This window comes from Vigna unguiculata, chromosome 3, assembly GCF_037176805.1.
Source record: "Vigna unguiculata cultivar grain cowpea cultivar isolate G323 ecotype 2 chromosome 3, ASM3717680v1, whole genome shotgun sequence".
In the NCBI taxonomy this organism is placed as follows: Eukaryota; Viridiplantae; Streptophyta; class Magnoliopsida; order Fabales; family Fabaceae; genus Vigna; species Vigna unguiculata.
In genome coordinates, this window is record NC_140794.1 from 41,685,962 (window position 1) to 41,758,050 (window position 72,089).

The following is a 72,089-nucleotide window of genomic DNA, read 5'->3' on the forward strand; positions in this document are numbered from 1 at the left end:
TGAACAAACACTTATACATTCATAAATTTAAACCCATTACATCACTTGAATTTTGGTTAATAATATACATTGCACATATAAGTTAAAACAAAACAACCAATCATGATTTTCTTACCATTATATTAATACCTATAATATAAATGTTAATTAAAGCGGACCATGAATTCAAACTTGAATTCCCGTAACTCATCACGTAAAACAATATATGCTATTGTTTATTAGGCATTTCAAAGGTTATAAACAACACACATATCAAGGATATCATATTAACACTTAATGCATATTAACCACCACTGGGACCCGTGGCTAAAATAAAAGGAAGAATTTGTATACATGGCCACTCAAAGAACACATACGCACTGCAACTTCCATGGTAGAATTCCAAGACCCCACTTTGGTATACTGAAGTGAACCATTGAAACAAAATCTTGCCTCCATTTTTCTAATATACTATTTTAATACTAATACTTCAAAAAACAGTTTAACAATCCACAACCCCAACATTTTATTTCCCACCCGATCCTTATTTACTTAATGTTAAAAGTCTATAAAAAAAATCAAAACTACAACTAACCCATAAAAGGATTTCATCCTCGTCAGTAAAACTTTATTCACAACAATCCATTTTTCCCTTTTTTTTTTCTTTTCCTAAAATACTAACATAATATAACTAATTGGATATCCATATAATTTATCAAGCCCCAATTTACATCATCACCCCTGCATACGTCAACCACCTATAAGCACATTTATTTTATTATAATTAATTTTTATATAAAATTCAACTACCAATTCATGAATCATAGTAAAAACAAAGACTAAATCTATGAAAACCCTTTTTAGCCAAACTCATAATAAATAAAAAAACACTAAAAAATATTCCCAACGTAATGCTTTTGCCACTTTATAAGAATTCAACCCATGCTTTTTAACATCCATGAACTTTATATAATAATAAGAAACCAATATGGCACAATACTACATTAGACCTGTGAGTTAAAAATAATAATAATATCTTATAGAATATTCATATTATATACTATATGTTAATTGATACCAACATCACAAATCAATACTAACTCACCAGGCAACATATACATGAAATCAAATATTTCCATATCCACCAATGCCAATTATGCATAAATTGAGGAGAGACCAAACCAATTTCCAAAACTATCAAGTTTTTCTATATTTATACATATTCTTATGATTTCCATCGATTACTACTGCAATCTCTTTCTAATTCCAGATTATAATACAATAATTTAAAAACAGAAATTGTACCTACTGATGCAAAATTAAACTCAAAGATCTTTGATAATTATTTTATCATGGTCATACCTAACCATGATTATCTTTATAATTTCAATCAAAATTTCAACTGGCTAAAAAAATGCATCATAAACAAAATATGTTATTTATGCTTAATAGTCCAACCAATTTTCTTTTATTATGAGCAATATGTAATTGGAAAGGAAACCCAAAACTCAATAGCACAAATTGGAACCCGTCTCAACAAAATCCCCCACCCAACTAAGTAATTATCCAAACAGCACATCAAATCCATCATGAAATACAAGACCTTGAACCTCAATTTCAAGACGTCACGAAAATTGATTTTTTTCACAATTCTTCTCCATCCAATTATTTTTCAATGCCAACGAATAAAAAAAAAATCAAACAAAACCATAATATAAGGTTAGCTCCCCTTACCTGATTTTCTTGTTCCAATTGCAACTAAATGATTTGTGTTTGCTATCCAAAGCCTCCTCTAAGAGTATCTTCTTCAACTCCCTTCACCCTCACTCTCTCCCTCTAAACCACGTAAATTTCCAGTCCCCTCTCTGTTTCTTCTGGCTGTCACACTCTCTAACCCTTTGTTTTCTCACACACTCCCTTCCCTCTCACCAATTCAACCCGAATTAAATAAAAATAAAAGGGAAAACGAAATTAATTTATATTTTTAAGTTTAATGGTCATTACTCTTGGTCAAAACCTCTTAAATCATGTCAATTTACCCATTCGTATGAACTTAAATCATGCTTTCATATTCACAATATAGTAGCAAAATAAAACAAAATTAAATACTAATGACATGCTCGGGACTTGAACCCAAGTTCCTTCAACATAATTAAGTGCTTTAAACCACTTAGGTTCACATTGTTTCTTGTCTAGGATTTATCAAAGAACTCTCCTAAGGTAGTCTCAACCCCTCATCTCTTATATTCTATTAATTATTAATTTTTATGAATTTCCTGGATCTCACATGTATGTCGACGATGGCGCAGGAGTGAGCGTGGTCGACGTAGTGAATGGCGGCGAGGCTGGTTCGAGAATGGTGGTTCAGGCAGCGGGATGCACGAAGAAGATGACGCTCACGAACTCCGACGAGTTGCAGCGACGGGCGAGGTTTCTGACGAGGGCACGACGGGCGGTGGCTTTCCGGCGTGGGCAGTGGTGATCGGACATGGTCGTGGCGGCTGCGGAATGTGGCGGCTGCGGAGTGGGTTGGTGCGGAAGAGAGAGAAAGAGAGATTAGGGTTAGGGTTTGTGTTGGTAAGGAGATGATGACGTGGCAAACATTGATTAGTGATATGAGTTAGTGGAGGATTGATGATGTGGCAAACTGTCATTGGTTAATTTAGTAAGTGGAGGATTGCCACGTGACAAAATCTGGTGGACTAGAGTTTAAGTGACATTAGGGGTGCAGCTTAGTAAAAAGGAGGGGTGCAGAACATAAGTGAATTACTATTACAAAAGGGGGTGTAAACTTGAAAACAGTGAGTGCAACTAGCTCCAGAAATGTTTTATTTAAAAAATAGATATTCCAATTGGAAAAAAGGGGGTGTAAACATGAGAATTGGGGGTACATTTAGTATCTGAACTATTTCTCTCCAAAATTCCTATTTTGGGACTTAATTTATGAATTAAAATATTCATTATTTACACCCTTGAGGACCTAAATTAAATTACAGTTGCATTATTAAACTCAAGAATATCTAATAATAAATTTAGCATGCAGCTAAATACGATTTTTAAGCGCAAAAATAATACTAAATTCCCAAAATTTAATTATTGAATGTGAGTCAAGGTTCGACTCATAATAACTTCCACGCAGTTTGGAAGCGGGCAGCGCTTGGCGGTACGTGTCCCCCGCCAAGCGATTTTACTGCAGCAGTATTGGTGTGATAGTGTGATATATATATAACTATGCAATATTTATATGTATGTGTAATATGTTAACTCACCCTATCTGCTTGTGTTTGGCGATGATCGTGTACGTGGTACACGAGAGCAGATGTTATTGTAGGTGGATCTGGTGAGGCCTAGAGACGGAGCAGGGCTAGTTTTGGGAGAAGGTTTTATGAGAACTTTTATAAAGTTTCTTTATGCTTTCAAATAAAGTAATAAAAGTTTATTTTAATTTTCCCGCGTTTTGGGAATATCAGTTATAATAAATGAAGTTTTATTATTTACTTCTTTATTTTATTATTTAAATTCGTAATATCCGGTCGGGATGTTGCAATTCGTTTGGAAGAACATCATCTACCGCTACGGTATTCCCTACACAATCATAACCGACAACGGTCGCCAATTCATAGACAAAGGTCTCGCCGACTTCTACCACAATTTGAAAATTACACATATCACGAGCTCCGTCGAACACCCGCAGACGAATGGGCAAGTCGAGGCCGCCAACAAAGTCCTCCTCGGCCAACTCAAGAAACAATTAGATGAGGCAAAAGGAAAATGGCCAGACGAGCTACTCGAGGTACTGTGGGCATACAGGTGCACCCCCCAATCTTCAACCCATGAGGCGCCATACACACTAGTCTATGGAACAAATGTCGTCATTCCAGTAGAAATCGGGGAACCTTCCATGCGACAACGACACCACGACACACAATTAAATGGCAACTGCATGAGTACTCATCTCGACCTCCTGTACGAAACAAGAGAGAAAGCACGTATTCAGGATCTGGCGACCAAGTTGAGAGCAGCTAGACGATACAACTCTAAGCTGAAGCCGCGTTCTTTTCACAAGGGAGACCTCGTCTGGAGGATGGCCAGTAAAGCTCGCAAACACGAAGGAAAGTTCTCGCCAAATTGGGAGGGCCCGTTCCGTGTACTTAAAGAAGTCGGCAATGGCGCGTATCGCCTAGAGAAATTATCCGGGGAACCCTTACCCAACACTTGGAACATCTCCCACTTTAAATTTTATTTCAGTTAACCGTCACTTGTAATCGAATGTACTCTTTCCTACCCTGGAATTTTTTCCCTAAGGAGGGTTTTGGCCAGGAAGGTTTTAACAAGGCATCCACCCATCAATAAATTGCAAATTCATCACTAACATCTTGTCTACATTCACTCCCAACCACTACTCTAAGTGTCGCTGGTCGAACAAGCTAACTCCCAACCACTAATCTAAGTGCCGTTGGTCGAACAATCTTAACCCCCAGCCACTACTCTAAGTGCCGCTGGTCAAACAATAATAAACATTCCCAGCCACTAATCTAAGTGCCGCTGGTCGAACAAAATAAACGCTCCCAGCCACTACTAAGTGCCGCTGGTCGAATAACAAATATCACTCCCAACCACCGATCTAGGTGCCGGTTGGTCGAGCAAATAACCCTCCAACGAGCTAAATAAGCATACAGCAATGTCGATTTTAAATTGATAACTTAAACCCATCACAAACGACAAGCAACCAAATGAATCACGCCTTACTTAGCCAATAACGCGAATAAGGACCGAGCCTGCAAACACCAACTAAACGAATCAAAGTAACAAGCAAGCAATTACTTTCATCTTTCATAAATTCTTAAAGTTACTCGGTACAAATTTTTCACAATACAACGACACCCCAGCACCAAAAAACTAAAGGCACACTCGCCCCCAAAAGAAGCCGGAAACAGACAGGCATACCCAAACAAAAAAAATTCCAGTCCCCCATTTACATAGAAAAGGAAAAGTTTCGGCATCCTCGCCCCTAATACCTACACTAAATTACTCTTCAGCGTCATTCGCCTCCTCACCAACCACGACTTCCTCTGCCCCGTCAGCCTCCTCATCGACATCCTCACCCTCCCCCGCCACCCCATTAATAGTGGCCGGTGGAGTCGCCACCACGGTATCTTCATTCACTACGGCAGCCGTCTCCTGCTCGGCCTTGAGTCGGCTAATCTCCGCGACGTCCAACATGTGATTGTCATACACATCCAAGTTAATATTAAAATGACAATCGGTCACGGAAACTTCCCTGTACAGAAACTCGGCTTGCCTAAGAGCCTTCTGAAAGTCGTTAACATGCTCGTTGTACACGGCCTGTTGAAGACCAAAAACTTCACTGGCAGCCTCTTCAGCCGCAACATCTTTGGCAACATTCACCCCATCCAACTCCGCTTGCTTCGCCTTCAATTTCTTTCTATCCCACAACACTCCCTTTTAACCTCTTCACCTCGGCCTCCAATTTCTTCTTCTCATCCGCCTAAGCGGCCTGTTCACGGTCCCTCTAGCCCTTTAACGCAGCAATCTCCTCGGATAACTTCTTCTTATCACCTGCAGCCAACTCCTCCTGCAACATCGTAGCAACTCGCCTGCTCAATACCATGCCACGAGCCAAGTACTCACTCATGGCCCACATAGTCAGCCCCGGATCCGCAGCCTCCACAACAACCACCTCCTCATCGCTCAGTTTAAGCTCCAAGCCTTTCCTCATCTGGATTTTCGACTTTTCGAAACCACCAAGGTCAAGATTACTCGACCCGCTGGACCCAACCCCACCAGTTTTCGCAAGGGCCCTTAACCTTTTGCGGTCCTTCCCGACACCCTTCATTTTCGAGGGTGTCGGCCTCTTCGCAACCGGAGGCCGGTAAGTATTCACAACGGGGCCTGCAAGATTCGGAGCCTGCGATTATCCCTCACCCTTCGCAGCGTTCCCCATCTTGTCTCTGATCTTGGCGAACAAATCCACTTCCCCACCCACCTTTTTCGCATGATGAGCCATCACACCTAAATTCAAAAGGTTTCATTTATAAAAATCAAATTAAGGATGTCACATGTTTCGATCAGATTAAAAATCATAAGAAAGTAACGGTAAAATTAAATAAATTGATAGTGTTTTACTCATACAAAATTGATTGAATAGGTTTTTATGTTAAGTGACCAAATAGACAATTACACATATAGAGGTTATATTATATTGTTTTATAATAACAATAACAATTTATCGTGTAATTTTTAATCTGTCTAGACATTTTGTTTTTTATTTTTTTGTTTTTATTTTTAAATTCAAAAATCAAAATTAAAATAATTAAAAGATTAAATCTTTTATACTAAATTTTTATAAATATGATAATATATAATATTATTATAATTTAAATTATTAACACTTACAAATTAAACTATAATTATTAACTATAAAGTAATTTAATATGTAAATGTAATAATTATTTTAATTTATTTAACTACAACTTTTATTAATCAATTAAAAATTTAAAAAATATTTATATAATTAAATATGTTTTAAATATTTAAATAATTTTTAAAAGTAAAAAGTGGTGGGTATTTTTCTTCCAAAATCCTTAAGATTTTTCTACTTCTATTCTTTCTATTCCTTTTTTTTTTTCACACATATGTAATTAATTTATAAACGTATTTCGTTAGATTGAATGAGAAATTTAACATTCAAATTTTCAATTTATTTTCATCAATAGTCAAAATTCTATTTTATCAACGAATTTTATAGCAAAATAGTTAAAGCTAAAAGTAAAAATATAGCACCATTTTACTGGTATATTTTATTAACGGATAAATCCGCCAGCAATAAAAATTCTAGATTTTCTGCAAATTTTATTAACAAAATTTATTGAAAAATGTTTATCGACAAATATTTCTATCAGTATTTCAAAAACTAATTTATCCATAGATTTTGAAAATAAATTTATTTTCATCGATAAAATAACTCGGTGATTATTGTTATACCGATGATTTTATTTTCGTTGGTAAAACTTTTTCAGTAAAGATGTCTTACCAAACCATCAACTTTTATTAGGCAATTAGAATTTTTTTTTTTTTGGGATAAACTTGTGATCACTAGTGCAAAATAAGCTTTTTATACCTACATTATTATACCTGTTCAAATCCACCAGGTATAAAATAAGAGACGGATGACAATTTTGTAAATAATGTGAGATCTTTTATCCCAATTATACTTTCAATAGGTATAAAAATTAATGCGATAACATTTTTTACAATATTGAAAACAACTTTTTATACCAATTATAGCTAGAATTGGTATAAATTTCGTATATATATATATATATATATATATATATATATATATATATATATATTTCTTTTTTAATTTTTAAAAGAAATATTATACACTAAAAAAAATATTTTTTAGTGATTATGACTTTTTAGCGGTTAAAGTAAGCCGCTAGAAATAATTCTACTTTGTGTTAATTTTCTTAACCGCTAGAAAGGTTAAGTTGATTTTAAGATAACATCGACCCAAATTCAATTCTATTACGATGATGATGCTTCCCTTCTCTCAACGACAATGATGCCTGGCGCTTCGTCTCTTTTTTCTCAAGGACGACGATGACATTTCCTTTTCTTCTCAAGGATGATGATGACGACTCCCCTGTTCTCCATAATCGCGCCTTGCGACTTCGTCGTCACGAGCTTCGTTGTCATTGATGCGCTTGAGCCCGACCAATCTATCATTTACTTCAACGCCCTTTTTGAGATTCACCGATTACCGTGCAGAAAAACAGCCCAGTCACAACGGATTAGTACCTCTATCAAGATTTGTCATTAGGTTTAAGTTTAGGTTTTCAGTTCACAATTCTCTCTGCCTCAAAACCCTAGGAAACCACGGTAGAATTTTAATGGATGGTTGTTAATGTGATGGTTAGGGTACTGAATGCTGCTGGTCGATCGAAATTGGAATTCTGTTGCTTGAGATTTGTGTTAAATCTATTCATTAACTCGGTAAATTATGTGAATGTTGTTATCAGTGGTTGTAATGCTTTACATTGAGTGGCAGAGAAGTTAGATATATGAATTGTGTGTTTTTATAAGTATATGGCTAACTTCTAGAGCTTTAATTTAATGTGTTGGAACGTTATGCCAAAGATGCCGATTGAAACTCTTAATTGGTGTATTTTGAATTGAACAGTAGTTGTACATGCATTGCTTGTGTCCCTGGAGGTGATGGTCTTGTCGTTGTTTCTCATTCTGGTGGTAATTTGTAGTGTGTATGAGAAGGTAAGTATCAATTATCAGTAGAGAATCTTGTTTCATGGTTCACTTAGAATGTGATATTTCTTATAGTAAGTGAATAAGACATGTAGCTTTTCTTTCCCATTTCAGAACAAAGATGGTGCTGGTGATTCTTCTTTTCTAGTTGTAAAAGATTAAACTCAATTTTCCGTTGCCATGCACGTTACAGTGAGGTATTGAGTTTAATGACTTTTTGATTTCTAAATAATTTACTAATATAAATCTTTTTTAACCCTTTTCATCTAACTATCTATATATTTTAATTTTTCTGTAGTAAATTCAGCCTATATCACTTGTTAGTATAATGATTGCTTAGTTCTTGTGGAACTTCGCAGCTTTCACACTAAATACTTCATTGGCAATACTACTAATACATCCAAGGCATAATTAGTTTTTGGTTTATATGAACTCTACATGTTGTAGTTCTGGAGAATATGTTTATTTTTGCAGAGTAATCCGATAACCAAATGAAATATATGCCAGGGTTCAATTACCAATATGGGAGGTAGGATATGGCGAGGAAGGAATAGAGATTCCTTGGTAATCTTTTTTTTCTCTACAAATGCAAATTAACAAGTGATTTTTACAGAAGCATTTATGAATCTCGTTAATGAGGGCGGTGGAAATGGGCTTTCATTCTTTTGTTCAACCAACTTTCCATGCATGTGCTTCTGCATAGCTAAAAACTCAGTCAGAATTTCCCCAATGGAGTTACATAGAAATGCATCTGAAAGTACGTCATTTGATCTTGCTTTCTAGTTGCTTATTCTAGTTCCCTCTCTGTGTTTGTAAACTTTTTGTGTGTGATAGTTCTAAATTTCAAATTTTTATTAGTGGGTGATTGTTAAGTATAATTAAGTATTATTTTTTTAATAAATTAAAAAGCATGATTGTAAGTTATATAAAAATTAATGTTTAGATCACTTATCATAGGTAAATCCTTTTTTCTCTTTTCCATAAAAAAGGTTATCATGAGTGGATTATTATGTCAGATAAATTAATTCTGCATATAGAACTACTAGGATACTTACCAATAATCACCCTATGATTGTTTATGCAATGACTTCGAGGAGTATTATAAAATGGTCTCATTATCTTGTTAATTGGATCATTATTATGCTTAAACATTGTATTGACCCTTTTCAATCTCTTCTACTTTCTCTTTTAGATATCAGTACTAATCCTTACTATTTTGGAAGTTAAGTATTATTCACTTTTGTTTGCAGATTTGATGCTCTTTATGCTAAGTCTCTTCCAGAGTCCATTGTTGGTGAGACATTTTTGAGCAACATGAAAATCATAATGATGTTGTCACTATTATTGATTACAAGCGTACTTACGTAGTTAAAGCTCCCACAACGCATCCAATCTATGAAAACTTTCGAGTCAAGGTTAGGACTTCATTAAATAATTAAATTGGTTACAAGTAACTGATGATTAGTTCTAGTTTTTGCATTCTTTTGCCCAATTATTATGTACAAGTCTCAGCAAAACTCTCATGTCGTAATTTTATACTTCAGAAAATTTCTTTGTATTTCTTTTTTTTGGAAAGTTAATTATGTAGTCATGCCAGTGTGTGAGATTCTATAACTCGGTCTTTATATTTGGCAAATAACTGTTATATTATGTAGATCATAGGATGGTATATTTGAATACTTTGTCACACCAAATTCACATTCTACAAGAGATGTTGACTCTTAAACACATTTTTTCATATTCGTAACTTTTACCTGGTATCATGAAGCAAGTATATGTCTTTTTCCTATAATAATTATTTGAATTTTAATTAATTATCCATCATATTTTTTGCAGACCTTCAAAGCACTTCTATCATCTGCATCTTCAACCTATCAGCTTGCATCCTTAGGAGAACTGCTATATCAGGTACATCTACAGCTTCAGTTGATCAACTTACCATGATAATAATTTTGGATGAACACATGATAATATTGGCTTTGGTTCCTATTTTTAGTATTTTAAATTCAATTTTTTACATCTTATGAATAATGTCTGTCCATAATAAATCATTCACTTCCTTTTAACATTTTTTGTATAACAGGAAGATCTGAATAGTTAGTTGAATGTCTATATTATTTATTGTTAATTGAATTAAAATGCAATTAACAGACTTATTACTTGTTTGATAGAAAATTATTTTCCTGTCCTCTTTTTGAATATTAACTTTGGCATTGGAATTGAAGAAGAACACCAAACCACAAATCGGGGAAAGTGATTGAGTTTTAACTATCTTATGCAGTGCAACTACAGCTACAGTGCTTGTGGACTTGGCTCTGATGAAACAGATAGGCTTGTACATTTAGTGCAAGAGTTGCAGCACAGTGTTGAATCTAAATATGAAGGTGGAACTTTATATGGAGCCAAGATAACTGGTGGTGGTTCAGGCGGAACAGTTTGTGTAATTGGTAGAAACTGTCTCAAGAGCAGTGAACACATTTTTGAGGTATTCATTTCATTATGAGTTTAATTTAATACATTATCATAACTAAGAAATACTGAATATCTCTTGTGGATAAAAGGTAACTAAGGCTTTCAGGATTAAGATTCTACTTGAAAATAAAGTTTGTTTATCCAAACAAACTTTCAATTGTTTTAGTTAAATTAAAACTATAACTAAAAGCATATTTAAACAAAAATTTTCTCATAGTAAATGCTATTTTTTTTTTCTCATGGTAGCATCTGAGTCTTTCTTTATAGAACTTTGCCTTAGTGAGACATCACAATAAATTCCCAATTCAGGTGGAGTTGGAGTTCTTTTCTACAAGTGCTTATCCAAAGAATTTGAGTTGGAGTTCTGGATAAGTGGTTCTGGATATATGTGAGGCAGCAGTGTTCTGGATAAGGTTTTCCCAGATTTTCACCTTGAGGACAAGGTGGAATCTATAGAGGGTTAGTATTGATGGGCCTAAATAGACCTATAGGTGTACGAGGTGAAAGAAACAAGTGTAAAGAAGGAGGAAAGAGTAGTGGGATCGAAATGACAATTGACTGCTGGCAGTTTGAGAATGGAAGAGGAGGATGTGGTAGTCATGCTAAGAAGAGATAAAGAAAGGTTTATTTGGGGGGAAAATCAAAGAATGGAGAGGGCATGAACAGATTCTTGAAAAGTTTCAAGGTAGTTTTGGGGTTAGGAGAGCAGCTGGTTCTCTCTTAGCAGTTTATCACTAAAAGATTGTTGACTCAACTATTCATTGTGTAGATTTTCAATGACACATCTCCGATGGATCAAGGAGTCTTGAAGGAAGTTCGTGAGCAGTGGGCTTCGTTTCTTTTAAGTGTTTATATAAGATGATGTTAGGTGTTTTATGACTTATATAGTAATTCGTTTTGGAGTAGTATTATATTTCATATAAACATTAGATTCTATTTCATGTAAATATTAGATTGAATGAGATTTGTTTTCTGGATGTTTTGGGTAATTATATACAATATGTAAGATGATGTTAGGTGTTTTATGACTTATATAGTAATTCGCTTTGGAGTAGTATTATATTTTATATAAACATTAGATTCTATTTCATGTAAATATTAAATTGAATGAGATTTGTTTTCTGGATGTTTTGGGTAATTATATACAGGTTTGGTATGTGGTAAGAAGCATAAACGAATTTTTCATAAAAAATAAGAAATCACTTTTTATACCGGTTGAGGTCATACTTTGTGTAAAATGTGTAATTTTTTATACCGGTTGGAACTATAATCGGCATAGTAAGTCATTTTTTCTTACATGACTTTTCATTTTCAAGAGGACTTTCTATACCGGTTTTAGAAATGGTATAAAAAAATAACTTTTTATACCTGTCATGGAACCGATGTAGAAAGATCAAACCTTCTATACCACCTGCATTTATACCGATGCTAGAACTGGTATAAAAGGCCTTTTTTAACCGGTATAAAAAGCCTATTTTACACTAGTGGATATTGATCATCACCTCTAAAATATGAACTCTTGATACCAATTTCAACATAAAATCTTAAGATTTTATGGATATTACTTTCTTATATATAAGTTCATTTTCTCTTTCTATTCAATGTATCTATATTCCTTACACACCAATCTCATTCATCAAGTTCATCAATTAATACATAACCTAAATCACCTTTTTCTTTCAAGTAGAAGTCTGATGAGCTATAAAACATTTAAATCTCAACTAAATTTAAAATTATTAAAAATATAAAAAATTATGATAATTAAAAAAATCAGAAACTATAACATTTTTAACGATTTATTATAACCTCTAAAAATAAAGTAGCTTCCAAAAAGTATTTTTTTAGTGAAATTCTATCAGAAGTGTTGAAAGGACACAATTTTTGTCGAGAATTGTTTCTTCGAACTGCTGAAACATTAAACAATTGCCATGAATATATATATATATATATATATATATATATATATATATATATATATATATATATAATATTGTAGTGTATATTGTTTAAAATCAGTGTATCAGACACGTTCATAAATTTTGTTTTTAATTTCAACGTGGATTCTTTTCATTTCCATAAAATAGGTGATTTCACACTGCGTGAGTTCTGAATGACCACGAAAGTAGAAAAAGAGACCTGTCTTTTGGCGCTTACAAGGTTGTTCTTTTCTTTCTTTTTCTCTGGGACACGCGGGTTTTACAAGATTGGAATCGATACAAGCACATGCAATAAATGAACAGGTAAATAGAGGGACCAGCCTTCAGTGTAAAGCCAAAATCGTCAAATTGGAAAAAAGTGAAACGAAGAAACTTTTGAAGGCATGCAGTACTTAGAAATAACAAAGATAAGATACATGTGTGTTAGTCAGATAAGATACACTTACCAAACAAATCAACAAGAGAAGCAAATAGCGGCTCTTGATTCCCACCAACCATGCACCTTTCATTCATTTTATTTGTTGGAAGTGGCCATTAACACGACTCATAAAGATTCCTTTTACATAATTTTCTCTTTTCTGATAACAACATGGTCCCATGCATTCTGGATCATGGGAATGCGCTTCCTTCAACAGGGTTATGTCCATGAGCCTTGTCTGCAGTAAAGAAAACAAGGCCAACTTTCGTATTGAATTTTCTCTGTAATGTGTATCAAGTTCATGAAACGAAAGCTAAGCATTTCAAATATGTTGTCACTAAGATCTTCATCAAATCCCTGATATCAAGCTTTCCCATAATACACGTTGCTGTTTTCATACCTACGTACTGTGTTTGCACCAGTTTTTCATTTTGTTAAGAAATAGTGACAAGTTGGTAATAAACTCCACCACTGTGAAGCAAAAACATAAGAAAGAAAGAACAGATAAATGGTTGAGAGCACCGAAAGCGAGGAGATACCTTTTCGAATGGTCAATTATTTTATCTGTGTTTCACGAAAGACAAATCCTAAGATGTCTATTTACCTTGTACTGTTTGACATGTACCCTTCTGAAACCTTTCCTTTCCTCCTTGGGGAGATCTTTCTACACTTTGAATTTGATCTAGGACAGGGAGAGGGCTCGAGGTACGAGGATGAATAAAAGAGAAAACAACACATGAAACAAACAAGTTATTTTAAGTCACTCAGCAACGTAGAACTTTGGGCCAAATGCAATAAGGAGTAATTTACCAGTGGTAATAATCCGTGCATTTGACTCACATTTTAAGGAGCAAATGATGGGAAAATCAACCATAGTCATTACTTTTATACGTAAAATATTTCTTCACTACCATGAAGATGAAGTTACCGTCTTAGATTTTTCTTAGATATTTCTTTCCCATTTTTACCATATATGTGTTCCGACAACCTACATTTATAATTTCCTTCGTTGTTAACACTTTGACTGGGTACCAAAAGTTTAAGTATTCCTTTGTGGATTGTAAGAGAAAAATAAGAGAGAAGAGCAGTGAAAAAAAAATCACACAAAAAACTCTCATTTTTTTTTCCGGTGATAATTCATTTTTGCATTGCAAAGATGGGAAATTATTTAAGAGCTCAAAATGTGTGATGTGGAAAATTGTAGTATTCAAACTCGGTTTAAATACTATAGAGTAGCACAACTATAAAAAGTTACAATAATGAAATTACGACAAAGGAAAAAACACTTATTATTGTACAAGTAAATTTGTATGATATTTCATCAACATTGTTACCTTAGAAACTACCAAGGAAGTGATAAAATGTAGAGAATGCATAATAAAGGACAATGAATTAATCGAAGAGTTTACTAATCAACTTTCATTGGTTGTTATGTCAAATTGTTTTGTTAAGCAATGCGTGGTGGAAAAACATCCTAGTATAAGTGAAAAATAATTTCTTGAAACCATGATAAAGATGATGAATGCTCCACAAAATATTGAAGGATGAAGAAGAGTATGGGTGGTGTGCATAAGGTAAAAATTGAACAATGCAAAGCAGTATGTTCATGATAAAAAGGGAATAAAGTCAAAAGAATGCAACACTAGAAAGTTTGTTGTATCTATTTGTAATAGACCAAATACTGTGCTTGTGATCTTGATATCAAGATTCATGTATTTTCCAAGTCAAGTTCACGGAAAGTGAAACAAACAATTTTCAAGACTACTCTAACAGTGATAGGATAGGAAACTCAAATGAGAAAGTACAACAAGGTATATATTTTTATTTTGGGAAAAAGTTACTTTGACACTACCATTCCCAAATAACTACCATTTGACACTCACTTTTCTTAATAAAATATTATTATTTGAATAAAATATTAATTTATATGAGTGTCAAATGTTAGTATTGGTGTCAAACTACCACTGTCCTTTCACTTGAGAGAGGAATTTTCTATGAGTACTAAAAGTGCAATATGTAATTTCTCAACCTACAACTAAAATTGAATATATTTTAGTAGCTATTACAACAAATCAAACCATTTAATGAAACTAAGAAGTTATTTCTGATAGAATACCTATAATTTACTCTTTATTTCTCTGCATTTTCTTTTACCAACATTATTACCTCTTGAATAAATGAGAGTATTTATATACTTTTTACCCAATGATAAACATGACTCTACATACTTACAAAACAACTATATAACAAAAATAATAACGTTAAAAACTTTATCTGACGAAAGATATACAAAATTAGTTACTTTTTATTGCTTGGAAGGAATGCAAATCAAGCACCAATGTAAAAAACTAAACATAAGAGAGATTGGCTACAAATGATCACATTCACGCAGCCAAATATGAGTGATGTTGGAAATATTTCTCTTTTCAGTGAAATACTCACTTTTCACTTTGGGTAATTAGAAGAAGAGAAGAATCAAATGAAGAAGTAAAAATAAAGTTAAAGAATAATCAAAGTTTCAAAGAGAAGAATGATAAAAAAAAAAGTTTCAAAAAAGATTTACATGAAAAAAAAAAAAAACTTAACGAAATGCAGAAAGAAATAAGTGACAAAATAAAATGTAAGTTGTTTAAAAGTTATATAATATCCTGAGAAAATCAAAGAATACAATACAAACTTTAAAAGATTACATGAGACGTAGATGTCACTTTTAAGTGTATGTGAAGGTTGAAATTCCTTCATGTGTCTTTCCCTGATGCCCATGTGCCTTTCTACCTTTTAAAGGTCATTCATGTGCTAAACCAAAATTAAGGAGACAACTTTGTATTGTACCATAGAATTAGTGAGACATTATTTGGAATGTGTTCATACTAGGTGTCTTTATTACTTTGTATTCACACTTAGAATATATTTTCCTGTATTCATATTGTCTGAATCTCATTTTTAATCTACCTTTGCTCAAACCAGTCTTTAAAAGGATGATCATGTCTCTCTCGTAAGGTACATCCGAAAGAAAGAAATATTATTTATATATAGATTTTCTTGAATATCTTGAGAGTATAAAATTATTGTATTAATTCTTATTTGTACGAGTTTATTCAAGTGACTACTCTTTTTATCGTACATATATTTTAAAATTAAATATATTTTTATTCCATAAATTTTGATACAAAATTAAAATTCATTTTTATTTCAAATTTTGATAGTTTGGTTTTTAAATTTTAAAAATGAACAAATATAGTGTTCCTAATCCATTTGTATTTGAAATGTAAATTGTGTTTTAAGATGATGTTTGACAAATTCAAACAAGTTAACCTAGTTAGCATAAAAAGACTGTATGTATTAATTTTTAAAGTTTGAAGATTAAAATGTCAAAATTTAAAAGGGAGACAAATTTCATATTCATGTCTAAAAGACGAGGTACAAATTATCATCGTTCTTTAATGGGTTTTAGAGTTGGTTAACCTTGTTTTGAATTGATTATTCAATCCACCTTTCAATAAATATATAATTTTCAAATTTAAATATCAGCTTTAAATTAAAATTGGCAAAAGGTAAATTCATTAACCATCTTAAGGGATCTAAATATCACGAAAGGGTTGAAAAACGTAAACGTGGTTCTTAGCATCAATGTTGGAGTGCATTCCGGCAATAAAAATCACCGTTAAGCACCCCTACCTCCAATCATTAAAGGGAGAGAGAAATTATCACTTTCAGCTATAAATTCTTGTGTACAATGAGCTACATCTTCAATCTCTCTCTCTCTCTCTCTGTCATAAACTTGAAAGCCATGTCAACACTGAACCATCTTTTGGATCTTCCAGAACAGATATGTTATGTAGAATGTGGATTCTGTACCACAATATTAATGGTAACGAGTTCTCTAAAGAACTTGCTGCATGATTCATGTGTTGCTTTTAATTCTTCTTTATCATATTTCTGTTTCCAATTCAATGTTGTGAGGTGCAGGTAAGCGTCCCATGCAGCAGTTTATCAATGGTGGTGACAGTCAGATGCGGCCACTGCACAAGCCTTCTCTCTGTTAATATGAACAAAGCTTCATTTCTCCCTTTTCACCTTCTTGCTTCTCTTTCTCATCTTGAGGTCATCTTCGTTCCCTTTCAACTCTCTCTCAATTCTTTATTTCTACTACTACCACTTTTGGTGACTCCATTGACCCACATATTTACTTTTTTAACTTCAAAAAACGTTGTCAAATAATGCCATGACATGTGAATATCCTCATTCTGCAGCCAAACGAAGTTAGTTCAGAAGATGGTGCAGACAAGACTTTGAAGAGCTATAGTGCATCCATAGTAACCAGTTCTGATTGTGAGGAAGAGAACATGACTCAAATTTCCAGTGTTGTGAATAAACGTAGAGTAAAAAGTTTTATAATATCACTAAACTTGAAGCAAGTTTTGTTGTGTTCCCTCTTAAATTTATTGATTTTTCATGGTTGAATGTTTTCAGCCCCAGAGAAGAGACAGAGGACACCATCTGCTTATAACCGCTTCATCAAGTAATGTTTTAACAGCACAAAGTTGTGTGCATAGACTACAAAAGAAACCATAAATTTAAAACTTTGGATAATTCTAACGCTAATATTAGTTAAATGCAGAGAAGAGATTAAAAGGCTAAAAGCTGAAAACCCTAAAATGGCCCACAGAGAAGCTTTCAGCACTGCTGCAAAAAATGTAAGGCTTTTGAAGTGCATAGTAACTTGTGGTGAAGAAAGGTACTTCTTTTTTTTTATGTTTGTTTTTGGTGATTTTTAGTGGGCCAATTTCCCCCCTTCTCACTGCAAAGGAGAAGCAACCAGCTGTAAAATTGTGGATCTGGATTGCCATGTAGAGTCTCCCGATGCTTCCCAGGTAATAAAAACTAAGTGATTTTTTTGTTTTGTTTGTTAACATGCAGTTTAGTGATAATAAAAAGGAAAAATATTCATGAAAATCATATATATATATATATATATATATATATATATATATATATATATATATATAGGGATGTTAACAGGGTGGATAGGTTACAGGTAGTAATTTCCTCGTATCATACTTGCTGGATAAACATTCATTCCGTATCCGTACCCATATCCGTTGAGTATTCGTTATGTAGGTACCCACATAATTTTTTAATATCTATGGATACTTGCAGGTATTTACAAAAAGAATAAAAAAATAATAAAAATAAATATTTATCAACATATTTTAATCGTAAATTCAAATAAAATACAAGACATAACATTCATAAATTTTAAATAAAGTCCAAATAACTCGTTTAAATAGTGTTGAATGACAATTTACAAATAATTTTTTTTAAACTAATTGATAAAGAAATAACTCATTCAAAATCAATATGTTAATATTTTAATCATGTTTTTTTAATTTAAATTAGAGTACAGCGGATACGGTATCCACGGGTACGAATACTATAATATCCATATCCGCTCCGTTAACATGCAGGTATTACAAATACCCGTACCCGTTATCCGTGGGTATCAATTTACAATATCCATTTCCTACCTGTTGCGAATTTTATTCGTGAATACCTGCGGGTACGAATTTTTTTGACATCCTCTATATATATATATATATATATATATAAAAGGAAGAGAAGTTATAAATTTATAAGATATATATGCGATAGGAAAAGAGAGATAAAAGAATGTAAGTATTTAATAAATGTAGGTAAAATAAAGGTGTATATATGTCTATAATTATTAAGTAAAATATAATATGTAAATAAAAATGCATTTTTCTAATTTTCTTTATTTTTTTCTTATTCAAATGACTTCTTTTTTTCATTCGGTCCAAATGCATGCTGAGTGTGTTTGAGTAGGAACTGATTTGTTTAGGTGGTATCGTAGTGTCAATTTATCCAACAGTGAAATAGTACAATTACTCAACAAGACTTCTTAATTATTTCAGTAGAAAAGACTTATCCTCCTCAAACTCATGTATCAACGTCACATGGAACCGTTTATTTATTACAAAAGCATTCTACATGGTTATTACATTACAGAAAAAAAAAAGTGTTGTAGAAAAATATGAATATATTATGTGATTTTTTTATTTTTACAATTTGATTTTTACAATAAAAAAATATAATGATTTTTTTACTAGATACAGAGTGTTACATATGGATGTCAATGTGGCGGATAGAATACGGATAGTAGTTCTTCTATACCTTACATGCTGGATAAATATTCGCCTCATACATGTACTTATATCTGTCAGGTATCCATCATGCGGGTACCCGTATAATTTTTTAATATCCACGAATATCCACGGGTACCCGCAGGTATTTACAAAAAAAGTAAAAATAAATATTTAACAACATATTTTAATGATAAATTCAAATAAAATATAATACATAACTTTCATAAATCTCAAACAAAGTACAAATAACTCATTTAAATAGTATTGAATGACAGTTTATAAAGAAATGATTTTATTTTTGAAGAAATTGATAAAAAATAACTCATTTAAAATCAATAATGTTAATATTTTAATCATTTTTTTACCTTTTTTTAATTTAAATTAGAGTATAGCGGATACGGGTATCCACAGGTACGGATATTATGATACCCGTATATGTCCTATTAACATGCGGTATAGATATAAAAAATACTTGTACCCGTTACCCGTGGATATCCATTTACAATATCCATTTCTTACTCGTTGCGGGTTTTGTCTGCAGATACCCGCGGGTACAGATTTTTTTGACATTCCTAGTGTGACAGTGTAACCATGCATATTTCTAGGAAGGTTTTGTCTAAATAAAGATTTTGGTATCTAATTAGTGACTCATTTATCTTTGTTGGAAATTTAATGATGAATCGGTTCATTATGTATTGTCATTGTTCCAGTAGACAATATAATTCATAATGAGAAGGACATAAGTTAGTTTTAAAGCCATGATAGTAAAATATGAGATAGAAAAGTTTAACCGGGGATAATTTATTTGTTATGGAAACTAAACATAAAGACAAATTTGAGAAAGGACAATTGTGCGTATGCAATTAAAGAAAATTTTTTGAATATCATAGATCAAAGGTAAAAAAAAAAATTAATGATAATGTTATAGCAAATTTTCACTTAAACATTGCATATACAATTTTATCTAATTTTTTTTTTTATCAGCAAGAACACATATATTAATAGGAGGTAATTGGGTTACCTCAACCCATAAACAATAAAAATAAAAAAATAAAAAAAATAAAAAACTATGACTTTCCTTCATCATTCTTCACATAGCATAGTATCTCACAATCATCACAAAAGAAAAGACACAAAGATTACAAGTAAAAAGCATATCCTTCATGACTTTGCCTTGAATAGAAAGTTTAAACGTCCTCCCCCAATAACATCAATTATCCTGCAAAATATGAAGCCACAAATACACACAGAGACAATGCAAAGAGCTAATTTCACAAGACTTTTGATGTAAACCAAACCAAGACTACAAATAACAGTGAATGGAAACTACATGCAACAATCACAGAAGGTATATCATGATGAGCCAAAAGATGATAAACCACAAAAAAAAAATGAAACTTTTAGATCGCGAGGAGACATGTAATTGGACTCAAACACCAGTCAGAATAAGAGAATGTTGCTGATGGATACTTATTGGTGATCCAAGTCCATGCTTTAGTTTGAGCCAACATAAAAACTTCCTCCATGTCTATTAATGTATTTTTAAATATAACACCATTTCTATGCTACCAACATCTATTCCCCTCCTTTCCAAATTGTCTCGTGTGGCTACTTCATTTATAATAACTTGCCATGCAAAAAATTGAGCAGAAGGAAGTGCTTTGATTTTCCAAAATTCACTATAGCTAAAGCCATCTTGAACAAAGTTATCGTTTTTAAGCTTTGTATAAGCAGAGTTGACAGTATAAACTTGTGTTTTATCATCCCTCCATTGCCACTCATCCTCCATTTCTCTACTTAAAGATATACCCTCTATCTCGTTCATCAGAACATTTACCATTGTTTTTTCCCACTCAAACCAACTTCTTCTCCAAGGTAGACATCATTGCCACTGATCACCGTTCCAAAAACCATATTCCCCTAAAGTTCATTCCTTAAGAATTGCATTTGTATACAACCTCGGGAATCTTTCCTTTAATGACATTTCGCCAAGCCAGATATCATCCCAAAACTTTATTTTATTTCCTTTGCCCTTGTTCCATCTTAAGTTCTTATTAAACCAGTTATTTTTTGTCCTTTCCCACAAAGTTTCTTGATATCCCTCCACCACCAAGACTCAAGTTTTGAGCCTTTTGCCTCATCTAAAGCTCTCCATGATCCATACTTTGAATCAAGAATCTCTTTCCATAATCTAGGATCCTCCTTTCCAAGTCTCCACTTCCACTTGCCTAAAAGGGCCATGTTAAAAAGATTCAAGTCCTTAACGCCTAAACCACCATCTTCCTTAGTTTTACAATATGATCCCATTTTATCCATGCAATTTTTCTTCCATCATGACCCCAACCCCATAAAAAGTCACTTTGAATTTTCCTTATCATTTTCTCCACACATATAGGCAATTTAAACAATGATAAATAATATAGTGGGATTGTGGATAAGACAGATTTTATTAAGGTTACCCTACCTGCAAAAGATAGATACTTTCCTTTCCACAGTGCAAGACTTTTCTGTATTTTTTGGATCATATCTTGCCAAAATTCTATTCTTCTATGATTTGCCCCCACCGGAATACCCAAGTATTTGAAAGGTACCTTCATGATGCTGCAATTCAGAATGGCTGAGAACCTTTCAACCTTCCTAAGGTGGATTCCTATGCTTCCTATCTTGCTTTTATGAAAATTAACTTTTAAACCAGATGCAATTTCAAAACATCTAAGAATGCTCTTTATGACCATTATGTTTTGAATTTCCTCATTGCATACAAAAATAGTATCATCTACAAATTGCAACATACTAATCGGAATTTGTTTATGACCCACCCTAATGCCTTTGATCAGCCCCATAGACTCAGCCTGTGTAACCACTCCTGCTAACCCTTGTGCTACAATAAGAAACAAAAACGGGACTAAGGGATCACCTTGCCTTAGCCCCTTGGTTGGTGTAAATTGCCCTGTTGGACTACCATTTATGAGGATAGAAATGTCAAACGATTCTAAACAACTCCTAATCCATTTAACCCATTTAGGACAAAATCCCATCCTTTCCAACATATACAGCAAAAATTCCCAATTAACTGAATCATAAGCTTTCTCAAAATCTGCCTTTATGATAATACATTTTCCTTTTTTCCTCCTTACTTCCTCAATGACTTCATTAATCACTACCACACTATCCAAAATACTCCTATCCTTGATAAATGCAGATTGCTTTTTATCTATAATTTTATGAAGAACTTTCTGCATTCTTTTTGATAAGATTTTGGATATTATCTTGTACAAACTCTCCACTAGAGATATTGGCCTATATTCTTCTAAACCTTGTGGATTGTCAACCTTAGGAATTAGGCTAATAAAAGAAGCATTACAACCTTTAGGCCACCTCCCACAACTATGAAAGCATTTAACAACCTTTATTAAATCTGTTTTGATAATATCCCAGAATTGTTTAAAGAAATTAAAATTGAAACCATTTGGGCCCGGACTTTTACTATTTTCACAGTCCCATACTGCAGCCTTAATCTCCTCATCAGAAAAATGATTGATAAGTAAATCATTATCCTCCCTATTAATAGTTGGAAAGACAACATTATCCAATCTAAGATTCACATTTGTGCCTCCAGTAAATCTGTTTTCGAAAAAATCCTTAACCACCTCTTTGACCTTACTTGGTTCTTCACACCATTCGTTTCCAACTTTAACACCATTAAATGTATTTTTCATTCTTCTCCATCTGATTGTCCTGTGAAAAAATTTAAAGTTCAGATCACCAGCCTTCAACCATCTACATCTGGACTTTTGACTTTCTAATGCCTATATCCTAAAGTTAACCTTTTTCAAATCTGCAAAAATTTGTTTTCTCTCTATCCTACCTTCATCATTCAACCTATACACTTCATCCTTTTTGTCCAAATCAGATATTTTAGAAACTAACCCTTCTTTGCATCTATACAGTTGACCAAAAACATCCATGTTCCAGACCTTTAGATCATGTTTTAAAGCTTTTAACTTTTCTTTCATAATCCAAATTTCGTTTCCGTGCACATTATACTTTTCCCAACAATTCTTCACAAATTCCTTAAAACTATTTTCTGTGTGCCACACATCCATATACCTAAATGGTTTGGGTCCCCAATCTAAAGAAGAATGTTTAACAATCATAGCACAATGATCAGAAACAGTTCTATCTAGGATGTATAATTTGCTTTCTGGTCATAAATCTAGCCACTCTTGTGAAACAAGAATTCTGTCCAATCTACTTTTAGCAGTCCCATTAGCTTTATACCAAGTGAACTTTCTACCTACCATAGGTATGTTTAAGAGGTCTACATTCTGTATGAAAGCATTAAATTCTCTTATATCATTTGTTTGACATCCTCTTAGAGACACACCTCTCCTTTCCTCTTTGTTCCTGATAGCATTAAAATCTCCAACCATGCACCAGACCTTATTAACACAGTCCCTCCTACACTTAGTTAATTCTTCCCACATTTCCTTCTTATCATTATGCGCACATGAAGAATATAAATTCACCATTGTTACTTGTTGTTTCTTGTCCCCCCATATCCCATCCAATAAAATAAAGCCTCTACCTGTTTTTGATTTCAACATTGAGAATTTACTTTTACTCCAAACACTAAGAATACCTCCCGCTCCATTCTCTGCCCCGTAATGCACCCATTCTATATTATTATCGCCCCATATAGATATACATTTCTCATTAGTTATGTTTACCATTTTTGTCTCTTGAATACATGCCATATCTATCGATTCCTTTGCGATTATATCCCTTAGATATCTTCCTTTCTCCGGGCCTCCCAATCCTCTACTATTAAAAGATAAGATCCTCATTTATCATTATTGTTATTCCCTTCTTTGTTTCCTCTCCTATTATTATCCCTTTCTTCCAAATCATTTATACGTTGTATTATATCTTGTTCTTCACCAGAATAAGAGAATCCTACGCTTTTACATATATTCCACATATTAATAGCCTCAGTAGAGTTATTTCTAAGCCAAAACAGTCTATTGCAGTTAATAATATCAGAATCAGATACAGAACTGCTAGAAGAATGAGATACTAACCTGAACTGTAGCCTTTTATTAGAATTCATGGATAAATTGGTTAAAGGGTATTCGCTTTGTTTCTTCTTCCTATTGAGGCTGGATTCCCCAATTAACAGATTAAAACGTCTCAGCATAATGTTGGGGTTGATTCACGTTGATTTAACCAGAGTCATATTTGGTCGTTCAAGAAGTTGTTGTTTTTCCTTTGCCATATTTTTGTTTTGAATGGTTCCTTTTCCGGCATGGTGTGTGTTGCTTTCGAGATATTCTTCCAAACCATTATGAAGGTTGCAATTTGTGTTGTCACTATGCAAGGCCACAAAAGCTACTTCCATTGCATGCTGAATCCCTAGCCCCTGTTGGTGAACATCAGAATGGGTTATACCATTCAGAGCTAAGGAATTGGTCACAATCGGGGGGTATGGATTATAATCCAAATTGTAAAATTGGGCTAGGCCCAAATGTTCTGTGATGGGGAATGAGCCCAAGTGTTGGTCCACACTGTTAGTGATTGATTGACATGTCTCAAGTGAATCACTGACGTGTGATATAGCCGTTACCCCTTGACCATTTGGTTCCAACGTTGAACACTGTACCTTCCCTGACACTTCCAAAACCATAGTTTTATTAATCTGAACCCCTTTTCTGCCTTCATTGATGTCGTACTGACAGGCTTCCCGTTCTCGTGTAACATCATGGTGAACGTCATTGATCTCCAATTTCTCTCATGATTGCTTACCGATTTTGTGATGTGTAGCTGCTCCAAGCCAATCCGACGATTGATGATGTGTACAATCCAGCCCCTCCGGCAAATCCTCCCCCACCGGCACCACCTCTGAAGAGAAAATCGCTCGGCCAACCATATTTGATTGTGAACGGATATACTCATTAATGCTCCCACACTCTGAATCAGAAGATTGTTGTGGGTCATCTCCTATGCATGATTGTGAGTAGGAGTGATCCTCTTCCAGCTTCTCCCAGGACTCACAACTGCACTTCGGGATCGTGAATAAAGTTGATTCTTCTTCAAATGAAATCTGATAGATTTTACCATTGATTTTCATCTGAAATCCCTTTGTTGCTATTGTTTCAATTGGCAGGCGTACGTTTAGTCTGGCATACTCTATTTCGTCCCATTCCTCAGTTGCTTTATCGATTGATATCAATGTGTCAATGGCAGCGGAAACTTTTTCAAAGCATTCCCAACCCCAAAGATATATTGGGATTCCCCTGCATCTAACCCATGCTCTTCTATACCCAATACTGGTTTGATTGGTCCAGGCTAAAAGTGATTCGAATGTATTTGAGAGTCGCTCCTGATTATCAATAATAGCCTTTTCAATACTTTGTTCCCCTTTGGCAGTTAAGAGCATAACATTGTCACCCAAATACCTCAACCTAATGAAATTCAAATCATTAAGAATGAAGCTTTCTTTTATATCCTCTATGTTACAAAATTTGTTGAGCCTCCCAACATAACTTCGTTGAAGCCATTCCTTTGCCTCTTCCTTCACTTGGATTTCCATACCCTTCCATATTTGCTTACAATGCTCGCTAACTGCTCTCCCTTTTACCACTTGAGCATATGTTTTATCAATTTTCTTTACTCACATTTTCTTATATCTCAGTTGCTCCCTTCTTTTAGGTTGGTCAGCTTCTCTGGTTGTGTTTCCTACTGGTTTTGATAGATTTGTGTTTCTTCGATACTTTTGCATGTTTACATGAATCTTCATATTGCCAATCCAAATGTTATCCAGCTGCTTTTCAAGAGCCTCCGGATTAGAAATTCCGAAAAATCTTACAAACCCAAATCTCTGGCCTTTCTGATTTAGTCTCTTTGATATGAATACCTCTTGAACCTTCCCCCACCTCTGAAAGATTCGCCACATCTCGTATTCTTCGTGATTGGAGGGGAAATGGGAGAGGAAGAATGAGGTCAGTGACATAGTGATCTCTTATGGGTTACAATTTTATCTAGTATTGTGAAGAAGACTAATACAAAGGAGATTATGGACACTCTCATCAATTTCTATGAGGTTAAGTTACTTCACATAAGAATATTCTAGAAGAAAAAACTTTATGCTATATACTCTCATGAAACTCTATCACATCAACAATTTGAATACGTTATTTAAATGAACATGCATAACTTCTACTTCAAAATTTACCATAGTCATATGATTAACTCACTACACTTTGAAGATGTTGCCAGAACTATTCTTGAAAAAGAATCCAAGTGAAAAAGTAAGGAAGAAGGGAAAGAGAGTTCAAAGCAAGCAAAGGCTTTGACGATGATTCAAGGTAGATCAACAAAATGTGATTAGTGGGAGTCTTACTTATGATAAATCAAAGTCTCTAAGTAAGAAGTATACCAAATGCTAGAATTATGGCAAAAGAGAACTTGTAGAGGAAGATTGTTGCCATATGAAGAATGGAGAAAAGAACTCTGAAGCATCAAGTTCACAAGGTTGTGTTGTAAGTACCTCAGAAGATGGAGATATTTTAGTGAGTGATGTAGTAATTAGTTCTAATAGTGGAAAACAATTACATGATAGATGGATATGGATTTAGGTGCAACTTGGCATATGACTTCACATTGATATTGGTTTTACACTTATAAACCAATCTCAGGTGGATCGGTGTCCATGGAAGATGATCATGCCTTAGAACCCACTAAGTCAATGCTGTCAAAATAAAAATGGTAAGATGATATTGTACACACAGTTTAAGGGGTATGCCATGTGATGAACTTTAAGAAGAATATATTATTTATTGGCAATTAGATAACCTCAAGCGTAAGATCCATACTAAAGGTGAGATCTTAATTGATAGTGTTGAAAGAAGAGAAGATCATAACAAATTTGCATGTGCTTTTGAGAGAACCATTTTAAGAAGCAAATACAACCAATTATATCAACAAGTCAAAAGGAAGTGGTGATGATGTGACATTATAGACTTTGTCATATGTTAGAGCGAGGTATGAAAATACTTGTAGAACATAATGTCTTAACTAGGCAAAAAAAGGTTGTTTTACCCTCTTGCGAGCATTGTGTGATAAGCAAGCAACGTAGATTAAAGCTTGCTAGCATGGATACCAAAAGCAAATACATATCATACTTAATTCATTGATATTTGGAAATCATTGGTGCAAAATCCCTTGAAGGAGAAAAATATTTTGTATCATTTATTGATTATTACTCTATGAGATTTTGGATGTACCCTATCAAGAGGAAGTTCGATGTGTCTATAATATTTAAGGAATTCAAAGCATGAGTAAAGCTTGAAATTGAGAAAATAATTAAGTGCTTGAGGAAAAATAATGGAGGAAAATACGTAGATGGAGATTTTTTAGCATTCTAGAAACAAAAAGGTATTACAAGACCATTTTTTATTTCATATACACCTCAAAGAAACGGTGTGGTAGAGCATATGAACAAAACTTTTAATGCTAGAATAAGAATTATATTGACAACAACATTAGTGGCTAATTCTTTATAGGTAGTTAAAACTATTTATTACGTAATAAATTGATAACTATCCATAATTTTGAAATCACTGATGGAAAGCTCAAATGGCAAACCAACTAATTGTTCCTCCTTACATGTATTAGGTTTTCTTGTGTATGTGATGTATAACTCGCAAGAAAGAGCAAAGTTGGACCCAAAATCTAGAAAACGTATATTTTTGGACTATGATGACAATACAAAGGAGTATCACCTATAGGATCCACTACCCTTAAGGTGGTTGTTAAAGATGTAGTTTTTGATAAAATAAATTGCAAAATAAGCAAATAAATTACATCTTTAAAAAGGACCCCACCATAGCATATACAAGGAATAAGCCTTTGGATGATTCTTCTTATCGGAACAAGAGCATGAAGAAAAAGACTCAGATGAGGTTAGTAATGGAGGATTTTGATGATCAACCAGAGGAAAGGTTAAACTATCTTAGCACTCACAATATGTTATAACAAGCTATGATTTGTATTGTCTTCTAAATGAATGAGAGTCTTTAACTTTTAAAGAGGTGTAAGTGGTTCATGTGCTTATTTATTATTGACAATGATGCAAGAAAAAAATTTAGGCTCTTCATAGAGTCTCTTTATGGAAACAAGACAGGGAAGCTTATTAAGCTTCCAAAAGGTTGAAAAGTTATTAGTTGCAAATGGGCATATAAGATCGAACAAGATAACAATGATCAAGTGGAACGATGTTGGAGTGCTATAGTGAGAGTGGTTGGTAAGTTCATTGCAAATCTTACTAGAGAGCATTGGAGTGCTATTAAGAGAGTCCTTATATACGTCAAAGGAACCTCAAGTGTTGCATTATGTTTCGAATGGTCAAAATTAGTTGTCAAATGCTATGTTGATTTAGATTTTGCAAGTGACCTTGATAAAAGGAGATCTACTATTGGCTATGTGTTTACACTTATAGAAGGGACAATAAGTTGACTATCCACTTTATAGGATGTGGTAGCTTTGTCTATTACAGAAGTTTGGTACATGGCAACTACTCAAGAATGCAAGAAAGTTATATGGATTCAAATGTTAAAGGAGGAACTCAAGCACTAGCAACAAAAACTTGGTGTATATTGTGATAGTTGGAGTGTCTTGCACATTACAAGAAATCCTAGCTTGTATTCCGGAATACTTGTATTCTAGAATAAAACACATGTATACATTACTACTTTATTTGAAAAGTAGTAGACGAGTGAAGTGTGGATATGCAAAAGATTCACACTAATAAAAACCTACCAGATGTTATGACAAAGTAATTAACATCAACAACTTTATAAGTTCGATCCTATCATGGTGTATCGAAAAAATAAACAGCATAATGACAAAAATAAAACATGGTATCAAGATAGACTAATTTTACCAAAATAAGTTTTCCCATTAAATGTTTTCTTATAATTGTTTTTTCTAATTTCAAGAGAAAAGGTTAATGTTTTCTTTTTGGAGTTAGAGAGAAATATATAATAATTTTCTTTCTTTTAATAAAATTACATTATAGTCTATATTATAGTCTATTGCATTTTCTTCTCTCTCTTCATCTTTTTATTTTAGTTGAGTTCTTTAAGTATTACTTTCTTACTCAATATTTAATATTTAAGACCAATTTAAGTGAAAGTACAGGCAACAAAAACATGTTTTTACCAATATTATTATTAAAAAGATTTATGCACGCAATTGATTTACAATGCTTATCTTAGTACTGAAAGAAAATCTTCAACCAAGAAATAATAACTTTTGCTAGCTAAAAAAGAATAGCAATATTGTAAATAAAAAAACTGCCATTTTCGTACTGTGACTAGACACTGTCCCCACACTGTGTTGTATATGAAATGTAGTGAATTTCTAAGGTAATGTAAGCCTACCCTGTTTATAATACAGTACTTTGGCAGAGTGTATATGACTTAACTTCATTTATGAAACTTTAAGGTACACAAAGAAGGCCAAGGTTTCCGTGGAAGAAAGGTTCCAAGGAATTCTGTCTGATCAAGGACACCTTTCAAGTGAAGGCTCAGCACACATCACAACAATCTGTTTTCTGTCTTAACTCTGAAGTTTCCACTGCATCGTTTGCCTTCTCAAAAAAGACAGCTCTTGCCAATGAAAACGAGTTGAGTAATCTACATAGCTAACAATTTGAAACCTGAAACTTCAATTATTTTTCTTTTCACTCTAAATTTCAAACTCACTTTACACCTTTGCCTATCTCTCTTTCTTTCCCATTGCGTATCTTATTGTGACTTTACATTTAACTCATTTACATGGGTGTAAATGATGGAGTATAGTTCCCAAAAGAGTGTGAATATAAAACATTCATTATCTTTGAGACTTTAACCTTTACAAAGTGTCTTGGAGTACTGATTGATAGTTTTGACTGACACCCTTTTGTGATCCAACATATCGGCTTCATTATTTTTCAGGATCATACAATGTTTATTTATTGGTCAATTGAAAATTTCTCCATTCTAATAGTATTTGGATTGGTGGTTTGAATCTGTCTGAGAATAAAATTAAGGTGAGATTACCATAAAAACAAGTATTTGTTGCTTTAGAAAATCACTGTGATGTCAACAGTGTTACCAAATCTGCAGTAACACAATCAGCTGGTTTGTTTGAGTGCAAAACTGGCAGAAAAGCACGAAAAATATTACTTCCAACTTTTACCAAGTCAGCTATAAAGGTCTTATCCTTAAGTTTGGTACATCTGAATTAACTGTCAAATTTATACAAGTAGCAATAACAGCTTTCTGGTAATCAAAATGCTAGAAATAAGGATAACACAGACACCAAAAAAAGAAACAATAAAACAAAGAAATCTAACCTGAAATTGGAAAATTACACAAAAATAAATCTAAAAGACTTTAATCACATATTGCATTCTTACACACCAAAATTTAAAGCTAATGCGACTATGGTACAATTTTTATTCTTTAATGCTTCCCAGAAAAGCATCTTGTATTAAAGAACTACACGCTATATGTGGCAGGAAGGAGAGTCTGCACCCACAAACCATTAGAGAAGGAAGCCCACAAAATTAGGCTAAGTAGTAACTTTATTGCAATGATTAGTCATTGCTAATATTTCCATGATCCATCTTTCACTAAATGGTAACAGAGAAATCCAGCACACTTTTCCCTTGTAGGATTACTCATGAGCCTCAATTCACTTTATCGTTTCCAGTGTTTTCTTCTAGCCAATCTTGATGCCCTTTGAAAATATCTATCTGAAAGGAAAAAAACCAGAACTGATATCATTATACTGGTGATAACTATTGCAGCCTAATCATATGTTCTTACACGTCTCAGTTCAAAAGATCAAACACATCTTAGTTCAAAGGATCTTACTTATGAATGGTCTGGGAGTGACAACCTGCAAATATGCTCTAAAGAATTCCCTGTTCTCCTTTTGCAACTCTTTCCACACTGCACAAAATAACACAGTTTAATCCACATGATCAAGTTGTAGAAGAAACACCAAGTGTAACACAGACTTCAATACACAAGTGCTACTTTCTTCTGTATTGAGAGCCACCGATCCTCAAACAAACTCAAGTGAAGATAATGAATGACCTGTAACAGTAACAAGTGGTTTAATCCCTGCATGTTCTGCCAGAGCCCTTATGCACTGTTCTTGACTCATGTGAAACAGCATGCACCTCTCGATGAGATTCTGAACCTGCATTATTTTTCATGCACGAAGGTTATTACATGTAGCTTATAATAATATAAATAAGCAATCAAGGCAATAATAGTCTTTAAAGTAAACTTTGTCAGTTCTATATATAATATTATATCGCAAAAGGGAAGCAGGTATGAATATATTACCATCCTAATATAGCTATGTGGGTGGCAATACAAACAAGGAAGCGGGTATCGGTGACTGTGATGCATTGTAGCTAGTTGTGGAAAAAACAAAGAGAATAAAGAAAGGAATAGAAGAAAGAAAACAAAGGGCAAAAGTACACAAGAGTTAAGATATTTTGAGGGGTGGTTTTATATAGTGGAGAACATTCAAATTAGTGTAACATTGTCTTATCCACACATATCTTGAGTGAAGGGCCAAAATAGCTCGAGAAATCCTACCTCATCTTTAAAGGGATAAGAGGAGTGGTGTTCCCCCGTCTTCCACTCTTTTTCTCTCTTTTCTTCTTTTTTTCTTAAAAGAGTGAATAGTGAAATGTGTGCTATTTACGACAAAAATGTGTACATGCCAATCACCACTTAAACTCCCAACCTCAAAATTCGATTATTGAAGTAGTGACCAAACATGTATATTGTATATAATGATGTCTCCATTTTCTATTTAAAGAAGAATCTCATGTTCTATGCTCACCCTGTTATATATAAGAACTCATTGAACCAGAATTAGAAGTGAGACTAACATATATTATGCAGTAATAAGCTGAAAAAACTGGTGACAGAAAAAGAAAAACAGATTAAGAGTGAAAGTAAATGCCTCATTTGTTGCGGCAACATTTGAAGGTCCTACGATCTTGAAATATGTGGTCCTCTTCTCATGCATAGATGCCACTTGCTTCGGCGTGAATGAAACAATAGAGATGCAAATCACGACAAAAGGGAAAAAAACAAAAGAAAAAAGTGGAAACGCTAGATTCAAATCAACGTCAGAGTGGAAAACAACAAAACAAAAGAAAAAAGTTTGAGGAATATGATTACCTGACCTCTCATGCTACTACAATTAAGGGAAAATCATGTATTGAAAATATATATAAAAGAGGTAAAAGATGTGAAATGCAATGGAAGTGCGTGTTTGAATTTGGTCGCTAGAATATACATTTTATAGGTGCCTCAAAACCATATCCTATAACCAAAATTGCACACAAACTACGAATGGTAGGTACTCTTTAATGCGAATTCAAGTGGATGGAATTCAATCATTTGTGTGAATAGCTTCTATTTAATTTGGATTGGAAAAGTTTCAATTTTATCTCCATGAAAATAATTTTGTGAAAATCATAACAAAAAAATTCTCTCCAAAAATTATTTTTGGTAAAATTATCTTCCAAGAGTTAAATCATAATTCCTAATATTGGATTTTCAAAAAACAGAATAAAATTTCGGTACTATGATTAAAGTATCTTCAATACACGAGTATTGAATGAAAATTCTGGTAATTAATTGAAGATTATATTTTAGTTTGGAAATAATAAATTCACATAATTAATTAGGTGTACTAATTAATTGGGAACAAAGTTAAGTTGGAGTACTTTTTAAGATTCTTTTAATTAATTAGTAATTCCTATTTTCAATTGGGTGTACATAAAAACTAATGCTATGAAAAATATATAACAAATTTCATAATTCAAAGTAGATAATAATTTCTATAAATAATTTGCCTTATATTATAGAAAAAAAATTACATGAAGATCTATCCATGTTTCCTAATATTGTGTTTGGATTGAGTTATAGATTTGAGAGAGTGAATTTGTGTTGATTTGAGTTGATTTGCAAGTAAAAATGGGTTTGTTTGGATTAAGGGAAAGATAATGTGATTTCAGTGGATATAAATGGAAATTTTATGAAAATTTGTGTATGATTTGATTAATAAATTATATTTTTTTAATATAAATTGTATGATTACCATTTTACCATTCAATGTAAATAAATAGAAGAAATATATTAAAATAAAATGTTAAATATTATTTAAAATTAGAAAAATATAATTTATTGATATTATCATTAATAAATTAAAATAAATTATTATTCTCAATGATAACTTGAAATAATTTATAATATAAACTATTCAATTTATATCTCCATTTAAATTTATTTTATTTTATATAATTAATTCATTTAAAAAAGATATTTATTTGAATGATAATAATATTATTACTATATAATACTAATTATTTTTATTATTATAATAATTATTATATTATTATAATAATTATTATTATTAATATTTAAAAAAAAGTCATTAATATATAATTATTATACATATTCTATTACATAATACTAATTATTATAATAATTATAACTATAGTATTTATTAATATATATATATATATATATATATATATATATATATATATATATATATATAGTGACAGAACTTGAACTAAAAATGTAGGGGGCCAAATTAGATTTGTTATATATAATTTTTCTTTAGAAGAAAAACTATTCATTTTTTTCTTTATTTCCTCTCCTTAAAATAAACACACATAATAGTAGAATTCAAAAAAATATTACTACCATTCGCTATTATATCATGTTATTATATCATGATACCAATTCATGAATACCATTTTAGATAAGTCATTCGTATCTCATCAATTTGATTTGGTGGTATTGTCAAATTTGATGTCGTTTTTCCTATATCACGTTCTAATGAATTTTTAAATTCATTATATGTAACTCTGAAAACTTTAGATATTTGTTTTATATTGTCTTAAATTCTTGGTTCTTAATAAATTTCTCAAGTTTAGTTAACTAAATGCATTTCTTTTTCATCTTTATCACAAACCTTCCTCTTTGAAAGAAACAAATCAATTTTTTTACTTTTTATCATAATCTTTCTAATATAAATTTATCACCTCTCACCTATTTAGAAAAAATAAAATTTATATTCACAAATCACAATTATCACAATGCAAAACATAACAAAACTCATACTACTTTAATTAAATAAGCAATACTGTATAAATTCAAAACTTAAAAAAAAAATTATCATAGGTAGCGAAAAATACAAAATCCCTAAATTTCATAATTAAGGGTTATAATAATTTAGGAAAAATTATAATTAGGATTCATACCAATTTCATAAAAGAGTCCCTAAAATCATAATTAGGGTTTATATTAATTTGGGATAAACTTAATTTAGAAGAAACATCCTAAAAAGAATCATAAACTAACATACATAAATCATAATAAGATACTAACCTTGACTTGATTTGTGAGAGATCATGCAAGAATGTATACATCAATCTCAATCTATGTGTTTCCAACCTCTATTTTCCAATCTATCTCTTTGTATTTATCTCTCTTCACACACTTTCATGATAATTTACATGCTGAAAAGATCTTATAGTCAGAAAAAAAAACCTTAATCTCTTTTATAAATTAATGTCTCTATTAAAATTTTTTATTTTATCTTTTATTATAATTTTTCATAATATAATCTTAATATAAATAATATATAATATAATTTTAAAAAATATATAAATATATATAAAAAAATTCAAAAAAAAATGATCACCTAGTTCCGCCATTGTGTGTGTGTATATATATATATATATATATATATATATATATATATATATATATATATATATATATATATATATATATATATGTGTGTGTGTGTGTGTGTGTGTGTGTATTTATTTATAAATATAAAAGAAAATAATAAATATAAGGAAATTAAATTGTTAAACACAAGGACAATGAAGTAATTTAAACGTGATGAGTTGTCTTTCCTCATATTTATCTTCATCTTAGAAAGTGGTAAAATCTGCAATTCATGTACAATTCCGTCTTCTCAAATCAGTGCAAATCAGTGGAACCAAACATATCCACAACTCACTTTTCATCTGCATGAATAGTACTCATGTAGATCCAAACACAACATAAAGGTTTCTCTTGATTGTGCTCTTTTGGAATGAATAATTTGAGGGAGAGGAAGAGATTGAAAGGATTAGAGAATGAAATTGGTGTTGTTTCTTTGAAGGGATTTGGAAATGATTTTGAAGTGAATTAGAAAGTGAAGTTTGTGACTGAATTGACTGATGTGACATATAAAAAAAATTTAATAGATAAAAAAGTTAGATTACCAAAATGTCTCTATTATTAAAAATAGTATAAAACGATATATAAATGATTTAGAATTATTTTTACAAATTTTATTGAATTATTGAAATTATAAGAAAAACTATTTATAAAGAAATGAATAATACAATATATTTGGTATGAAAATAAATTTAATATATAAGGTGATAAATAATTTATTTATATGAAGATTTTGTTTTATTTTTAATAGTAATTTTAGAAATAATAAATTTTTATTATAGCCATAATAATTTTTTATTTGTGTTATTAATTTTTGTTATGGTATTTTTATAAAAAGGAGAAATAAATAAATTACATGCAGAAAAATTGAAATATGAGAAATAATTTCATAAATTAGAATTTGTCCTCCTCTAATCTCACTATGTATAAATAGATTGCATTTGGAATTAATTTCTTTAATCCTTGACATCATTTTCTATTACCTCCAAAAAGTTAAAATATCACCCGTTAATCTTCTCTTCCCATTTTACATGAACAATAAATTTATCAAACAAAAAAATTCAGTGTTCGCTTCAACATATTTCCTATTCATGCGAATGTAATGACAAGGGTCATGCGTGCTCGTTTCATTCAATTAGGAGTATTTGAAAGCAAGGATTTGCGAGACACGGAATCTCCCGTGTGGAGAGGAGATTTGTGAAAAATCATTGTTCATATTAGATGTTTTTACTTAAATGTGCTACAACTTTTTCGTAATTACAAACTGCATTCTCTTCCTTTTTACGCTGCTTGGATTTCTAAGTATAGATTCGTGCCTGTGTGCAGCTAAGCAAAGCATATATTTGTCTTTTTTTTTTAATAATTTTTTAGTTACAAAACTAATCGTTAAAATTTTATTTTAATTTAATTTCAACATTTAATTTTAAATTAATATATTAAAGTATTTTTAGAATTAATTTTAACTCATCAAATCTTTATTTTATATTACTTTTAATCATAAAGACAATTGTGTAATTTTCTATTTTTATCTATTATAACTTTCTGTCATTTATTACATTCATCAAATATTTTTGAAATTTTCTCTTCAAATCCATTCACTCTCACCTCTCAATCCTTTAAAATAAATAACACCATAATCAGTGACGGATCTTGACCAATAATCTTGAGAGAGTCAAAATAATATATTCAAAATTTATATATTTAATTATTGTCACTAACACAATAAAAATGAATATATAATTTAATAGAACTGTAACTACAAAAAGAATCACACATATAAAAACAATTCTCCTTCCTTCCTTTAGATCTTTTAACTTATCAATAGTTGTATCAGAACTAAAATTTAATATGAAACTCCTAACATGTAATTCGTTGAACTTTCTTAAGAAAGTGTTCATCTAATTGAACAATATGATCATTTGTATCATGCTTCCAAGGACATAAAGTTGATTTTGTCTTATTTTCATTGTTCCTTTTTATCACTTTTAAAAAAAAATGAATATATTTTTTTATTCTTTATCAAGATACTTTTTTTAAGTTTAAGATGGAAAAATAATTTATCATAATTTAATCAAAAAATAAAAAATTAAGAATTATTAAAAGAAAAATCTATAATAATCAAGTCCCAATGAAAATATGTTTATGAATAAACCCATACTACAATATTTTTACTTCCATATCCATACAAAATGAATATAAGGTTCATGAGATAAAAAATAATGTTAACTATTAAACAAATATTCTCATATCAAGTGGACGAGAGAGATACCTTTTTTTAATGAATGGAACAATTGAGAAATGAAACCGAAAATAATGAGTTGATATTTAACTTTTTTTTTCTAAAACAAAAAAAAATGTATAAATTGTGAAAAACTCAAAAACACAATAAAAAGAAAATAAAAGATATTTTAATAAATATTTTTATTCTTCGTTACATTTGATTTTATGTTTTATTATTTATTAACATATAATAAATTAAAATATACCTAATTTAATTTCTATTAATTTTCAATATATATTTAAAAAATTAAAAAATACCTAATATATATATATATATATATATATATATATATTGATTTTATTATCATTCACAAAAAGTTATATATAAAGGTGATATCGGTCATAAAATCAATCAGAAGTGCGAGCAACATAATTAAAAAATAAAATAAAATAAATTTCCTAAAAATACTTGTAATATTTTCATTTTTACATCGACTAACCTCTCAAAAAGAGTAAATAAAGAGATATTTATACTGAGATTCAAAGAATTACACTAACAAACATAAATAGATTATCTTCTCTCGAAAACTACAAAACAACAATCATTTTAATCAATTTTCTATGGGAGTGTGAGACCATTTTCTTATTCTCTCTTGGAGAGTTATTTTTCTTTGACCGAACACTCTTTGTTTTGTAACTAGAAGCTGCAATTAGAATATTGAGTTTTTAATCTTAAGAGCATATTAGAAAAAGATTACCATGAGTTATTTATGCACTTGTGATAATTAAGAGTGACTTGTATGCTTATTTGTAATCAAGTTGTAATTAGTGAAACTTCTTAAATTTTAACTTATGAAAGAACTATCCTTATCTCAAGAACTATGAATGAACCAATATAAATTTGTTGTATTATTTTGTATTATTAGATGATTTAGCAATTTATGAGAAAAAGTCATAACACTTTGTTTGTCCATTATCTAGAGTTTATCTTATACTTCAAATGTGTTTCCGCCTATATATACACTTTTTTAAAACTCTCTCTTACAAGGATTATAAAATATTGATCATCAATTATCATAATAATTATTGTAAATAGATAGATTATAAAACAATATCAGTTTCTTTGAAAATATACAAGAAATATATATATATATATATATATATATATTAATTATGTGTGTGACATCTCATTTAATAGATAAAAATATCACATATTATAATATAAAATAGAGCACACAACAAAAATATAAAGGATTAGCCATTACAATTATACCAAAGTATACTGGAAAGGAAAACTAAGGCACAAAATGAATGCCATAAACTTAAATTAGACATGAAACAATTTTTCAAAAAGATTAGTCGCAGAGCAAGAAATTACAAAATAAAACAGTTCAACGAAAAGGTGCTCAAAGGAACATTAGCTAACACAGTAAGCTAGAGAAAAATCCTTTTTAACATAGGAATGAGTAAGCAAATTGTAAACAGATGAATCAGTAAACAAGGCATGTGATAGCAAACAATACATGACTCTCTAACTCAATTATCCAAATACACGTAAAGAGATCAGATTCACTGAATGTCTGCACTTGTGGTGACCTCTACTGCTCGACATAGCCATTGCCAATGGGTTTCACTCTACCACGCTCAAAGCTAGTCCATGATCATCTAAGGCCATTATTCTGCCAAAGACTAGGACTTCCTGCTACTCTTACCACTTGAATCAGTATGCTCTATGTGAGTCTGACTGATTCTTTAGACTGTCAGGATACAACCTTGCTTGAAGCCTTATCAAATCACATACACTACACCACCACCATAAGATCTTCCCAAGAGACTCATATAATTACGTCTAGCTCATACCATATACATGTTCTCACACCAAATTCACATGTTATCTCATAACATTATAATCTCTTGACAATGCACAACTAGCTAACCAAGTCATGTTTCATTTCATACCAAACACATCAATTTCAGTCTCATTACATCACATAAAACATACATGGTATCATTCATGGTGCTATTAAGGGTAAATCACTCAACCAAGGAAGCAATCAAGTAGTTACAATAATTTTGCTGTCAATCTCGCTCAAGCTACAAAGCTCTCGCTCAAGCGACAAGAGTCTCTCGCTCAAGCTAAAAATCCTTGTCTGGGCGAGATTGCAAACAGTGAGCATTGGAATCACCCACGAGTCCTTGCTTAAGCTAACCCATTTTGCGAGAGATTACTCTCACTCAAGCGAAAGGCCCTCGCTCAGGCAACAACTTGAAACAAAGAGCAAGGACGAGTTTATGCTATTCTTGCTTAGGTGAGAGCATCTCGTTTGGGCGAGAAATCATTCGCCTAAGCGAGAACAACAAATCCCCACCTACTCTCACACATGCAAATCCAGAAACCCAAACACAACATCACCCAACATATTTTCAATCAACACAAACGACCAACAAGCATTTAAGAAAAATGATTCAGTAACCAACAGACATGCAATACTCTTAAAAGCTTTAGACTCTATCTTCCCTTACCTTAGACATAGATTAACTCAACCAAACAAGCTCCAACAAAAGAGCACCACAACAAGACTACTACTTAAGGAGCTGACAACCAAGAGCAAGAAAGGAACAATGAGGCCATGACCACAAACAAAATCAAGCAAAAACTTCAAAACAAAAACAAAACGAAAGAAGGGACAAAGGTTTTGTTCAACTTACAATTACACGGAGGAAGAGTGTTAAGTAAGATCGAAGGAGGTCGTAGCTCAAGCCCTAACAGAGCTTTTGTTTCAGAAAAGGAGAAAAGGTGAGTAAGTTGTTGTTAGGTGAGGAGGCAAAATAGGGGTATATGAGCAGCTGAAAGGGGTCCTAGAAAACAAGTGGACTGACCTTGGACCCTCTAATAAAGTCAGACCAAACAATTTTTACAGATAGAAGTGAGCTTTACAATATATATATATATATATATATATATATATATATATATATATATATATATATTAGAGTGATTATGTTTAAAAGTAAAAGAAACAAATTTCATTCTTTCATTATTTTTTTCTTTTATTTTCTTTTTCTTTGAAAACATAGTATCCCGCCATCAAAGTAAAAATATAATATAATGTATCTGCACTTCTCTCTTATGTGTGTGTTTGTATTGGTTGAGAAATATGTTTGTGATTATGACAAATAATTTATTAAAAAATGATTTAACAACATCAACTTGATTTTTTTCATTTAAATAATTTTTTTGTTCAAGAAAGTTAACAATTAGATTTTCAAATGTTCATTTAAGGTATATATTCCAAAGGCCCGTTTATACAATGTAAAACAAACTATAACAAATACATACCCTAAGAAAATTGATAATTTGTATGATTTGAATATAATTTAAACTAAACAGGATGAAATAATCTATAACAATATATAAAGGAGATTCCCCTTTTTGTGTCCACTTTTCAAAATACCGATTTTACCCTTTAAATATAACAATTTATTAAATTTTAAAAAATTGACCGTTACTTTTACAAACTTTTTATAAAATCAGATGTCTCTGTTTCTTCTCTTCTTCTTTATTTATCAATGGTTATTCTTTTATCTGTTTTGATATATTTTACTTTATTTTTAATAAATATAATTTTAAAATATATATTAACTTAATAATATTATAATATTATCACCTACTAATATAATATCACGCATTTTAAAAAATACATACATACAGGCGCGATAGCGCCTGTGTTACGCTAGTACATTATAAAGGAAATCAAGTTCAACATCCCACCTACAATATTCACATGAATTCTTAATAGTAACATCATCATCTTCATTATTTACCATTTTCCAAGAATGATTTTTCTTCATACTCCATCCATTGCATAACTTATCACGACATAAAGGAGTTGGATTACGCACTAGCGTTCCATAAGGTCTTCTCCATATATTACCCAATAAAGCTATTACCTTATTTCTACAACTTACAACACACTTTGCATTTCTCAAAAATTGCATGTATTCAACTCCTTTTCTTCTCAAATCATCTTCATAGGAGCATAATAAGATCAAACCGTACACATATCTTCCTTCTAGGTGACCCATTTCAGCAGCCATCTTCAAGTCTTTGATGCCTTTTTTTACATTTCCCATATATCTAATTATTTCTTGCAATCCCTCCCTATACAAAGCTTCAATATTGCCACCTTCTTTACAACTTTTGATGAAAGAGTCAAACACCAATCTTTTTTCTTTAGATAACCATGAATGTAAAGGGAACTTTTCTAAAAAAACTTGTTGCCACATATAGTTATCTTTTGAAGCATCCAAAAAATCTCTACAACATACTTTCATGTTGTAATGATCAATGCAAGATTCAGAACTTACCCTTGCAATCATATTGACCAACAAGTCTGTGGGAAGTGATTTTATTGGAATCATAGTAGATTTGTCATGTTCAATGCGTTGCCTCTTGTTGTCTATGTGAAGTGATTCTTCCATTGGAATCAAAGAAACAAATTCATTATTTTCGTCGTGTAGCCTCTTGTTATATCGTGTCTTCTTCACCAATTCTGAAGTAACCATTTTTGTGTGATATTGAGTATGAATGCTGAAAATCAAAATTTGTATGTGATTAAGGATGAAAAATATTTAATTGTGTGTGATATATATAAAGGTCTTATTATGTGTTAGAATACTTATATGAAATATTTTATATATCAATAGATATGATAGATATATGCTCAATATATCTTTTCTTTTTAACCAATTTAATCTTTACCAAATTTATTTTATTTACTCTAAATATGATTATAGTTTTGCTTTATCTTATTTATTAATATACTATTTTACTAATCTTATATATTTCAAATATAGTAATTATGTGTGTGGTTATTAAAAAATAAGAAAGATATAAATATTATTTTGCTAAACATAAAATGAGATATTATCTATTTCAAAATCAAGGTTATTGCTTATTTTCATGAATTCTATATAACACTAGCCAAATATTGGTATCCATTTAATCTTATTTATCAAATTAATCTTTTTATAATATTATCTTATTAATTTTTGAAGTAATAATAAATAGACCGTGTAATTTATTTTAACTTATGTACGAATTTCATAAAATCAATATTATGTTATTGAATCTGAATATGATAAATAAATTTTTTGTGTATTTTTTCTCTTTACTAAATTAATATTTATATTTTTACTAAATCTTTTTATTTTATTTTATTATATCTAACTATAATTAATATATATTCACTACTTATATTAGCTTATTTACTAATTTAATTTTATAAATATTGTTTTACTTACTCAGGACAACAAAATAATATTTTTAGATATTTTATATCATGTTCCAATTTAACTTTAATATTATTTTTATTTAATCTGAATGTGATATAAATAGATGGTTTATCTTATTAGTCAATTTAATACTTTTACTAATTCTTTTTACTGAATATGAATATTAATAAACTTTACAATCTATTTTATCTTATTTACCCGTTTAATGTTTTGCTAGCAAAATAAAATTTTCAATATTTTTAATTTTATTTACCGATTTAGTAGGTTACGTAATATATTGAATCTAAATACAATAAATGGATATCTTATTATCCAATTTAACTTTTTTAACAATTAACTTGATTAATAGATTTTGCAATTTATTTTATCTAATTATCAGTTTAAATCTTTTATCAGTATTTATTTTACTAATATTTGAAAGTGGCAAATAAATCTTCCTATTAACTTCATCACATTTATATTTTGAACTTTTATCATTGTTGATGATGATAAATTTCTTATATTATCTTATTTTAATAGATTAAATAAAATATTTAATATTAGTTTTAATTACACTCATACGTGTGTATATATATATATAGATATATATTAAATTGAATATTTATATTAATTTTGTTTTTTAGCAAAATTTCAATTTAATTCTTTTCATATTTTTATTAATCTCAATTAAGTTTTATTTTTATAAATTAGTATCAATTAGATTCTATTTTTAATTATTTTATTTAACAGTTTTAGTTCTTTACTAATAGAAAAAATCTAATTAATATTAATTTATAAAAATAAAAACTTACTTAAAACTAATAAAATTACGAAGACCAAATTAAAATTTTACGAGAAAAAATAGGACGAACGAGTATTTTAATAGACATACGCATATATTAATTTTATTTCTCTTAGATATTTTCAGAAAGCAATGAGGTGGGAATAGCACGGAACTCATCTACGTGGACAATGGAAAAATCTTAGTGCAACTGACGAAACGAATCAATTTCTACCACACTGCGAAATCACACTTTCAAAATTTCTCGCTTTCAAGTCCCAACCTCCAATGGTCGTAGTTGCATTATCCTCCTCTCTTCCCGTCGGGAGAAACCTCTTCTCTTCCTTACCATCAACGCCGCCACCCGCCGATCGCACTCCTGCGGTCTCCGCCACTCCGCCGCCGCCAATCCCCGTCCCCAAGTATCCCCCGCCCCGCAAATCCCAAAACCCTCCTCCTCAATCCCCGACCCCGAATCCCGGCCTCAGATACCACCGCCACTCCAAGTATCACAAACGCGTGCCACATGATGGTGTACTCGCCTCCGACAACGCGGACCGGTCCGTCATTATTGGTGAGTCCGGCGTGTCATACCTGCTCCCCGGTGCGCCGTTCGAGTTCCAGTTTAGCTACTCGGAGACGCCGAAGGCAAAGCCGATCGCGATTCGAGAGCCGGCGTTTCTTCCGTTCGCGCCGCCTACTATGCCCCGGCCCTGGACGGGGAAGGCGCCGCTGAAGAGCAAAAAGAAGAAGATTCCGTTGTTCGACTCGTTCAATCCTCCACCGCCTGGCACGAAGGGCGTGAAGCACGTGGAAATGCCGGGGCCGTTTCCCTTGGGGCAGTTCCCGAAGGAGGGTAAGACGAGGGAAGAGATTCTCGGGGAGCCTCTGAAGAGGTGGGAGATACAAATGCTTGTTAAGCCGATGATGTCGGATAATCGCCAGGTTAATCTTGGAAGGGATGGATTAACGCATAACATGCTGGAATTGGTACATTCACATTGGAAGCGTAGCCGTGTCTGTAAAGTTCGTTGTTTAGGTGTTCCAACTGTTGATATGGATAATGTATGTCATCATATTGAGGTACAGTGTCCCTTTTCTTTTCTTTAAGATTGATTCATATTTTTGTGAGTGCAAATTTCTTACACCAGAATGTATTTCCGATTAATCTCTGAGCATATTGGTACCAAGTACCAACATTTGCACCTCCTGGGCATGTTCACATGGATTATGACCAAGAAATGACAACACGTTATGGCCTGTTTCTCCAAAAGATTATTTTTTATTATTTTAACTTAGGTACAAGCTTTCGCTTTTTCTTCTCCTTCAGGTATTCTTGTATAAGGTTATCGAAATATGCTCTTAGATAGAAAACTTTAAGACTGTTTCCAATGCACATGTGACATGCACAATTGCTTACAAAGATTGCTTATACTAACTTTGCAATTGGAGTAATTGACATGACATTACTTAAGGAAAAAATATGCTTTGAAAGAGAGAAATCAATGGGAAAATATTTTATCTATTAATAGGAGGTCAATTGTAAGACTTACATGATTAAGTTAACTCTTACTTTAGCAACCTCAACCTGAGTGAATTATTATATAAAGTGTTTAAATCCATGAGCCTACAAAATTAACATATGCAACTCATTTATGCACTCATTGCGTTGTGGATGCTCTTAGCTGTAAATATTTTTTCAGTGGTTTTGAAATTGTTATCTTAGATAGTTTTTTAAAATTCACCAATGGCAAATAACTGTTTTTAGCACTGGTGTACATATGATTTGGCTGTACTTGAGTGAGTAGGAGATTACATTTACAGGGCGACTGGCTTTAAAAGTTGTTATGGCCTTTCTTCTCTCTTCACATTCTTGTTTTTAATTTTTATCTTAGTAATAATAAGGTAACAATATTCAGTTGAATTGTTCTGTCAGGTTCTGTTTCATAGTTGAGGCATTTTCTTGTCTTCAATAAAGTCTTCTATTCATAGTTATATTGAGAATAATTTCATCAATGCTTTGTCTATTCTGAGTCAAACTTTGTATGCCATAACAGGAGAAAACAGGGGGGAAAATAATTCATCGAACTGGTGGTGTAGTGTACCTTTTCCGTGGCAGAAATTACAACTATAGAACTCGTCCACAGTATCCAGTGATGCTCTGGAAGCCAGCTGCTCCTGTTTACCCAAAACTTATAGAAGATGCCCCAGGAGGACTAACAAAAGCTGAAGCTGATGAATTACGGATGAAGGGAAAAAGCCTTTTGCCAATTTGTAAATTAGGTAACCATCTAATGGGTTTCATTTCTGTCTTTCTCATGCACATGCACACATAGCGTGAACAAATTTGACATTTTAGTGTACCCTTTTGTTTTTATTTTTCTTGCCTGGAGCAACTGAAGTCACAGAACTCGAGGCAAGACTTTGTCTAAACTTGAAGTCTTTATTTTGATGTATGTTTTAATGGTCATGGAATAAGTTGGTGCCATTAATATTTGTCTGAGTTCTGCAATTCAGAGTTCATTAGGATTAATAATTGATAGCAATGCTTCAGAATCTAAAGTAAAGAATAATTTTTTGAGCCCAGATCCTTATTGTTGTGCCAGTGTGGTAGCAGCCTTTGGCTAGGATAAAAAGATAAAACAAATGAATGATTTACCTAGATATGCAAGAGTTCAGGGTTCTTCCCCGGTCCCCATTCTTTAATCTTCTCATCCTTTTTCAAAATCATAAGATGACTTCCCTATCAACCTTCCCTCTTTATTTATAGGCAACATGTGATATTTCTTCTACTATCTCAGCCCATCCAACTACCCTAACTGACTCCCTAAGAGACACGTAACAAACTAATAAAGTGTATTTATCAATAATATTGGAGTATCACTACACTACGTATTAGGACTAAAAAGAAGCGAACGTAATTAGGGTTAGTGCAACTGCTTAGTTAAGGGAACCAGTAAAGTAAATATGGAGAACGAAGATTAAAAGATTATCCAGAGTACTAGAGCATGTGTAGGGGAAACACTTTGAAGATAACTCTTTCTCCTCTTCTCTGTTCTGCAATTTTTTTTCTTTTTCTTTGTTTATATCTATCAATCATTCATGGCTCTTTAACAATTTGTCCAACCTTCTGGACCTCATTGCGAATAAATGGAAAATTTGATCTCTCGAAGAAATTACCACAGATCAAGCCCACAACCTCTTTCATTAGCATCTAGAATTTCGAAGATTAAGAAGAGTATTGCTGGAATTGAAGAATTATGGAATTGGTCTTGAAGGAGGAACGTGGGAAAGCACAAACGTGGTTAGGGCTTTACTTCATCACAATTGAACAAGAAGAGGGAAAATGTGGAAGAAGGGTGTTCAGAGTTTGCCAATGACGAAGTTGTTTTTGGTTGAAGACGGTCCTAGTTTCAGCGGAAGTGGTGTATCATTGAGTTGGATGTCAGAACAGCAAGAAACAAAACCAAAAATGGAATGGTTGTTGGAAAAACAAGAAACAAAAGCAGATGTGGATAAGTGACAGAACAGAGAATGAACCAGTGGCAGAGGTGATAGAAGTAGAAGTTGAATAGGTAGATGCAACACTTAATCTGGGTCCTCAAATCTTGGATTTTGTGACTATAGAAGAATTATAGAAACTAGTTCAAATTCAAATCCATTAAATTTTCATTTCTTATGCAAACATATTGATTGCTTCAGCAGCATTTTAAAGACAATGGGTATGTTGTGTTGTGGATTACTCGCCCACATTTGCTTGAAATGAGATATGGATTAGAACAGTGGCACTCTATTATGGACACGTGCAATAATGGAATTCAAGAAAATGGGCAGCTTTTTTGCCAAATTGGCCTAGCCCAAGCTTCGCTTAGGATTTGTATTCTTTAGAAAGTAGATAGAGACATTGCAAATCTGTCCATTCAGGTCATTTTTTGAATAATGCGCAAATCCTTCCTGGACTCTCGGAATCGGCAAAACATTATTTGACAATAAAAAATCTGACTTGTGGCAGGTTTGAGTCGTCACCTTTCTGAGTGGGGAAAATATGAATTCAATGTAAGTGCTTTGTGCTTAGGAACATATTCTGGCTTGGGTTGCGGCACCATCTCCTTGCTCAAAACGTTTTATTACCAAAAAAAAGAAGAAAACAAAATAGTTTATGGTCTCTGTTTCAGGCTCAAAAGATAGATACATTTACTGTCCAGCTTTGGCCCCTAGAACAAGCCTGGATTCACTATGTTTTTCGTGTCTTCCATCTGAAGAAGGCAGTGGGACATCTGTTGGACGTGTATCTATTTCATTTCCATTTTCCAGGATTTGAACCATAATGATTGCTGAATTTAAAAAGAACATGGTCTTGTTAGGACATAGGGGAAGAAAAGTAGTTAGAGACGGTTAGAGCATTTGGTTAGTGGGAATCAGTTAGGTAAAGTACGGAGGAAATGATTAAGTGTGAAAGGAATTATTCAGATAATTAAAAAGTTTTAGGAGAAGAAACAACTCTCCGAGAAGGGAAAATCCTTGTAGGATAATTCTTTCTCTTGTTGTCGTTCAATAAATGCATTTCTAAATTCTCTCTTCTCTTTCATCGGTTCACACAATGTTCAAATAAAATATTTGACTATGGGATGCTATGGGCTTTTGAATATGAAATATTCCTGGTCAGTAGAGTAAATATGTAAGATGTTGAAGATAGAATTAGTCCAAAATCTCATAGTGAAGGAAAGACAATTAAAATCTAGTAAAGTAAAATGGATAAGCTGTCATTATGTTTGATTTTTTTTTCTGATCTGTATATTTATTCAACAACTTTCTCCAATTTTGAGATTTTATTGATATTACATTCTTGATATTAGCTGATTACACATTAATTTAAGGCATGAGTTATGGCTTTTATTTCTAAATTTATACTTCTAATTTACTTCTATAATGTTACAGCAAAAAATGGAGTGTATACATCCCTTGTAAAGGATGTCAGAGATGCTTTTGAAGGAAGTATTTTGGTGAAAGTTAACTGCAAGGGATTGGACCCTAGTGATTACAAGAAAATTGGTGCCAAACTCAAGGTATCAACATGTTCCTCCCTGTTTGCTGTGGTGCCTTGCTTTGTTCTTTTTGTGCCTTACTAGCTATGCTCATAAGAAACAATATTGATATCTTTTCTGGGTATCGAGTCAATAAAATGAATTCAAAGTGTTGAAGGAAGTGATAAATGCTGAGAGTGAGAGTTGGAGTCCACATTGGGTAAAATTAGACAAGAAAAACAACATATAAAAAGAAAAGATCCATATATTTATTGCGTTAAGTTTTGAGTTGAAAGTAGTATCATAATCTCATTTGTTCATGACTTAAATGTCCCAAATCTCCTCGAGAGTAGCAGCTGCGGAATCATTATTCGCATCAGATACTGCAAGCGAGACAGATTCTCAGGAACCGGATTGCTATCCATGTATGTAGTGTATCAGTAAGCTATTCTGGCACTTCCCATGATTTTGACTAGCCAGCAAGTCAGTGAAGAAACCACTCCCTTGTGATTTCTGTCTCAGTAGAGACACTTGCCTGAACGAGCAAGTTGGACAGTCTACTTTTTGCAAGCTCGTGAACAACCCATCTTGCTTCGGATTGTTGATGTTAAGATCTGATGGGATTTTTTCACGTACTCCTCGTCACCAAACTCTCCAGTACCAGATGGGAAAATATCATCAACAGTTCTTTCGAAGAGGATCTCTCTCAAGTTCTCAGATACCATACTGTCTAAATCAACATCCGCATCCTTGAGTTCACTTATCTGGTTCATATTGAGCCTACCTTGAGTTATAGCAGTCTTATCTTGATCATTTTCTGAACATACTCTGGAGGTAGCCTACTTGCTTCTGGAGTTTACAGAGCTGCTCCAACCTGGCCTTTTTCTATCTTCCATAACTAAAATGACTTAGCTTGTCGCCTAAAAGCTTGCTCAGCTAGACCTCTGTGCACTTACACTTTCATTATCACTCAATCCCAGAATCCCAGCAAACTGATTTGGAAGAAGATACTCAGAATCATCCTTTTTAGTGATCTGAGCACCAAAGGGAACCCTTTGTCACTTCCCCAGTTATACATAAAAGTATTTTTTGTAAAGGTCAGGCCTATCCCTTTCAGGAAGATCATCTTTAAGAGTAATTTCTATCTAACCATGTTTGCCCAACTTTTCCGTAAGATCTTCAATTGGTCTTATTTTCTTGAGTGTCTGAAGTTCTGTAATGTCCTCTTCTTTCACGGGTTTTTCAGTTGAAATCTAACTTGGCTACCCTGTAATGTCCTCCGCCAACTTAGTTACAACTAAGGTATTGAAAGCTAGCATATTCTTTTGTTCTTTTACAGACTCTACGATTTCCAGCTGCTCAGGCACGTTTTATGTAATTAATAAATATCTTCACCACTGCCCTGTTTGCAATAGACATAGCAACTTCCCTAGTAGGTTGCTGGCCATGTGTGGCTTTTCTTACTGCTTTCTGGATTTCAGCATCATATCCATCAGCGCCTGATGCAATTGCATCCTGGACAACCTCTTTAAACAGACTGTCACAGATACCTGAATGAGCTGCTTCAACAATCTGTTGAGGTATGCAGAGCATTTTCACCCACTCCACATTGTACCTGTTCGAGCTGGTCACAGGAATTGTATGTGAAGAAGACATACTTTTATTCATGTGTAAATCAACGTATTTATAGAACATGAGCAAAACAGAAACTATCAGTTGATAAACTGATGAAAGATAGTACCTATATGGGATAAAACAGATTTATCCTATTAGTCAACATGACTTTTATTTAAAATAAAACAACATGAAAATCTAATATATTCTATTTGTTAATTATTTCCAACAGTTATATCTTCAACAAATCTTATATATTAAATACAATAACTTAATGAATGACAACCTTACAAGTCCCTTCAACTAATTTTAAGAAATTTAAAATGAAATTAAATAATATTAAAAGATAATTTCTTAGGCAAGTCCGATAAAATCTCAGTCATTTAATCTTTTTTTCAATTGGGGTTCAGGCCCATCCTTCAGTGTCAGCTCTGGGCTGAATGAGGGGTCTTATAACGATTTGTTACTGCAATAAATTATGCGTTGGACTTTCTTTAAAGTCTTTGATATATTTGTTCATAATAATACAAGGTCAAGTCCAGTTTAGGTGTTGCCACAATAATTTGAAGTAGAATCCTGTGCTGCATGCATTTTGATAGTCTTGTGTTGGCAGGATTTGGTACCTTGTGTGCTGTTGTCTTTTGATGATGAACAGATATTGATGTGGAGGGGCAAAGATTGGAAATCAAGGTACCTGCAACCTGTTCCAGTTTTTACACCTTCAAAAGCTGGTTTTACAGGGAATTCAGAAAATTCAGGTACGTGTTACGGAAAGTAAATTCGGTTGAATTCAACCATTATTTTTGTGATGTTCTGTCCCAATTGAACTCTTGTGTAATCAATAACCACATGAAGACATGTTTGTGTATAATTATAATGGGAAGTGTAAGAAACGTTCAAAAATGGGAGTTTTCAATATAATCCTAAAATAGATACATAAAACGTAGGGTTATTGTAAGCAATCCTGACTCTTGGAAAGAAATGGGTTGTTCTTAAAACAGATTATGTGTTTAGGGCATGCATTTAATGCAATTCCCCGGCTGATAATATTCCAACAAGCACTCAAATCTCTCTCTCTCTCTCTCTCTATGTATTTCGATGGAGTTTATTATGCAAATTTCAGGAATGACTATTAACAGAAACATATTAGAAAGGCATTGCTTCGAGGTTTCATGAATTTTGTCGAGCTAATTGCTTGTTTTGGGTATAGTTTAATTAACCTCGAGTTTAGTAGATTTTATGTTATAGGGATGGGATGCTTGGGCACCTCCGATCTTTCTATTGAAGTTCTTTGAAATTCCTTCTATAATTACCTTTGTTATGTTATTTTATATGAGAAGGTAACTCATTTTACCCGGATGATTTTTCATTGCATTGAGATTAAGTTCTCTCTCTCTTTGTCCTCTAAGTTACAAATGTGATGACCCCAATAACCATTTTCCTAAGAAGCTTTGATGATAAACATACTATGTTCGGTGGTCTTTTCCTTACCGCTCGTTAATTATTCAACTGCTGTCTATTATATCAGCCTTCAAGAATTGTTAAGTTCTATCTTGTGGCATATATGAATTATATATAATATTTTTGTCTCTTTGTTTGATATTGGTAAAATATCAGTTGAACATATGCGCTGAGCAACATGGTAATGTTTTGACAATGTTAATCAGGTGAGACTGATGACAACCAAACTAATCATGTTGACAACAATGTGGTGAACACAAGCCCAAAAATGTTGTCTCTGTGGAAACGTGCAATTGAGTCAAGCAAAGCTTTGTTGCTGGATGAATTTAATCTTGGTCCTGATTGTCTGTTGGAGAAGGTAGAGGAATTTGAGATTGCTTCACAGGCGTTGGATCACTCCCATCCAGCATTTAGTTTGTCATTTAGAGAAAATGACCAAGAAGCTTCAACTGCAAACTTTGAAAATAGTTATTCTAGTGACGAATTTCCTGCTGAAGAGGAGGATGAAGAAGACTATGATGACTACCATGATGAAGAAGACGATAACTCGTATGTAGTGGACACGTCAGCTGAACCCGAATCATTAGGCATTGATATGATTGTCAAAAAGCTAAAACAAAGACCATTTGAGTAAATACTTAATTCAACATAAAAAAAATGGCAATTTCAAGAGCATTTGTATTGAGAAAAATAGCAGGCTTGAAATATGAAATTGAGTAAAAAAAAGAAATCAGTTATCTTATCCCTAAATAACTAGGTTTGTTCTTTTATTGCTGAAAAAAAAAAAAACTAGCTTTGTTAAAAAAAAGCAATTGCATGAAAAAAAAATGTTATTTAGATTTTGTTTTAAAAAAACTGAGTTGTTCTTAAATGAAATTTTCAAGTTTTACTATAATTTACGAAATTGAATATATATTTTAAAATAATACATTTATTTTGTAATAATTTGAATGATTTAGATAATTTAAGTGATTAAATATCAATTCAGAGCAGTTCAATTTGATTAAATTTATTAAACGATATACTGTGGTTTAATTCATTTAAATCTAATCATTTCTAAAATTCTTTTAATTAAAAGGTTATATATATATATAGGTATATATATATATAGGGATGGCAACGGGGCGGGTACGGGTATCATGATCTCATCCCCATAATAAAAATTCATCCCCAAACCCAACGGGTATACAACTTTTGACCCATCCCCACCGGGTAACGGGTATTTTCTTATACCCATACCCATTTTTTTATTGTTCCATATATCAATTAAATATTTTTTATAAAAAAAATTTAAAAATCACACCAACGGAATCATGATACTATCAAAATATTCAATATTAAAATAACATACTCTTTTTGATTTTCATGATGTCAAATATTAAGAAAAATATTATAATAGTATAAATCTCAAATTAAAGTATCAAATAACAACTAAATAAAATTCAAATAATTATATAAAAGCTAAAAAATTACACATTACTAAAATTTTATAATAACCAAAATATTTATTAATTTTACAAATGATCAGTGGTTTCATTTGCATTCGATCCACCTACACATAGAAAAAAAATGAAAAATTAGATATGATATAATAATTGAAATTGAAAATTTTAATTACTAGAATATAATGTACCTTCTTCATCAGATTCATTTTCACTCATGAGAACATCTTTTCCTTTTAATTTTTTAACACCTACAAACACCAAATGTAGAATATTAGATGAGAATTCACAAAAAATACTAACAAAAAATATTAATAAATTTGAGTAGATGGATTCAATGGAGATTGACTGTCATTATTGGAACTTTGAAAGGGAGTTGGTTGTTGTGAACACTGTGGTGGACTTGGTACCTGCAAATCTTGATCTCCTGTGCTCATTTTCTCTAGAAACTAACATACGTAACAAAAAAAAATCAAACAAAGTAAAAAGGTTAATTTCTTTTTTAACAAAATATAAAAGGAAAAACAATAATCAAGTTTAAAAATATTTCAAATATTTTTTATACTATTAAAAATTTATATTATACCACTTAAACGAAATAGCACAAATAACAAAATTAAATTAATAATAATTCAAATTTAAACATAGATTCTTCATCTTTTGATCTTGAATTAAATTAAGGATTTATGCAATTGAGCACTTAAAATTGAGAATTAAACATTATCATGAAACAAAAAATAAATAATAAATAAAATTATCATAAAGGAGTAAAGATAATTAAATGTGTGACCCAAATTTGAGAATATCCATTTGAACATAACATAACGGAAAAAAAAAATGTATAATTAAGATTATGATAAAAAGAAAAGTACCTTGAAGATCTGCTTAAACCTTAGAGAACAAGCCAAACAATTAAAAGAGAGTAAAAAAGTGTATAACCAAAGTAACAAAAAGAAGAGCTACAAAATAAGAGTCAAACATTTTCATGAAAATAAATAAATAAATAAAGATAATCAAATGTGTAACCTAAAAATTATTTCATAGAATGAAATTGAGGAACACCTATTTGAACATAACCATGTACAAAGAGTAAAAATTATGTAATAAGAAGAAGAAAAATTACCTTCAAAATTAAATCTTGAAAAACAAACCAGACAATTGAGAGAGTAAACAAAGTGTATAACAAAAAACAAAGAGAATGAGAAATATGTTATATATATATATATATATATATATATATATATTATATTATATTATATTATATTATATATTATATTACTATGTATATATATATTATATGTGTGGATATCTTATGTTTATATATATATATATATAATTATTTATATATATTATATTATATTATATATTATATTATTATTACTATGTATATATATTATATGTGTGGATATCTTATGTTTTTATATATATATATATATATATATATATATATATATATATATATATATATATATATTTATAGATATATATTTATTTTAAGTATATATTATATTATATTATATAATAATATAAATATAATAATATATATTATATTATTATGTATATATATTATATGTATATGCGTAGATATTTTATGCTTTTATATATATATATATATATATATATATATATTTCTTTTAAATTTTTATAAATTTGTAATGTTATAAATTTGTTTATAAAAGATCTCACTAGTTAAATGATTAATTTGTTTTATACGTATATATTATATATATTATATTATATTATTATGTATATATATTATATGTATATTATATTATATTATATTATATTATATTATATTACATGTATATGTGTAGATATTTTATGCTTTTATATATATATATATATATATATATATATATATATATATATTTCTTTTAAATTTTTATAAATTTGTAATGTTATAAATTTGTTTATAAAAGATCTCACTAGTTAAATGATTAATTTGTTTTATACGTATATATTATATATATTATATTATATTATTATGTATATATATTATATTATATTATATTATATTATATTACATGTATATGTGTAAATATATATATATATATATATATATATATATATATAAAAGTATATTTTATTTATATGTATATATATTATATTATATTATATTATATTATATTATATTTTATGTGTAAATATATTATTTATTTATATATATTTTTTAGATTATTTAATAAATTATAAATAGTTTAGTAATTTAAGCGGGGATGGGTATTTGGGCGGGTATATATATATCCCCATCCCCAGTTGAAAACTTCGGTATTACCCATACCCATACCCATACCAGTCAAAGCGGGGATTCCCCGTCAAAACGGGGACGGGTTCGGGTGATACCCACGGGCACGGGTTTATTTGCCATCTATATATATATATATATATATATATATATATATATATATATATATATATATATATATATATATATATATATATATATATATAAGAAGATTTTCTTTTTTGTGTCCACGTTTTAAAATACCAATTTTATCCTTTAAATATAATAATTTATTAAATTTTTAAAAATTGACCGTTATTTTCATAAGCTTTTTATAAATTTGGTTATCTTTGCTTCTTTTTTTCTTTTTTATTTATCAATAGTTATTCTTTCATCTGTTATGATATATTTCACTTTAGTTTTAATAAATATCATTTTAGTTTATATAACAACTTAATAATATTTCAATATTATCACTTACTAATATAATATCATGTATATTTAAAAAATATACACACAGGCACGATAGCGCCTGTGTTTATGTTAGTATATATATATATATATATATATATATATATATATATATATATATATATTTTTTTTTTTTTTCTCAATACGCCATACTTCAAGAATACTGGTTAAAAAATTAAAAGGCTTTTTCTCAAAAAAATCCACACGAGAGCGCATTAAAACGTTATAAAACAATATTTCTACGCATTTCAAATTTTAAATGTGAGGGTATAAATATAAATGAATTTTTTTCTTTATTAGTTATTTAAACTTTTATTGTGTTAAATATTTGAGTAAGCTCTTAGCTAACGAAATGATTTTTTTTTTTTTTATTTCGGTAAGATGAAACAAGTAATTTTATATACACTGAAATAGTGGCCAGAAAATACTATGTAGCTGTAATAGACTTGTAAATAACTTTTAATTCCCAAAGGCTTTGAAAGAATTTCAACCCATAGGAAGTTTTAGTTAAAAAATTGTACTGTGTCATTCAAAATTGATGTTCTAAACTAACCAGTTTATTCTCTTCACGAGAACTTTACTCGTTCCGAATGAAAGACTGACCAAACTCAAACACACGTAAACGAATAAAATAGGCACATCACATTCACAAATACGCAATGAATGACTCAAAGATTCAATACAAAAACCTGAAGCTTCAAACTTAATTTAGCTTTAAGAAAAAGTAGGAAATGCTATGAAAAGCGTATATTGTTTTTGTCTGCTCTATTTCCCTTCCTCTGTTAAGTAATATGCTCTTCTTACACAGTCATCAAATTCCTTCTGCACTCAGATAAAAGAATAAAGCAAAGCATCTTCTGCCCTCCAAATTTTACTTGTAAACAGTGAGTGCCACACCTATTTTATTTTGTTCTTTCTTCAATTGGATCAAGTAATGAACTTTTGGGACACCGGGATGAACCCATCTCAAGTAAGGAATCTACATTTTATTGCCTTCAAAAAAATTCATCATCAATCTTCTTATCTATCTCACCTTAGCTTACACTCATTCTTTCTCATCCCACCTCACTTTCAAATTTCTCAACAACAATACTCATGTCAAACTTCTGCTTCAGTTCTCATAGCATTACTTTGTGAAGTACCTGATACTACATTCTTTTCTAACAATGTGCTAGAGGTACACAATCCATGTTTTTTATTTCCCATTTTCTGTTTGCATGCATGCATGTTCAATGCTGCTTTATCTGATACACATAGACTCCTTGAATTCTTTATGTATGAGTTTTAGTCCTCTATCATTATCTTTTTTATTTCTTTGTAGAATTTTTGAAGTTCTCATCCATTTTATAATGTTGTTGCAGTGTTGCAGTTAGAACTGAATGTTATAGTTGAAAAGGGTGATCCAATGCACGAGCCTCCACCACTGTGCCTAGTGTTCTAAGAAACTCATCAAGAAGAAACATTTATTTCTGAAGCAATTGAACATATCTAATGAGTTTCTTATCCTGGCCTTCTAGCCACTCATGGCAACCCACCATGAGTAGAGACACCACTGCCTTAAGTTACTGGTTGAATTGGAGGTTCTTACTTTGTGCTCTATGGATTTTAGGATCCATGGCTCTAGCATTTTTCTTGATATTCAAGTATGAAGGATTCAACAAATCAAGATCAAACAGTGGAGAAGAAAGTGAAGGAGAAGAAGCTGGATTGTTACATGAAGATGAGGCATGGAACACTTGTCTCATAGGAATTGATCCTTCATGGCTGCTAATTTATAGAGTAATTTGCTTTATTGTGCTTTTGGCTTTGATCATTGCCAGTGTTGCTTCTGATGGAGCAGGCATATTTTACTTCTACACTCAGTAAGCTACTTTAATTTTATCTCTTAACATGAAAATGTTCCTCACAAAATCTGTCATCTCTGGTTTAAAAAAGATGTAACTTTTTATGTTTAAAAATAATCATAGTTAACATTTAACAGTGGTTATAAACTATTACAAAATACCCTTTAGAGAACCAAAACCAAATTTAAATTTTTTCGAACCCAGAAGGATTAAACTATTGTTAGTTGTAATAAACTGTTGCTTTTATAAATATTCTAATGGTATCTTTTTTTATTTCTTGTGCTGAGCAGATGGACCTTTACATTGGTCACTATTTACTTTGGGGTAAAGCTTTACATTTTCGGCTCCGATAAATTGTAGCAGAAAATTTTAGCAGGAAAAATTGAAAATGCATGTAGTTGTTTTTTTTTTTTTTTCTCTTTAATTCATATCTTATGTGATTGGGTTATTTGTTATCTGAAATTGATTTTCAGCTTGGATCATATTTCTCCTTATATGGATGTTCCCTGAAACAAGAAAAAATCAGAGTGAATGGTCCTTCTTTAGATGCAGAAGTTGGCATTGGTACTCATGATAGAAAGATTGCTTCTTTATGGGGTTACGTTTTTCAAATTATATTTCAGGTAATGGGGACTGATATTTAACCTTTTTTTCATCTTTTTTTTCCTTATCAAACAAATTATGAAAACACTTTATTTTATATTCATTTTCCTTTCTTTCCCTTTTTTCTCCATAGTAGGTAAGAAATGCTTAACTCATATGTGTTTGAGGGTAAAGTTATATTTTTCTTTAATCATTAATACACCTAAAAAGAAAAGAAAAAATGAAAGAAACATAATATCTCAAAAATTAAAAAATGTTTCTTTTTATTCTTTTACAGGCAGAAAATTAGTTTGGAAACTGTATATCAGAGGAGAATTTAGAATATTTGTTTCTTGTTTTTCTTTAACTGGGGATGAGTTATGAATGCTGAAACAAAATTTGGTTTTGTTGTGTGGTTAATTTGATTTTGTTTTTCATTTTCTTTTAAATATATAGACTTGTGCAGGTGCTGTAGTGTTAACTGATTCAGTGTTCTGGTTCATCCTTTATCCTCGTTTGTCCTCCTACAAAGATTATAGTGTTGATTTTGTAAGTATAATCAACATTCTTCTTTCTCTCTCATTTATCCTTTCTCCTTCCAAATTGTTCAAATGTCATAAAAATTGTTGGAGATTGTTTGAACTTTACCTTGCTTCACATAAATATTATTACTTCTCCTTCAATACTAAACAAATAAAGATATTTTTTAATATTAATTAAATTAATTATTAATTTCCTTTTATACTTTTCTTATCATGTTAATTGTTAAGATCACCATGATTGTGTTAGTGGAAATACTTTATTTATGTTATAGCATATTAGGGTGCATAAATCGATGGGTTTTGAGGGTAAATAAATATTGGATTTGTTTGCAGGATTTTTTTTCAAGAAATTAGTTTTCTCATATATACAAGTTAAAAATAAAGAAATTTTTATAAGTTAACTTATACATAAATTAATTTTATCTATACAAAAATTCATTTTTTTTTAATTAAGAAGATGGTCCAAACATATAAAATATTAAATTATAACTGCTAAGTTGGTCTTTTTTTCATCTGAAAAAATTTGCTTTTTCCTCATTTTGCAGTTGGTTTTTTGTATGCACTCAATTAATGCGCTTTTCCTCCTCGGTGACACATCATTGAATTGCATGGTGAGTTTTTGGTTTATACACATTTCTTTTATTTGAATCAAATCATTAAGTTAATTTTACTCTTTTTAAAAAATGTTCTGTAAATATTAATGATTCTGAATATGTTTTCAACCACCCCCATTAATTAATCACCCAAAATAATTATTAATACTGTTTAGGACAAAATTTAAACAATTTTTGTTTGTATCATTCTCTCGTTTATGTTAGAGTATGAATGAGGAATATATTTATGTAATGCTTGATTACACATATATGTGATTTAAAACTTGAAATATAATTGAAGAATAACACAAGTATTGTATTGTTAACAAGTGCAGAGATTTCCAATGTTTCGATTTGCATATTTTGTGTTGTGGACGGCTAGTTTTGTGATTTTTCAGTGGATCATCCATGTTTGCGTCACACTTTGGTAAAACCTTGTTTTATGAATCATTCTTTTTGTTAACATTTATGAGTCATTTTTTAGTCCAAGAGAATTAATTGTTCCTTTCATAATAACTTAACAACCTCTGTTACAGGTGGCCCTATCCCTTCCTTGATCTATCATCTTCGTATGCACCCTTATTGTATGTTCTCAAAATCTATTTTTTACAATTGTTCAAATAATTTTATTCTCATTGCTTCATAAAGCTTAAAATAGTTAATAAAAAAAAGGGTTAAATATGTTTTTGTCCTTCAACTTTCAGTGAATTTTTGAATTAGTCTCTCTTCAAAATTTTATACCAATTTAGTCTTTCATTTTTAGAAATGCATGGATTTAGTTCTTTTTACCAAATTTTGTTAAGTTTATTTGACATTTTAAACACATTTTATGATAATATTTGAGTTAACATTAAAGCGAAAATGTGTCAAACGGTGGAAAACAATTCAAATACTATCATGAAATGCACTTGACACGTCAGATAAACTTAACAAAATTTAGTTAAAAGAACTAAATTCACAATGAATGACTAAATTGATCAAAAATTTTGAAGAGTGACTAATTTCAAATTTTACTAAAACTTGAGAACCAAAAACATATTTAACCCTAAAAAAAATTGAACATATGAGAAAAATAGAGTCATTAACGTAATGCATGAGGTTCAATTTCAGGTACTTGGCTGTGGCTTTGATGCACTTTCCATGCTATGGGGTATTTGTTTTAATAATAAGGATGAAGCACTTTTGGTTATCAAGATCATTTCCTGCCTCTTCCCGTTTTGTTAGGTGACAACACTCTCCAAAATGTTCAACTTACCATTTTCCCAACAAAAAGTGATTTTGAAGATTAGAATTAGATTATTTTCCGGCTGCTATGTAAATTCATCCCTACCACTCTAACCCCTACAAATATTACGCGCATGTTGGATTTTACTTATGTAACGTGTTTCACAACTAGAAGCAGCTTTTTATAGCTTCTACATCTTTTTTTTTTTATATTAGTTTTTTAACACATTATCTGAAATGTTGCTTTAAACATGTACAAAGACACACAGATGAATTATAACACCCCATTTATTTAATAAAGATAAATAAAGGATATGTCACATAGAATAATATAAGAAGCGAGAATAAAATAGTATGACGTCACTCATACATATATCCCATACTTAAAGGACGAATAAAATTGGCACACCATGATGTCAGGTACCAAGTAAAGCAAGAGAGATAAAGACTTAAACAAATCCCCAGGGGAAACAATACATGGGCCTTAGCCCCAAATGAAAAGTCCAAAGGCAGAAGCCAATCCAAAGGCTAAGCAGCGAAACCATCACCTCCCTGTTGACCACGGGTGTTCCTCGCATCTGCTCACATCAACAAGTTGATGATCATCGCAAAAGAGAGTACCACACAGCAGAACACACAACAATAAAAGTAGGGTAAGCTAGAGCACAAAATAATTCCATCATGCAATCTAATACACTTTCACAGTCAACAATACACAAAACACCCAAGCATGTTATGACTCTCAAACCAATACACTAAGACTCGACTCGACTCATCCGGATACATACAATCTGGTCGAATTCAACGGATGCTTGCACTTGTGGTGTATACCTCTGCTCACCCCCGAGCTATGTGTTATAAGTGTTACAATGAATCAGTTTCCCTACACACAAGGTTAGCGCTTAATGAGTTTCAAGCCTCCTGCTACTCTCATCACAGGAGTCAGTCCGCTTTAAGTGAGACTAACTGACCCCTCAGAGTGTCAGGATGCAACCTTACCTTGAATCCTTACCAGACTATATAGATGGGGCACCACCATGGACACCCACTAACAGGGGGCAATGGAATTACGTCCCGACCACTGAAGCACGCCCCTGAAATCTCACCTAGAGATTTCAAGGAATTACGCACTGACATAGACCAATCATATCCAAACAATCAATAAAGCTTTTATCATACATGTACAAAATTATGTCGACCTTTGTTACTGGTCCTTCTCATGTTTCAGATCAAACCCATACCAACTCATCATACTCCATCCATGGATACCGAATCCCAGCACATCTCATTATCATGCCACTTTCATAACCAACCATCTCATGATTTTAACATGTCAAATTCATTCAAATTCATCATTCACAACCCATGCACCCTTCTAAACATGCATATTCATTTCCCTTCAAACCAATATATAATAATTCACTCATAAACAAGCCAAATATCCAAGAATAGAAGTAAAACACCACACCATAACGCGCACTCGCCCAACTCTTCGCTCAGGCTGAAGGGCCTCGCTCAAGCGAGAGGGTCTCTCGCTCAGGCGAGCTCCCTTCGCCTAGGCGAGAGTTCGACACCCAGAAATAGCAACCTCCACGCATTCTCGCTTAGGCGATCCTCTCCTCGCCTGAGCGAGATGCTCGCTCGGTCAAAAACTGAGTTGGTCGCCTGAGCGACCCCTCGCGTGAAAAGGGTCTGGGCGAGCCCCTGCCTATCTCGCCTAGGCGAGACTGGCTCGCTTGGGCGAGATTATCAGATCTCGCCACTGTTTTCCTGCAACAGTTACCCACACCAGTCCAAACCAACATGCTCATATGTTCACAGCTATCATAACATCACACCAACCACATAACCTCAAATAACAGCTGAACAAAAGGGAAAAACGAAAAACATGAGTAAGCCATAACTTCCCTACCTGGAAATGGCTAGCATTGAGTTGATCATGTAAAATTAAGTATTAACTATTAAGTTAAAAGGTTTAGTGATATTACAAGTTTCATTTATACACTATACCAAAAATATAAAATAGTGAGAGTTTATACAGATTTTAACATCAAATCAAAAGTTAAGTGTTATTGATACTTGATAAAATATATGAAAATTCTCATGTTATAGGAGGTTTCCATATAGAGTCTATTCAAACAAGAGTAAATTGTTAGGATAATCAATAATCAATATAAATTATTTTTAACCATAAAAAATATAAAATAGATAGAATATTATTGTATAGTTTCTATGTGTTATTAAACCTAACACAACATATTTTAAGATTTTGTATATATGAGATTTAATTTCTCCTTTCCAATTGCAAAAAATATTATCGGTTCAAAATTGTTTCCGAAAATATTTTTTTTAAAATATAAATGATAATAACTAGTCCTAATAGAATTTAATGTAAAATTAATTAAGGATCTTTAGAATTTAGGATTCTTACACGATAAACATGATAGAACACTAACCTTGATCCATGAGAGATCCTATGTGAATATGCGTTCTTCAATTTATAATCATGTGTGTTCTTCAACCACCGTTACCCAATCTATCTCTTTGTCTTTCTTTCTCTTCTCACACTTTCTTGATGGGTTACTGTGAAAAAAACCTTATGGTTAGAGACAAAATCCCAATCCCTTTTATAAAGCAACATCCATCAAATTGGTTTTTATTTTATCTTTATCTTTATTTTATTATATTATCACTTCCCATAATAATAATCAATAGGTCTTGAAATTTTATTAAATCACAATTGAGCCCATCATAATATTTCAAATGAGTCACTAATAGAATTAATTCGTCAATTAATTTTAGCATTCTCCCACTTGACTCATATGATGTCATAACATTATGTGATTTAATACATAAACATAATGCGCATTAAAAGACCTTATAAATTGGTTCCATCATTATTCATAATTAAAGATACAGAAATAATAAGAGTCATGGCGGTCACACATCATTCGGTCGACATGATCTCTTCCATGTACTACTATATCATCCCTTTCTCCTTAATATGACCTTAAAATGAGAAGTCCATAATGGGTTCAAACATAATGTCATTTTACAAAGCAATAATATAACATAATTTGTTTTCTTCCTCATAATTTGCATGCATAAACATAAAGAAGAAAACACAGATTTCAAAAATTTATATATTAGGGAGCTCAGAGTGTCACATAAACATTAAAAACATTAACATTCAACATTTAACATTCACTAGTAGACATAATGCCCATATTCTTTACATGACCAACATACAATTTGGGCGGTAACCCTTTTGTTAAAGGGTCAACAATCATAAGATATGTGCTAATATATTCTATTGACACTATACGTTTCTGAACTTCTTCTTTAACGGCAAAGTATTTCAACTCCATATGCTTAGCACCTTTGGAATACTTGTCGTTTTTAGAAAAGAAGACTGCTGCAGAATTATCACAATAAATTTTCAGTGGCTTGGAAATACTGTCGACTACTCCAAGTCCTGAAATAAAATTTTGCAACCAATTAGCTTGAACTGTGGCCTCAAAGCATGCCACAAATTTAGCTTCCATGGTGGATACAACAATGACAGACTGCTTCGCACTTTTCCATGAAATCGCTCCTCCGACTAAAAGATACACATAACCAAATGTAGACTTTCTTGTATCCACACAACTGGTAAAGTCTGAATCTGTATAACCTATCACCTCAAGGTGATCAAATTTTCTATAAGTAAGCATGTGATTCTTTGTTCCTTGTAGGTATCTTAAAACTTTCTTTGCAGCTTTCCAATGCTCCAGTCCTGGATTACTTTGGTCTTTACCAGGCATACCAATTGCAAAGCTAATATCTGGCCTTGTACATGTTTGAGCATACATCAAACTTCCAACAACAGATGCATAAGGGATATTTTCCATCTGTTTCCATTCCAAATCATTCTTTGGACATTGCATGAGACTGAACTTGTCTCCTTTCTGTATTGGAATGGGAGATGTTGAACATTTATTCATTCTGAATCTCTCTAAAACTTTATTAATATATGCATTCTGAGACAAACCTAACAGTCATTGTGATCTGTCATGAAATATTTCTATTCTTATCACATAGTATGCCTCATCCATATCTTTCATTTCAAAGTTATTAGAGAGAAATCTCTTAGTCTCACTTAATAGACCAAGATCATTAGTCGCAAGCAAGATATCATCAACATACAAAATCAGAAATATAAACTTACTCCCACTGACCTTTAGATATATACACCGATCAACAATGTTTTCCTTAAATCCAAAGGACACAATAGTATCATTAAACTTTAGATACCATTGTCGAGAAGCTTGCTTAAGTCCATATATCGATCTCTTAAGTTTACACACCATGTGTTCCTTTCCTTCTTCAGCGAACCCCACCGATTGGTCCATATAGACATCCTCTTCTAAATCCCCATTCAGAAAAGCAGTTTTAACATCCATTTGATGCAACTCAAGATCATAATGAGCTACTAATGCCATGATAATTCTAAAAGAATCTTTCTTATAAACAGGCGAAAATGTTTCCTTATAGTCAATGCCATCTTTATGAGTAAAACCTTTGGCAACAAGACGAGCCTTATAACGTTCAATATTGCCTTGAGAGTCAGGCTTAGTCTTAAAGACCCATTTACACCCAACTCTCTTGCATCCTTCTGGCAATTCCACAAGGTCCCATACGTTATTATGTACCACTGATTTAAGCTCATCTATCATGGAATCTAACCACTTATCAGAATTATCACCATTAATGGCTTCTGAAAAAGAAATTGGATCATTATCAATACTTAAGTCATTTTCTAACTCTTGTAGATTAACCACATAGTCATTCGAAATAGCAGACTTTCTATCTTTGTGAGATCTTCTTAATACTATTTCTTATGGTTGTTCTACTATTGGCTCATTGTTAACCTCGAAATCATTAATTTGTTGTTCTTCTTGATTGTTGTGAGTTTCTACAACATGTGGAACAACAACTCTTGATAAAGAAGTACTAGGTATAAGAACTTGTACTCTAACTTCCTTAATCTCCACATTTCATGAAGTTTCACTCCCATTGGTTTCACCATTCTCATTGAACCGAGCATTTCCAGTTTCAACGATTCTTGTACTATGGGTAGGACAATAAAACATATACCCTTTTGATTTTTCTAGATAACCAATGAAAAATCCACTGATTGTTCTTTCATCCAGTTTCTTTTCTTGCGAATTGTATATTCTTACTTCTGCTTGACAATGTAAGACCCGAGAAATTTAAATAATTAAATTAATAAGTATTTAATAAATGCGGGTAGTGGAAGCCTTTATGACACTTAATGTTAATTGTTGTAATGTGGAAAAGTATTAGCTCAAGTGGTTGAAAGTACTTTAACTGTGTGAGAGGACTTGGCTTTGAGTCTTATGTATGTCTTTGTGTGTTATTTTAATTTATGCATTATTTCGTTAGTATATTTGAATGCTAGATGTCATAATATAATCCTAAAATTTTAGGAATTATCACAAATGTGAATTGGTTGAATTGGTTGTGCAATTGACTTGGTAATTGATGGGTTGTGGGTTCAAACCTTGATGAGAACAACTTAATCTTTTTATTTTTGCTAATAATACTTGTGGTCTGAATGTGAAAGGGTGGGAAAGCCCTAGAGGTAATGGGCAGCCAAGGGATTTGGAAAAACAGTCCATAATGGCTCATGAAAGGTAATAATAGACATTAAAAAGCCAATTTTCGTTTTATTTCTTTTTACCACAATTAGGAGCCATATAAAAAGGGAGGGTTAGGCAATTAGAAGGGTTTTGGAAGTCTGAAAAATTAGAGTGAGAAAGGATCACGAATTTTGAGTGAGAAAGCGAATTGGGATTCAGAGCAAAGCAGTGGTGGTTGAGAGAGCAAAAAGGGAGGGTTCTAGCTATCACAAAGCCAAGGTTAGGCAACCTTTTGAAGCAAAGATTCACAAGTTAGGGGAGCTCCTTTTCTATGCAACTATATGTTTATTGAGATGAATTTCGTGTATAGTGTAATGTGCAGTAATTATGTACCTTTTGCCCTATGAATTGTTTGACAACATGCTGTGAATTGGGGTGTGGGGTTGTTTTGTTGTAATGTGATAAAACCCTTATGGGTTTGTATGGAAACTATGGAGTTATGTACTGATGATGTGTAAGGTTTGATTTTGTACTTTTGGGTGACTAATTGGTGTCCAAATCATGCACATAATGTTGTAACCTGAGATGATTTGTTTGGCATAGTAGAATGGGGTTTTGGGCATGTCGAGATAGGTTTTTGCGTGCATTACAAGGGGGATAAGTGCTATTCTCGCTCAAGCTATCTAGGCTCGCCTAGGCGAGAATAGCAGGAAAGAAATTTTGGGTTGTGTCTGCACATCTTGCTCAGGTGAGAGCAGCTCGCCTAGGCGAGGATTCGCGAAAAGGTGAGGTTGTGCTCGAGGGTCTCGCCCAGGCGAGGAAACCATGTTTTGAGCGACAAAGTCCCTCGCTCAGGCGAGAGGTACTCGCCTAAGCGAGAGATCGGGGTAGATGCATGTGTGTTCTGCTGTTTTGGCCACCTAGGCGAGAGAGGTTGTGTTGAGCGAAGAGAGGCCTCGCCCAGACGAGATGAGCTCACCTAAGCGAGACTTAGTACGTAATGTTGGTAGCACGCTCGCTCAGGCGAGGAAGCTTAGCTTGAACGAGACAGGTCTGGTCGCTTAAGTTAAGGCTTCTTGCCCAAGTGAGTCTAGTGCAGTTTGTGTGTACTGTTGTGCGCTTTGATGCGAATGTGGATCAGGAGATGTTGTGCCATGAGCGGGTAGGTTCATGGATGGAGGTTGACATGTGATGGTATGAGCGGGGAGGTTCATACTCTATTACTCTCCTATGAGGATACGAGCGAGGTAGGTTCGTATGTTCTGTACTCACAATTGAGAGATGCTGCGTGCGGGAGGTACGTAGCTGGAGGATCACATGTGTTGGACTACGGGCGGGTAGGTCCGTAGATTAGGACTACGAGCGGGGAGGTTCGTAGAGGCAGGACCACGAGCGGGCAGATTCGTGTGAGCATCATGAATCCTGAGTCCATGGTTAACTTTGTTGATTAAATTGGAAGTTAAAAGCCTTGATGGTATTAAAGATGTGATTAGGGTCTAACTTTGAGAATATAATTATGTGTAATTGTATTATTTAATTGTTATGTTTCTCATATTTTGCTGAGCTCACCCTTTCTGTTTGTGTGTGGCGATGATCATGTAACTCTTTACACGTTTGTAGTTGATGATACAGGTGATGCTGCTAACCCCTGAGACGGAGAGAGGGCTACTATGGGGATTATGATTTATGAAAATTCTAAGGGTTTTCATTGTCTTGTTAGATTTTGGAAATTGTAATAAAAGTTTTATTTAATTTCTTTAAATTTATGGTGCTTTTATTATTGTGATAAATTTTCCCGCGTTTTGGGAGTAGTGAAGTGCAACATTTGAACTCCTTTATTATTAATTATATATTGATTTATTTAAACCAAGTAATTTCCAGTAGGGATGTTACAGACAACCCCAAACATGTAGGTGTCTCAAATTGGGTTTCCTACTCGTCCACAATTCAAATACATGGAAGTCTTTAAAGCATACATCCACAATGATACAGGTAAACATGAATTACTTAACATACTCCTAACCATATCCAGTAAGGTTTGATTACGCCTTTCTGATACACCGTTTTGTTGTGGTGTGCCTGGCATTGTGTATTGAGCATAAATACCACGTCTCTCAAGGAACTTAGCGAACGGACTAGGATGTTGTCCACTTTCATCATATCTTCCATAATACTCACCATCTTTAGCAGACCTTATGATTTTCACCTTTCTGTCTAATTGTCTTTCCACTTCATTTATATAAACTTCCAAGGCATTCACTGATTGAGATTTCTCATGCAGTAGATAGACATGTCCATAACGTGAAAAATCATCAATAAAGGTGATGAAGTACTTCTCTTTACTGAAAGAATTTACTTCAAATGGACCACATATATCGGTGTGTATGATTTCAAGAAGCTAAGTGCTTCTCGTGGCTCCTTTCTTTGTGTGTTTTGTTTGTTTACCTTTAATACAATCCACACACACATTCAGATCAGTAAAATCCAAATCTGGAAGGATTTCATTCTTTATTAATCTTTGCATTCTTTCTTTGGAAATATGTCCTAAACGTTTATGCCACAAGTAAGCAGATCGTTCATCCACTAAACTATGTTTAGTGCCAACATTGTGATGCAAAGTCATAAGAGTTTCAACATATAAATTATCCAAATTCAATTTATATAAACCATCATAAAGTGTACCAGATCCAATCATAAAAGTACACTTAAACAAATTGAAACAACCATTCCCAAACTTAAAAGAATATCCAGCAATATCAAGCTTAGACAAAGAAATTGAATTCCTAGTGATATTAGGTACATAAAAAGTATCCATAAGGTCTAAGTGATATCCAGTGTCGAGGATTAGACGATAAGTCCCGACCGCTTCCACTGGAACTTTCTCTTTATTGCCCATGAAGACAAACTTCTCATTTGGGTTTATGGTTCGGGTTGTAAGAAATCCCTACATCACATTAGAAACATGAGTCGTACATCCAGAATCAATCCACCACATATTATGGGGAACTTCAGTTAAGTTTGATTCAAAACATACGTAAGCATTATGCTCACTTTTCTTTTCGAACCAAGCTCTACGCTTTATGCAGTCCTTCTGGAAATGTCCAGACTTCCCACAGAAATGACATTTGTCATTTTTCTTCTGGATTTTGGTTGAGGACTCGTCAATCTTCAGTGATCCTTTACCCTTTCCATGTTTCTTAGCAACTTTCTTTCCAATAGCTCATTGATTCTTCACATATTGAATAGAGTGGCTTCTTAAGTTCTTTAGTCGGGTCTCCTCCTGAACTAGCATATTGTGCAATTCATGCACATTCCACTTGTCTTTCATGGTGTTGTAGTTCATCTGGAACGGGCCATACTCAGAGGGTAATGAGTTTAAAATGAACTGCACGAGAAAACTTTCATCCACTACCATTCCTAGAGACGTAAGTCTTGCTGCGATATTTGTCATCTCGATCACATGCTCATGCATAGTACGCGAACCATCAAACTTCATTGTGGTCAACGTACTCATCATTGTTCCAGCGAGAGATTTATCAACAGTTTGGGAGCACTCTTCCACAAATTTCATAAATTCTTTTGTGTCATCGACAAATTTCATAAATTCTTTTGTGTCATCGGTTTTGGGAAGAGCTGACTTTATATTGCTTGCTATGTTCATTCTCATAAACATTAAGCTAAGTCTGTTTGATCTTTCCCAAGCTTTGTAATGAGCTTTCTCTTTATTGCTATTGGCATCCGTGATAGCAGCCGGCTTTTCAACTTGAAAAGCTAGATCAAGATCCAACACACCTAAGTGAAATTGGACTTGCTCACTCCAGTCAAGGAAATTCAACCCATTAAAGACTGGAACAGACGAAGCATGTGAGTGTAAAAATACCGGAACATAGACTGCAATTAACACATGCCTAACATTAATGCTTTGAGTCATAAAACTAGACGTAAAAACAGATTCAGATATAAACAATCATTATATGCATACTAATGTTATCCTTTGGGAGATCCAATAATACACAAACATAAGTATAATGATGTTAATCATATTATAACATTATTGATAATTAAAATATGCATCAACTAGAATCACCTACTACCTTTGAGTATATAAATAAAACTAGTGACGCATACAAAATTATCTACAACCATGCTCATTAATTATAAGAACAATTAATCAACCTTTGAACGATTCTGAAATGTCTTATAATTAGTGAATTTCAATTAACTCATAAATTTAATTATTCATAAATAACATTCATATTAAGGGTAATTGAAATAAAAAACATTAATAATTTGAAATCACAAAAAACTTTAAAATTTTGGCCACTTTGATGACTAACAAAATTTATCATACTTGATTTCAAATAAATAAATAAATATACATTTAATTGCTATAAACTTTATATAACATCTCATTAATTTTAATTTAACAATAATAAACATAAATATTATTACAAATTAAAATAAAATTATTAATTATTTATATAAATAAAATAATTAATATTAATTTTATTGGTGACGTAAGTCGATAAAAATATTACTCTGCTTTTTCACTTTGCGTCACTTGAGAATGGTCTCCATTCAATTTAATAAAACTAAGCATTATGAAATTTATTCAATTTAGCAAAAGCATCCAACTCACATTAGTCAACTCATGTTCATGCGTCCGTTTTTCAATGCCATTACACTTCATTTCAATATTAAAATAAAAAAAATAACACTTTCACACATAACAATTTTATTATATTTTCATTCAATGCCAATTAAAATAAAAACACCATCACAATAAAGTACGCATACAATTATGATTAATGACAGCAGCGGAATGCAATATTTTAATGGCAGTAGCATCGTTTATAAATTAAACTCCTCGATTAATAGGCATTGCAATTATAAACCCTCAATTAATAATTAGGGTTCGTGAAAATCGGAGATAAACATAATAAAGGAGAAACATCACATAATAGGAGAATCATAAATCCTACAACCTAATCTGATACCACATGTAAAATTAACGAAGGATCTTTAGAAATTAAGATTCTCATACGATAAACATAATAGAACACTAACCTTGATCCATGAGAGATTTTGTAAATATGCGTTCTCTTCTCACACGTTCTTGATGGGTTATTGTGAAAATAACCTAATGACCAGAGACAAAACTCCAATCCCTTTTATAAACCAATGTCCATCAAGTTAATTTTTATTTTATCTTTATATTTATTTTATTTTATTATCACTTATCATACTTATCATAATAATAACCAATAGTCTTTAAATTTTATTAAATCACAATTGGACTCATAATAATATTTCAAATGATTCAGCAATAGAATTAATTCGTCAATTAATTCTAACATTTAATACTAACTTGTCCTTTAATATAAATGATAAAAAAAAAAGCTCTTTATAATTAACTGAAATGTATAAAAAACTGATAAATCATATGAATTTCATTTCTTATTTAGTAAAATTTGACTAGATAAGTAGTCATACAATGTCATGAAACATATAAATACGTTAGTACTATATATAATATTTAAAGTAATTATTACAAAAGTAAATAACTTTCCATAACTTTTCTTTCATAGAATTTCATTTCTTAGTGTATTTAAAACGAGAAGTCTTTGAAATGAGGGAGTGATAATACCAACCTTTCCTGCATTAATTCCTTATAATAAGTGGAAATTGTATATATTAGGAAGGAAATGTAGCAAGAGAGTGAAAAGGGAGAGACATGTCCCTTCCTTTATCATCAAACAGGGGAAAGTTTTCCGATGTGGGAAAAATAAATAATGAAAATATGAAGATTGAGAGAGGCATTTAAGAATTTGTAGGCCACAAATGTTATGGTTGGATCTGCAACCAACATGTTACTCTCTCATTTATTACTTTCCTTCAAAGTTCAAACACATGTCACCCATATGTGGATAAGTGGGCAAGCTTTTCCCCCATTGAAATGACGTTTCAATCACTCAGACCTTCAAATTTTCCATGTCATATTTTTCCTCAATTTTTCTCCAATATCCTTTTTCTAACAATATCTAATATCATTTTATTTTTCTAAATGATCTTGTTTA

At 31.9% G+C, this 72,089-nt stretch overlaps 6 protein-coding genes and 2 pseudogenes across 11 annotated transcripts; 4 read left to right on the top strand and 4 right to left on the bottom strand.

Moving 5' to 3' along the window:
* Positions 1 to 9,563: 9,563 nt before the first annotated feature.
* Positions 9,564 to 11,769, top strand: LOC146887863 (L-arabinokinase-like; the record flags this gene model as incomplete). Its single annotated transcript, XM_085671494.1, has 4 exons — positions 9,564 to 9,680; positions 10,102 to 10,173; positions 10,547 to 10,750; positions 11,047 to 11,769. Coding segments are annotated over 4 exons (456 nt in total), but the record flags the coding sequence as incomplete, so codon positions are not given.
* Positions 11,770 to 16,855: 5,086 nt separating this feature from the next.
* On the top strand, positions 16,856 to 30,598 carry INO (Plant-specific transcription factor YABBY family protein). Of its 2 annotated transcripts, none has more exons than XM_028065052.2 (7): positions 16,856 to 16,963; positions 17,062 to 17,196; positions 17,346 to 17,469; positions 17,566 to 17,614; positions 17,714 to 17,789; positions 17,871 to 17,966; positions 29,760 to 30,598. In XM_028065052.2, exons 1-7 carry the CDS (start codon positions 16,883 to 16,885, stop codon positions 29,814 to 29,816), a joined length of 618 nt encoding a protein of 205 aa, XP_027920853.1. In that variant the 5' UTR covers positions 16,856 to 16,882; the 3' UTR covers positions 29,817 to 30,598. The 2 variants fall into 2 exon arrangements, with proteins under 2 accessions (XP_027920853.1, XP_085527309.1); XM_085671183.1 differs by having other exon boundaries at positions 17,346 to 17,424.
* Positions 20,167 to 28,568, bottom strand: LOC146887864 (uncharacterized). The gene is made up of 4 exons (XM_085671253.1): positions 25,931 to 28,568; positions 25,059 to 25,900; positions 24,597 to 24,920; positions 20,167 to 24,470 (listed from the first exon to the last, which is right to left on the bottom strand). The coding sequence occupies exons 1-4, from the start codon at positions 26,263 to 26,265 to the stop codon at positions 24,100 to 24,102; spliced, it is 1,872 nt and encodes a 623-aa protein (XP_085527379.1). The 5' UTR covers positions 26,266 to 28,568; the 3' UTR covers positions 20,167 to 24,099.
* Positions 30,599 to 30,625: 27 nt separating the features above from the next.
* Positions 30,626 to 31,735, bottom strand: LOC114179369 (uncharacterized). Its single transcript, XM_028065694.2, has 4 exons — positions 31,655 to 31,735; positions 31,400 to 31,505; positions 31,175 to 31,252; positions 30,626 to 31,053 (listed from the first exon to the last, which is right to left on the bottom strand). Exons 1-4 carry the CDS (start codon positions 31,718 to 31,720, stop codon positions 30,998 to 31,000), a joined length of 306 nt encoding a protein of 101 aa, XP_027921495.1. The 5' UTR covers positions 31,721 to 31,735; the 3' UTR covers positions 30,626 to 30,997.
* Positions 31,736 to 43,518: 11,783 nt separating this feature from the next.
* On the top strand, positions 43,519 to 52,139 carry CAF2 (RNA-binding CRS1 / YhbY (CRM) domain-containing protein). Its single transcript, XM_028066044.2, has 5 exons — positions 43,519 to 44,432; positions 45,407 to 45,632; positions 48,288 to 48,415; positions 50,601 to 50,745; positions 51,655 to 52,139. Exons 1-5 carry the CDS (start codon positions 43,638 to 43,640, stop codon positions 52,080 to 52,082), a joined length of 1,722 nt encoding a protein of 573 aa, XP_027921845.1. The 5' UTR covers positions 43,519 to 43,637; the 3' UTR covers positions 52,083 to 52,139.
* Positions 48,422 to 50,029, bottom strand: LOC114179631 (protein TIC110, chloroplastic pseudogene; annotated as a pseudogene).
* Positions 52,140 to 56,326: 4,187 nt separating the features above from the next.
* LOC114179368 (uncharacterized) lies at positions 56,327 to 60,858 on the top strand. Of its 4 annotated transcripts, none has more exons than XM_085670512.1 (9): positions 56,327 to 56,555; positions 56,947 to 57,447; positions 57,720 to 57,753; positions 57,903 to 58,052; positions 58,468 to 58,560; positions 59,099 to 59,164; positions 59,482 to 59,573; positions 59,683 to 59,730; positions 60,257 to 60,858. In XM_085670512.1, exons 2-9 carry the CDS (start codon positions 57,077 to 57,079, stop codon positions 60,372 to 60,374), a joined length of 972 nt encoding a protein of 323 aa, XP_085526638.1. In that variant the 5' UTR covers positions 56,327 to 56,555; positions 56,947 to 57,076; the 3' UTR covers positions 60,375 to 60,858. The 4 variants fall into 4 exon arrangements, with proteins under 4 accessions (XP_085526638.1, XP_085526639.1, XP_027921493.1 ...); XM_085670513.1 differs by having other exon boundaries at positions 56,327 to 56,469; XM_028065692.2 differs by having other exon boundaries at positions 56,538 to 56,762.
* Positions 60,859 to 62,964: 2,106 nt separating this feature from the next.
* Positions 62,965 to 70,325, bottom strand: LOC146887865 (secreted RxLR effector protein 161 pseudogene; annotated as a pseudogene). Its single transcript, XR_014993326.1, has 2 exons — positions 69,064 to 70,325; positions 62,965 to 68,956 (listed from the first exon to the last, which is right to left on the bottom strand). The product of XR_014993326.1 is annotated as a secreted RxLR effector protein 161 pseudogene (transcript).
* Positions 70,326 to 72,089: the final 1,764 nt, after the last annotated feature.

Bases quoted from the DNA above. Each gene is read 5' to 3' on its own strand.
- INO (XM_028065052.2), top strand. From the start codon at position 16,883: ATGTCAACACTGAACCATCTTTTGGATCTTCCAGAACAGATATGTTAT. The intron at 17,470-17,565 runs GTAGAGTAAAAA...GAATGTTTTCAG, and splicing joins TTCCAGTGTTGTGAATAAAC to CCCCAGAGAAGAGACAGAGG. The intron at 17,790-17,870 runs GTAAGGCTTTTG...GGTGATTTTTAG, and splicing joins TCAGCACTGCTGCAAAAAAT to TGGGCCAATTTCCCCCCTTC.
- LOC146887864 (XM_085671253.1), bottom strand. From the start codon at position 26,265: ATGTCACTGACCTCATTCTTCCTCTCCCATTTCCCCTCCAATCACGAA. The intron at 25,901-25,930 runs GTGAGTAAAGAA...TAAAACATATGC, and splicing joins CAACTGAGATATAAGAAAAT to TCAAGTGGTAAAAGGGAGAG. The intron at 24,471-24,596 runs GTTTGGAAGAAT...TTAAATCAACGT, and splicing joins AAATTGCAACCTTCATAATG to GAATCAACCCCAACATTATG.
- LOC114179369 (XM_028065694.2), bottom strand. From the start codon at position 31,720: ATGCATCACAGTCACCGATACCCGCTTCCTTGTTTGTATTGCCACCCA. The intron at 31,506-31,654 runs GTAATATATTCA...AAAATAATGCAG, and splicing joins CACATAGCTATATTAGGATG to GTTCAGAATCTCATCGAGAG. The intron at 31,253-31,399 runs GTCATTCATTAT...TATTTTGTGCAG, and splicing joins ACCACTTGTTACTGTTACAG to TGTGGAAAGAGTTGCAAAAG.
- CAF2 (XM_028066044.2), top strand. From the start codon at position 43,638: ATGGTCGTAGTTGCATTATCCTCCTCTCTTCCCGTCGGGAGAAACCTC. The intron at 44,433-45,406 runs GTACAGTGTCCC...ATGCCATAACAG, and splicing joins ATGTATGTCATCATATTGAG to GAGAAAACAGGGGGGAAAAT. The intron at 48,416-50,600 runs GTATCAACATGT...TTGTGTTGGCAG, and splicing joins AAATTGGTGCCAAACTCAAG to GATTTGGTACCTTGTGTGCT.
- LOC114179368 (XM_085670512.1), top strand. From the start codon at position 57,077: ATGAGTTTCTTATCCTGGCCTTCTAGCCACTCATGGCAACCCACCATG. The intron at 58,561-59,098 runs GTAAGTATAATC...CTCATTTTGCAG, and splicing joins AAGATTATAGTGTTGATTTT to TTGGTTTTTTGTATGCACTC. The intron at 59,165-59,481 runs GTGAGTTTTTGG...TAACAAGTGCAG, and splicing joins ACACATCATTGAATTGCATG to AGATTTCCAATGTTTCGATT.